Source organism: Amphiura filiformis, chromosome 18 (genome assembly GCF_039555335.1).
Source record: "Amphiura filiformis chromosome 18, Afil_fr2py, whole genome shotgun sequence".
In the NCBI taxonomy this organism is placed as follows: domain Eukaryota; kingdom Metazoa; phylum Echinodermata; class Ophiuroidea; order Amphilepidida; family Amphiuridae; genus Amphiura; species Amphiura filiformis.
In genome coordinates, this window is record NC_092645.1 from 13,228,675 (window position 1) to 13,283,469 (window position 54,795).

At 36.4% G+C, this 54,795-nt stretch overlaps 1 protein-coding gene and 1 long non-coding RNA gene across 2 annotated transcripts; both read right to left on the bottom strand.

Moving 5' to 3' along the window:
* Positions 1-13,059: 13,059 nt before the first annotated feature.
* Positions 13,060-14,254, bottom strand: LOC140139477 (uncharacterized). The gene is made up of 3 exons (XR_011857138.1): positions 14,137-14,254; positions 13,598-13,723; positions 13,060-13,179 (listed from the first exon to the last, which is right to left on the bottom strand). It is a non-coding gene; the product is annotated as an uncharacterized lncRNA (long non-coding RNA).
* A 394-nt stretch (positions 14,255-14,648) lies between these two features.
* Positions 14,649-30,763, bottom strand: LOC140139581 (lactadherin-like). The gene is made up of 6 exons (XM_072161286.1): positions 30,629-30,763; positions 29,722-29,810; positions 28,192-28,381; positions 27,354-27,501; positions 25,029-25,164; positions 14,649-14,797 (listed from the first exon to the last, which is right to left on the bottom strand). The coding sequence occupies exons 2-6, from the start codon at positions 29,807-29,809 to the stop codon at positions 14,649-14,651; spliced, it is 711 nt and encodes a 236-aa protein (XP_072017387.1). The 5' UTR covers position 29,810; positions 30,629-30,763.
* Between the last annotated feature and the right edge of the window lie 24,032 nt (positions 30,764-54,795).

The window sequence follows — 54,795 nt, forward strand, 5'->3', positions numbered from 1 at the left end:
CCATTGATAGCTTTTCTTTTCATGCGTCAATAGATAAGCGGATTAAAACTTGGCCGATCGAAGTCGTTGTGGTTCCTTCTCATCTCTTTCTTCCATGATTTATGTAAGGGCAAAATAGGGTCATTACAAAACTCCTTTTAATAGCATCATCTCTAGTGCCAATGGCCCCTAATTGAAAGAAGAAAAATGAATTTGGTATGCACTATGCGACTTCTGAAATATTAGTCTCTTATCCAGTCGCTCCTTGACACAGCAACTCAGTTTGTAGCTGCCCTGGCCTAATAAGGGCACAGTGTCTTCGACCCTATATCTTCATGGCAGGAATCGCCATGGTAGGTTAAATCCACAGCCACGATTAGCCATTTGGTTCAAACCTTTAAAGCTCTTTTAAACTAATAATTAGTCGAGGGACATAACTAAGGCTACTCACAATAGCCGGGTAATCGATCTTGGTTGTGCGTGATTAAGCTTGTATACCCCATTGAGGTCAATGGTCATCGACTTTTATACTGCCTACAGTGAGTGCAGCTGTACTACACGCTGCACGCTGTAGTCCATAACAGGACCAACGCAATATAAAATGGTCAAATTTTGAGTTCAAAGCGCACGGCCAATTTTCAAAGCGCATTCTAGCGACTATCAGGGGAAGGTGGGGCATAACGGAACACTTAACTTTGAGGATGCTCTGTGACGTCACCATAAGTAATATGACTGTAAAAATTATATGTTCAGTTGAAGTTTGTATTTACCTTTAATATACCATTAACCAATATAACTTGAATCTTACAATTTTTTATAAAAATGAAGAAATATTTTCAAAAAAAAAAAACCGTTTTGCCCCACTATCGGGGCAAAACGGAACCCCCCTATGGGGCAAAACGGCACCCTGGGTGTAAACTTATATCAGTTGTGCCATCAGTAGGCCCTAGGCCTAGTTATATGTAGGCCTATATTCAGTTACAATATAGTAAGTGGGCCTACCATCTCTGTGGAGTGAGTGGTTAACTTCTTATAGGCCTAGTAGGCCTATAATATGTATGACCAATATTTGATCAGAAAGAAATATTCAGTAGGCCTACCATCTCTGTGGAGTAAGTGGTTAACTTTTAATCATTAATTCTATCTGTAGGTCTAGTTATATGTCTATGTTTCAGCGAAGTGTTTACCATGTTCGAGTAGGCCCCTAGATAACGCCTACATTTCCTTGAGTGAAGACAAGTTATGTCCAATTGGGGCAAAACGGAACCCATCTGTGGGACAAAACGCACGGGGCAAAACGGAACCCTGTTCCGTTATGCCCCACACCTAGGGTTCCGTTTTGCCCCATACCCGATTTTTTAGAAATAGATTGCATGCATAATACATCGTAGCATATAGGCCATGCACTTAATACAGCTCATGGCTAGTACCTTCGTGTTTACAATATACACAATTATTTGGGAATCCGATATTAATGAAGTAAAATTTCAGCGCATTAAACATCTACATATCTTACACCAGACGGGTAGTATTTTTTGACTCGATCTTGCTCGAATGTCAGTGGATTGTTTCAGATAAAATTTTTGTTGTAAATCCTCGTAGCCATACTTGTGTTCCTCAATATAATTTGCATAGACGGCAGTATTGCGAAGGCCTATTTTTCCAGGTGGTTCCGTTTTGCCCCGGGGGTCCGTTATGCCCCACCTTCCCCCATATCTGTTCAACACGTATTTCCAAGTTTATGAGACCAAATCTGGTTTCTTGAGAAAAAAATCATGACGGGAGATATTCATCATTTTCTAACCCGGTATCAGAAGATTTTCGTCTGATATCAAAATCGTGCATAGCAATTCACATGTATCGATCCCGTGTATTCATTTGAGTGTCCCTTCTGCACCAAATAATTATTAGCCAGGCGGTGTCGGTGTGAAGGGGCTGGCATTTTCTTCGGAAGGGGGGTCCCAAATATGTCGGTGACCGGAGTCAATTTTTTTATGACCCCCCTATCGCGGGCAAAATTTTTACGACCCCCCCTATCGCGGGTCGAAAAATTTTACTATGCCCCCCCCCCCCCCCTTCCAACTACACAGACTCAAGAAAAATTATTAATTGCCGGAACTAAGAAAACTTAAAAGTGAAAAAAGTGTGTGGAGCGCGGTAAAATTTTTATTGACGATGTTATGTATTGAAACATAACATGTTATAGATGTGGACGTATAGGCCATGGGTGGAGAAAATGTTATGCAAAACAGGGAATTGACGGTAAACCTTTAAACTAATGTACCCATCTGCGAGGGATCGTAAGAGAAACAAACATGTTCAAAAACATGCAGGTGGGAGTGAGTATAGTTGTAAGAATGAACATGTATTTGAAAAATATAAAAAAAAGGGAGGACATAGCCCTTTACCACCTTATGGACAGAGTGATATGAACAATTCCGATTTATTTGTTGAAATTAATTTGTCTGATTCAAATACCATTTCGGCTTCCATAAATTGTAATCCAGTTGAATGTTTGGTTGACACAGGTGCTTCAATTAATTTAATAAACCATGATTGGTTGTATTCAAACCTGCATTCTGTTCATCATATGATACAAAAACCTCGTATTAAATCTGCTCGAGTAGCAAATGGTAGTGATTTAGAGGTAACAGGATTTATTGTTTTGGTCATATCTGTCAATGGTGTCAAAGGCGCGCGGAGCATGTAAAAATTTTGCATAGATTGTACGCACATTTCGAATGCGAAGTTAAAGAATGCGCGCGCGAAAATTTTAAGTCACCAGCCCTTAATAATTCTATAACCCCTCTATTTTGGGTGTTAAAAAATTATAACCCCCTATTTTTGGTCTGAAAATTCTATGACCCCCCAGTATTTTTGGGACCACCCCCCTTCCGAAGAAAATGCCAGCCCCTAATAGATACCGGTAGGCTACCAATTCCCAACCTGGGAATTTTGACTGTCAAAGTGAGACCGGGAAAATACTGGGAAATACAAAAGTGCATTTTATCATGTTAATTGAAGTTAGCTATAGGCCTAATTTGAGTAAACAGGCATGAAGGCAAAATATGATTTTAATATTTCAAAATTTCAAATTTGTCGCCTTTGGCCTCCATGGACCAGACCGCGTACTAGTAGGCCTACTATACAGAACTTTTACTCATTCGTTCCATGCCAATTTCTTACAGGTTATAACGAGGCGTAGAGAAATGTTATTATTTATTATTTATTTTGCAGTCATAGATATTATGGAAAGCGTGAATGACAGATCTTCAAACTGTTCAACATTCCGTTTAGGCTTTGGATGGAGATACAACCCAGCAAACACAAAACGTTTTGACATTAGTTAGAAAGGTTGCTTTAGGAAATACTTTAATGTCGACTGGTGGAGGGAGAAAAAACATACACAATGGACCACCAGTTCCCAACGATCATGAATTAAAACATAATATTATAGTCAAAATTTTTAAGAACAGGTACAAAGGACAATCACAAAAGAGACAAAGACGATGGACAAAGAGAACGTTCACTCTTACCAACAAAACACAAGCACCAGTCTTGTGTCAAACAAGTGCACACATTACTTGGTTACACCCATCTTGATCCTGCCATAATCAGTTTGAAAAAAAAAATTGAAGAAAAGGACAACAATTTAAGATGCTTCAAGATCAATGGTCCATTTTTTGAAATGGAGCCACAGTTTACCTTTACTTTCAGCAATTTTATATACTCAATTTTCTGCTTCAATTTGACCATATTCAGAAAAGCATTGAAACTAAGGTTAGTCTGTTTAAATCTGCACTTATGAATGTAAAATTTAAGGGATGGGTTTATATGTGTGTAAATGGAGGAGAAATGGGAGGATTTTGGCATGTTTGCTGTGATTGTTTGCCTAGCAATATTGATCACAAGTACACAATTGATGGTGCATATCAAGGACCAAACTCTATAGTTTTATATTTGAGCACGATCACTTCTGTAAGGTCATGGGAAATTATGTAAATCGGCTTTTATATTTGATGTTGCATATCGGCTCACGCACTTTTTTTTGTACCCAGTATTTCACAAAGTCCCTGTACTCTGATGACCCTATGACTTTTTGCTGGTATGTTGAGCACTTTAAACAATTAATTATAGTACTTACCTCCTACTTTAGGAACATGCGTATGCCTTAATGTATGTCGACCATGTCAACAACCCAGTGTAGTTTTACATGGTTGGAAAAGTCTATTTCCTTTCGCTATTTTGCCAATCATAATTCATAAATTGTCCAACTTTTTTGACAAAAAAGAGTTTTGCAACTATTCCGCCAGCAAGGAAACACAAATTTATGTGTATCCAGTGCGTCCTTTACGTTTAAATAGTTCAGTTTATTGTCAAGTTGTGCCTCTATACGCCATATTTACGGAATTGATGATACGAGCTGATACGGAATTTTGAACCCAAATTTCTTGAAATATACATTACCTTTTTAACTTCTCGCCACGAAATTGGATTCATAAGAAGGTCAAATACAAGCCTTCCATTATGGCTGGTATCATCATCTCGATTGGTGTCTTGTGTTAGTATTATTCCATATTTTGCTGGTAGAAGTTCAATGAAACCCTCCATAATTCACGACTACTGTCACTTGTGTTATAAACTCGATGTGTTTACTATATTGTCGCTCGGGTCCGCGACTAATCGCAGGGACCGGTCTATCATTAGCTATTCTATACACTTTTCAATAGCCTTATTGTGATGTGTGGGAGTTTTAAAAGCCGAGCCATGAACAAAATATAATGCGAGCACCCGGGGGCATCAACTTTAGAGGTGACGGTATGTGCCTGTCAATATATGCCCCTCTTTTGAAGCCGACTATACCCGATGACCAGGCACCTTCAGTTTTCAAAACATTATACCCAATGACCCCTTTTTCATTTTGATTGTACATAATGACCCTTTTTTAATAAAAAAAAACCCCAACGTTTTGTACTGATATGCGCCTACTTCGCGACGCTTGTAGGCACATATAGGGGCCTACCCATCAATTCTAAAGTTGAGTGCCCGGGGCGAGCGCATACTGCGGGCCAATGAACAATGAGATAGTGGCTTTTCTGATATCGCTTTGAGGAACTGTTGAAGTATAAATCAGCCAACGAGTAGGTGTGTGTCCAAATTGCACATCTTGAATTGAGACCAAGACATGCTGTTATTTCAATTGTTATACCGTTCCGGTTGGTTTATTACCTACCATTGCCTACGAGATGCAGTTCTAAGGTGACAGAGGGACAGGTCTGCAATTCGATTCCACAACCATTCATACAGGTCATCTGTTTTATTGTATTATCGTGCGAATTGCTCCGTGGTACCTTACGGGTACCTGAATTTTATTTGAATGAAGATGACTCTGTCATGCTCGACGTCATATTGCATAATTTCTATACAGTATATGCAATAAACCAACCAGAACAGTATAACAATTGAAATAATAGGCAGTTCTAAGATAGGTTAAGAAGAATATAACGTCACAATTCTGTATTATTATTCAAGGTTGTAACGTGTGTCTATGCTGTCATGTAGGCCTACCTGGCAACAGACACGCCCCGGTACAAACAGATGAAATTTGTAGAAAAGCGTGATTATGACAAAAACATTAAAAATGATACTTTGAGGTATTGTTTTTTTAATTTTTGTATGGCAGATCATACATACACATGTGCTGAGGTCAAAAAGGTACAAATTTTGTTTTTGACCCCTGACTCACCTGTCATTCCAAACAACCCCTTAAGGCACAGAAAAAGGAAATTAATACACAGGTCATGTTCTGAGGTATCCCTGATACCAAACATTTTATCAAATTTGGAAAATGTAAAAGAATCCCCAGTGACACTGTTGATATAAAAACATAGTTCATCCCACATGGGAGACACATTCTTGCATTCACAAAATAAATGCAAAATTGTTTCGGGCAATTCATTACAAAAGTAACAATTGGGTGAATCCATATAAAGGGTATTATTATAAAACATTTCCATAACATTCAAAAACGTGTTTTGAAAATATTCTAACATAATGTTCTTTATGTGCGGACGAAATATTTGGCAAAAAATGTTCGCAAAACATATTTTACAATAATATTGTGACAGCATTTTAGAAATGACGTTGTAGTGTGTTTTTAATTTCATACAAAACGTTTTAAAAACGATTTTATGAACTTTATAAATTTTTATAACCCGACATTTAAAGTTATGAAAACTTTGTTACTGACACCAAAAACCGAATTATAACCTTTTTATAACGTTTTAAAAACGACATGTCTTTGCTAGGAAGTACAAGAAAAATGGTAACATGCCTCTTGCTACCGTCTTCCTTACCCAACTTACGTTCCGCTTGCATCTTAAAGTCTTCGAACACATATCGTAGCTTTAACCAATTAGTCCATCAGGCAAACCTTATTCGTCTCTACACTCCAACGTTCCATCCGTCTCCTCCCTTGTTGTAAATCAACACGTCCGCATTCTGTCGTGGACACACATTGTCTTTCCTCGCCTCAATATACATTTTATATAGGCCTACATTCTGCAAAACTTTTGTATGTAAATTGGTAGCTTAGCATTTTTTTAATATCTATTTTAATACATTATGTATACCTTATTTAACATTGTGCTATCTACTGAAGATAATGTAGCTAGCATTACGCACCATATTTAAATTGTGCTATCTACCAAAAATTACATTATACGCATCATAGTTATGTGATAATTATACTATACTACTGAAGATAGCATTACGTACCATATTGCTATCTATCTACTGAGGATAGCATTACGCCGCACATATAAATCATGCTATATACGGCTGAAGAAGGCATTATGCACCATATTTAAATCATGATCTACTGAAGATTGCATTCTGCACCATTATTTAAACCATGCTATCTACTGACGATAGCATTATACACCATATTTAATTCTTCTGACGATTGTGCTATCTACTGAAGATATCATCATGCACCATATTTAAATCACGCTATCTACTGAAGATTGTGCTATCTATACGGAAGATATCATCATGCACCATATTTAATCATGCTATCTACTATACTGAAGAAGGTGTTATGCATCATATTTAAATATTGCTATTAACTGAAGATAGCATTATGCACCATTAAACTGCTATATCTACTGAAGATAGCATTATGTACAATATTTAAATCATGCTATCTACTGACGATACCATTATGCACCAAATTTAAATTGTGCTATATCTACTGAATATTCTTTAAATATTGCTATCTACTAAAGATAACATTATGCACCATATTTAAAAACTGCTATCTACTGAAGATATCATCATGCACCATATTTAAATCATGCTATCTACTGAAGAATGTGTTATGCATAATATTTAAATATTGCTGTCTACTAAAGAAGTTATGCACCATATTTAAATATTGCTATCTGCTGAAGATAGCATTATGTACCATATTTAAATTGTGCTATCTACTGAAGATAGCATTATGCACCATATTTAAATTGTGCTATCTACTGAAGATAGCATTATGTACCATCATGTTATCTACTGAAGATAGCATTATGCACCATATTTAAATATTGCTATCTACTGAAGATAGCATTATGCACCATATTTAAATTGTGCTATCTACTGAAGATAGCATTATGTACCATATTTAAATTGTGCTATCTACTGAAGATAACATTGTGTACCATCATGTTATCTACTGAAGATAGCATTATGCACCATATTTAAATTGTGCTATCTACTGAAGATAGCATTATGTACCATATTTAAATTGTGCTATCTACTGAAGATAACATTGTGTACCATCATGTTATCTACTGAAGATAGCATTATGTACCATATTTAAATTGTGCTATCTACTGAAGATAGCATTATGTACCATATTTAAATTGTGCTATCTACTGAAGATAACATTGTGTACCATATTTAAATATTGCTATCTACTGAAGATAGCATTGTGTCCCATGTTGTATGTTGTCAAGACATTCTGATGTACATGTATGTGTTTGTATTATTGTATGTGCAAATTGATTGACGTAGAAAAAATATGGAAAATAATATTTGAATAATAAAAAAAACTATTAAAATCATTTTATCTACTGAAGATAGCATTATGCACCATATTTAAATTGGGCTATATCTACTTAATATTGTGCTATCTACTGAAGATATCACCATGCACCATATTTAAATCATGCTATCTACTGAAGAATGTGTTATGCATCATATTGAAATATTGCTATACTAAAGATAGCATTATGCACCATATTTAAATATTGCTATCTACTGAAGATAGCATTATGTACCATATTTAAATCATGCTATCTACTGAAGATAGCATTATGCACCATATTTAAATTGGAAAATATATACTGAATATTGTGCTATCTACTGAAGAATGTGTTATGCATCATATTTAAATATTGCTATCTACTAAAGTAGTTATGCACCATATTTATATATTGCTATCAACTGAAAATAGCATTATACACCATATTTAAATAATGCTATCTACTGAAGATAGCATTATGTACCATATTCAAATTATGCTATCTACTGAAGATAGCACTATACGCCACATTTAAATACTGCTATCTACTGAATATAGCATTATGTACCCTATTTAAATCATGCTATCTACTGAAGATATCATCATGCACCATGCACCATATTCTAATCATGCTATCTACTGAAGAAGGCGTTAAGCATCATATTTAAATATTGCTTTCTACTAAAGATAGCATTATGCACCATATTTAAATATTGCTATCTACTGAAGATAGCATTTAGACACCATACTTAAATATAGCTATCTACTGAAGAAGGCGTTATGCATCATATTTAAATCATGCTATCTACTGAAGATAGCATTATACATCATATTGAAATAATGCTATCTACTGAAGATAGCATTATCTACCATGCATAATCAAATTGTGATATCTACTGAATAATAGCATCATGCGTCATATTTGATATCGAAAAGGTGAGCAGTACACATCCACTATTTAATTATCTGCGATTAAAATACTGCGTCTGACAAGTCTTTTTCTATATATTATTTATTCTCAATTATTTGTTAATGAGTTTGAACGTCATATCGATACATATTTAATGTGTGGATCGAAAACGGGCTTACTATTGAATACAATAAAGGTACAAATCATCAGTAGATATTGACGTTGTCATTGCGACATTACGTGAGGACGTAAGCTTAATTTGGCATCACTGGATGAATACTATTGAATACAATAAAGGTACAAATCATCAGTAGATATTGATGTTGTCATAGCAACATTACGTGGGGATATTTTGAAGCTTGGATGCATAAAGGCATGCGCGTATTTGGGGGGGGGGGGGCTTTGGGTGCGTCAGCCCCCGGGGTCAAAGCAGGGGCGGCACTGAAAATCGAAGGGGCGGCTGGAAGAAGAAGGGGCGGCAAAAAGAGGGGCGTCGGAAGAAGAAGGGGCGGGAAAATGAATTAGTAAAGAAAAAAGGGCGGAAAATGTGAAAAAATTGTACTATACATAAAAATGTGTTGCTTTTGGGGCGATTTTTTTTTGCTCTTAACTTTTTCAAACGACCGTAAAAAAAATTGGGGCAACCTTTTCGGGCTGTTGAGGAAGGGGCGGCAATATTGGTTTTTCTTCAGCCCCCCGGGGAAGGGGCAGTCACGGTACGCAACTGAAAGGCAACACATATGATAGCAAATTCTAATCAATAATAATGACAAGTGGAAAAAATAAGATTAGGGGTTGCAAGTAAAGCTAAGCAACGCATTTCCTTCAGGAGGACGAGGGTGTTTCCAGTATTAGGTCACTTGATAATTTATATATAACAGTAAAAATAATAAGATAATAATAGGATTAAATGTTGCCGAACTTATTACCAATCCCAAACAAAAATGTATACTAGTATATATGAGTCAAAAGTACATAATTCAATCAAATACAGGAACTTACGTTTCGTTAACACGGCGTTTCGTCCGATATACAATAGGACACCATAATCAGAACTGATTCCGGTCGATTGGCCATGTGAGATTGTACCCGACGAAACGTCATGTTAAGGGATCTGGAATGAGCGTTTTGAGCGTTTCGACAGTATTTTTTGTGGGACATGCGAGCACATCAGACATATCGAATTGCATTCTGAATACGAAGAATGTCTTTCTGATATCAAATAATTTTCATTTTTTGAAATTCACGATATAATACAAATTTTATGACAACTTATTAAAATGTGATATTTTTCACATTTTTGATATAACAGTCCTCGAAGTAAATTTTTATAAATCTAATGACATATTCTTAAAAGTGTATGTAGCTGGGAGGAAAAGCCGACGATCAATTGAAAATTTTGACCTTTCATATTGAAGATATGGATTTTTTCCGAAAAAGACCCAATTTTGGTTGGTGTTTTGGGGAAAAACATCCATATCTTCAATACGAAAGGTCAAAATTTTCAATTGATTGTCGGCTTTTCATCCCACCTACATAGGCCTACACTTTAAGTATAAATCATCAGATTTATAAAGTTTGCTTCGAGTACTGTTAAATATCAAAAATATCAATTTTTAATCATTTGCCATAAAATGTGTATTACATTGCGAATTTCAAAAAAATATATTTGATATCAGAAGGACATTCTTCGTATTCAGAATGCAATTCGATATGTCTGATGTGATCTAGTGTCCCACAATAATAACTGTCCAAACGTTCATACCCCACCCCTTAACGAAACGTAAATTCCAGTATTTAATCTAATTTTGTGCTTTTGTTTTACCAATTGGATTAATAATATACACCAAGATATAAAATCATAATACATAAATAATCCTTACCTGAGAGTATGTTCTGTTCCGGCTGCAAGTGCGCAACTTCAAAGACGTTCGCCATTCCCGGGTCGCCATTTTGGGAAAACATCCCTTTCTTTCAATTCACTCACATTTCTCTTTCTGTCATTCTCTTCCATTCCCTCCCTTCACTCCCTCTCTCACTTCTTCCCTCTCTATATATCTTTATTTCCTTCTACTCTCCCTCCTCCCTTTATATCCTTCTTTTCTTTCTCACTCCCACTCTCTCTATATTTATTTCATTTTCACCGAATCTCTCAAACTCTTTCATTACCTGATTACCTATAATACCCTTTCTTTATAATGAGCATGCTTATACAAAAATATGAATTAGAAAGGACAAGTATTGGAAGGTTAACAAAAATGATTAGGCCTGCTTAAAGGAGTATTTCGTGATCCTAGCATCCTCTATTTATGTCATTTTTCATTAGATATCTACGAAAAAAACCTATTCCCAAAATTTCAGTTGAATCCGATTTTGCGTTCGCGAGTTATGCATGATTATGTGTATTTACACTGCTCCATAGACAATGCGTTGTAATTTCGTTCTGGTGCACCAGAACGAAATTCAAATTTCACGATATCTTTGCTAAACGAATTAATCTGCAAGAAATATTTTGTACATAAACATTATGTAGCCAGAGGTTTCCAGTGATATAAAAATCTCAACTTTTTTTGAGAAAAGTGGGGGATGAGGCTGTGGATCACGAAATGCCCCTTTTAAGTTCTTTGTTCTTGTTTACATACCAAAATAATAATCTTGAAACGTATAGAGTTATTATTAGTATAATGAGAGAACGACAATGATGTAGCACTTTTGACTTGCAAACTTCAAAACTAAAGGATTATAGGCATACCCATTATTATTGTGTGGGTGGAGGACGAGTAACCCACAGTTTCATATTGTCGATGAGTTGAGATGTCAACAGAAAAGCAGACATACGCTTTACTTTTGAGCAGTATGTACAGGGTGATTTAAAATGAACTGTACCCAACTTAACCCATTTTTTTATATTTATTTTGCGGAGAATGTACATATCAAAAAACTATCATAGAAAGCAGTGATAAGTGTTCTGTAGTAGAAATTTTGAATTTTGATAATAAGTGGTTTTAGTCAGAAGATACCGAATTTTCAATTTATCATCGCATTTTTAGACCAACACATGGACCTAAGTTTATCCGTGTTCTCTACCACAGTAAAAAAATTGGTGTGTTTTATTAAAATGTACGGTACTTTTCTTCAAAACCATTTGAGGTAAAGATATGATTTTTTTCACCAATAATAGGAAACATACTATCCTGTATAGTACAGCTTACAAACACAAATTATTTAAATGTCGGTAAGTATTTTATTTTAATTTTTGAATTTGGGTACAGTTCATTTTAAAGCACCCTGTAAAGCCAATGGTACAAATAACCTTACCTATGCATGTTATGCCATCTCCACTGTAACCGGCAATACATGCACATGTGTATGAACCAGGGGTATTAGTGCAAGCAGCATTTGTATCACAATTATTATCAGCAGGCAAAGCACATTCGTCGTCATCTGTATAAAATGTTTTGAATAAAATATTTTTCAAAAAGACTACCAAAATTTCTATATTAGTATATTTTGGTGTATAAAAACATTGTATTAGCCGATAACAAGTGATAACGATGATGACGAGAGTGATAAGGTTTTGGAAACATTGCCAATGATAATTAATAGCGTTTATAAGGTTACGTGCGTTAGGTTAGGGTAACCTATAAACAAAGTGTATTAACTTTTCTCTTGATATAATTTATTGGCTAATTTCTTGTTCAAGATAGAATCATAATTCATAATATGACAAGCAATTATGTAAAGACACAAAAGCAACAATACTGACAGACTAAACAAGTGTGAATAGCAGAGGGGAGAGACAGAAAGAGAGGAAATGAGAGAAGACAGAGGGGAGAAGGAGCGGAGACAGACTCGTACGCCGGACTCGTACGGTACTTTACAAGTCTGAACTCTTTTATTTTAAGCACCGAATTAATACGGACTACTGAAACATCAAATTAGGTTGTCAGTGATGCCTGTGACAAAGTTAAATCGAAATTGGTCAAAGTATGTGAGTGCTAGAGTAAATAATGCAAGTGTTGCAAGAAGGAAGAAGAAAGAAGAACCTGTAAAAAAAAAGATTCAGCCTATGGTACAAAATTATACTTACCTGTGCATGTTACTCCATCTCCACTGTAACCGGTATTACATGCACATGTGTAGGAACCAGGGGTATTGGTGCAAGCAGCATTTGTATCACAATTATTATCAGCAGCCAAAGCACATTCGTTGTCATCTGTATAAAAATGTTTTGAATAAAATATTTTTCAAAATGGACGACTAGAAATAATTATTTTAAGAATTAAGAATTCGGACCAATTGTAGGACTATCGTGCCTGTGGTAAAATCTGAATAATATGATGAGGAACTTGGGTTAGAGAGGCGCTTGACCACTTCAAAAACCGGTTTGGCATATTATAATTTGTTTTATTCAACCTTTTTGGACACATTTGAGTATGATTTTGACAAGTGTGTGACATCTGACCCTACGAGTGTCATGTGGCATGTATGGTCATTGTCAGTGATGTTTGTGACAAAGTTAAGTCGAAATTGGTCAAAGTATGTGAGTGCTAGAGTAAATAATGCAAGTGTTGCAAGAAGGAAGAAGAACATGTAAGAAAAATGACACAACCGATGGTATAAAATAGACTTACCTGTGCATGCTACTCCATCTCCACTGTAACCGGTATTACATGCACATGTGTAGGAACCAGGGGTATTGGTGCAAGCAGCATTTGCGTTACAGTTATTATCAGCATTCAAAGCACATTCGTTGTCATCTGTATAAAAATGTTTTGAATAAAATATTTTTCAAAATGGACGACTAGAAATAATTTTTTAAGAATTAAGAATTCGGACCAATTGTAGGACTATCGTGCCTGTGGTAAAATCTGAATAATATGACGAGGAACTTGGGTTAGAGAGACGCTTGACCACTTCAAAAACCGGTTTGGCATATTATAATTCGTTTTATTCAACTTTTTGGACACATTTGAGTATGATTTTGACAATTGTGTGACATCTGACCCTACGAGTGTCATGTGGCATGTATGATCATTGTCAATGATGTTTGTGACAAAGTTAAGTCGAAATTGGTCAAAGTATGTGAGTGCTAGAGTAAATAATGCAAGTGCAAGAAGGAAGAACAACATGTAAGAAAAATGACACAACCGATGGTATAAAATAGACTTACCTGTGCATGCTACTCCATCTCCACTGTAACCGGTATTACATGCACATGTGTAGGAACCAGGGGTATTGGTGCAAGCAGCATTTGCGTTACAGTTATTATCAGCAGTCAAAGCACATTCGTTGTCTTCTATAAAAATGTTTTGAATAAAATATTTTTCAAAATGGACGAATACATTATTTATTTTTTTGAAGAATTAAGAATTCTGAACAATTGTAGGCCTACGGTATTGTGCCTGGTCAGATCTGAATAATATGACGAGGGACTTTGGCTAGAGTGGCGCTTGACCACTTAAAAAACAGTTTTGCATATTATAATTTGTTTTATTCAACCTTTATGGACACATTTGAGTATGATTTTGACACTGTGTGACATCTGACCCTACGAGTGTCATGTGGCATATATCATTGTCAGTGATGTTTGTGAAAAAGGCAAGTTGAAAGTATGCGAGTGCTACTGTAAATAATCCATGTGCTGACAGCAGTTAGAAGAACGTGTAAGAAAAAAAATTCAGTCTATGGTACAAAATTATACTTACCTGTGCATGTTACTCCATCTCCACTGTAACCGGTATTACATGCACATGTGAAGGAACCAGGGGTATTAGTGCAAGCAGCATTTGTATCACAATTATTATCAGCAGGCAAAGCACATTCGTCGTCATCTGTATAAAAATGTTTTGAATATATTTTTCAATAGACAGGCTCCCTAAAGGATTTGACCTTATAGGAACATACAACGGAAGGTCCCTTCTGAGTGATGAATGATTGTGCGAACTAGATAATGAACTAGACAACATAAAATGGGACATCATCATGATCATTGGACTCAGCGAACTTGGCGAAGTAAGACGAAAAGGAAAAGCTTCATATGATCTTCAAAGCGGGAATACTATATGCTACAGACGCAGAGAGAAGGATGGCGCTGGCTGGTGGAGTAGGATTCATCATAAGAAAATACCTCACAGCTAATGCTATAAGAGCACAGATGATAGAGTGGCACAGATGATCATCAAGTTATCAAACCAACAGAAACTGAGAATCATCCAGATCTAAATTATGATATGCCAACCACAAGCCGTAAAGATGACCCAGTTGATGAAGTATATGAAGACATTAATGGCCTTCTCAACCAAGACAAAGCAAGCCATACAATCATAATGGGAGATTTTAATGCCCAGGTGGGAACCTGGCCAGAGAGCGAGCTGGAGAGCAGGTAGTTGGCAATTATGGCATTGGCGAAAGGAATGACCGAGGTGACAAACTTCTAGACTTTGTTGTCAACAAAGGATTTAGAATCATGAACACATTCTTTAACATTATGTTTAAGAAGAAACCCTGTCTGAAGTGGACATATCAAAGTCCAACACAACCAAGAATGAAATTGACTTCATCATCTCAGACAAGCAACACATTGTTACAGATTTATCTGTTCTCACCAAATTCAACACAGGCAGTGATAACAGATTAGTAAGAGCTAAGGTCCGCATTAACATGAAACCGGAAAGAGCCAAGATAATGCCAATTTGAACCTAGGCAAGCTTCTTCAACATTCACTAGAGTTCCAGTTAGCCCTATACAGAACAAGTTTGATGCACTGGAAGATACAATGAAGGAGGGTGATCTTACTGAAAAATCCAAAAACATAGCAGAAACAATCAATAGCTATGCCAGGAACGTAACTGGAAAAGAAGTGAAAAAGGAGGAAGACAAACTCTCAGAAACCACTCTAAAGCATGTCAAAAAACAGACGGGAATTAACTGAATAATTAAAAAAAAAAGTTCAAGTTATTTTCATAATATTCTTTAACCATGTTAACAGTCCATGCATTATGTTGTATTACTTCCTGAAATGCCTATTCAGGTAACAACACAATCATGACAATCCGAAAGGCGTAAATAACGTCAAAATTATGTTTTTGGACCTTTGTAAGTAGTTACTGTACCGCTTCTGTTTTTACACCTTGTAATAAAAACCATAAATTGACATAACAGGGCAGCAATATCTGCAACTTGCATAACATTCTAACATTATATTATGTTATTTTTGTCTCCATTTACATATTTATAATTCTTCTTTAAATGTTGTTGCAAACACTTTCATAGCAATTTCCAACTCCATCGTTTCTATATTATTCAAAACCAAACCATCTAACTGCACAAGATCACCAATTTCCCACACCCATCGACTCGTCCACCCACACAAGGTTCTGAACAGAAATGTACAACCAACTACAACCACACAGATTTTCCAAACAATACCCGCCTCTACATATAACACCAATAGCAGCTAAGTACAGCAAAAGCCGAGAACCGCGAAAGCCGAGAATCGCTCTAGTTTTCTTTTTGCATTTGAATAAATCGGAATCAATACGCGGATTTTGGGTTTCTCTACCGGAAGTAAATTTGTGGCCGAAATTCCTACAATGCAATCAGCGTTTTGCATAACAATAGATACAGTTCGGAGGTTAATCAATATTCTTTGTTATGCAATACGCATATTGCATTGTGGGAAGGAATTTCGGCACAAATTGACTTCAGTAGAAAACCCTAAATCATGTATTTAAGATTGCTTCAAAACCCTACCGCCGGTCGACCGATTGAAGCCATCCCTAATGATTCCCATTGATTCAAACAAGGAGTTTATATAGGAAGGAGAAGAAATAGATTATGTAACGCTTATTGTTCCTTTGTGCCAATTGGAGTTCCCGACACGCTATTCATCGAGAGGTACCTTTTGTTCGAGAGGGCGCAACACTAAATCACTCCGCATTTTATGTAACAACGAAATTCGGCTAATATAGTCCATAGTGAATATGAGATTGTAGCGACCATATCTACCGACATGTTCACTTTAAATCACTCAATATTGGCTCATATGAATTCGACAAGTGTCTTTAATGATAACATGCAGAAAAAAACTGGACAATTGATCTCAAAAGCAATTCTCTGTGGCGGATTAAGAAAACCCCATTTTGAAATGTGAGTGGTGAGTTTAGTTTATTTTTAGCTATTTTTTTGCACCGCAAAATAGCGAAAAAAGTCAATGGTCATTGATATATGTCGACAAAAGTTTTGGAATCTAGAGAAACAGAGCTTTAATTTGATACCAAATTTATTTTGCCAAGTATTGCAGGGACGCCAGGAATGGCGCTTGAAGTAGGCCGAATTCACACGTTATCCTATGGGGCGCTGAATTAGTGCTGCGCCCCTTGTAACGGCCGTCGTTATGAACGCGTTCCTTTTACATTCTTCGCGCAAAATAAGAGATGCGCTTCACAAAATGTGTTCTATTTCAATCATGATGATAAACAAAGATTACAAAAGTCATCCTCATGAAAAATTATTGGAAAAAACACTTTATTGGCCGAGTAGGCGCCTACAAAGTCTAGATATGCGTCCAAAAATCCTCAAAAAGGCTCAAAAATGGATTTTAAGGTTAATAGACATTGTTAATCTGCATGAAGCCGTTTTGCTGAATATTCAGTAGGCCTACGCAAAAAGATCGTAATTGTTACCACTGGAACGGGGGGGGGGGTATTTATACTTCAAACTCAGTAATAAATGATTTGCAAAAGAAAATGGCAACACTGATAATCTAGAAAAGAAATTAAACTTAGTTCAAAGACGTGCTCAAATTGTCGTCTGTCACTAGTTTTGTGGGTTTTGTACAAACTTTCGCATATTGGAGGAAAAGTCGAAATATTCGATTTTCGGCATTTCGGCACTGATCTTTAAAACATCATTTCTCTTGAACGGAATGTCGCAGAGACATGAAATCTTCGGTGTTGAGCTTCAAATTTTCTCTAGATTACATAATGAGTAATAAATGTGGATTTTAAAACCTTTTAACCCCTTATAAGAGGGCGCAACACTAAATCACTCCGCATTTTATGTAACAACGAAATTCGGCTAATATAGTCCATAGTGAATATGAGATTGTAGCGACCATATCTACCGACATGTTCACTTTAAATCACTCAATATTGGCTCATATGAATTCGACAAGTGTCTTTAATGATAACATGCAGAAAAAAACTGGACAATTGATCTCAAAAGCAATTCTCTGTGGCGGATTAAGAGCAAACCCCATTTTGAAATGTGAGTGGTGAGTTTAGTTTATTTTTAGCTATTTTTTTTTGCACCGCAAAATAGCGAAAAAAGTCAATGGTCATTGATATATGTCGACAAAAGTTTTGGAATCTAGAGAAACAGAGCTTTAATTTGATACCAAATTTATTTTGCCAAGTATTGCAGGGACGCCAGGAATGGCGCTTGAAGTAGGCCGAATTCACACGTTATCCTATGGGGCGCTGAATTAGTGCTGCGCCCCCTTGTAACGGCCGTCGTTATGAACGCGTTCCTTTTACATTCTTCGCGCAAAATAAGAGATGCGCTTCACAAAATGTGTTCTATTTCAATCATGATGATAAACAAAGATTACAAAAAGTCATCCTCATGAAAAATTATTGGAAAAAACACTTTATTGGCCGAGTAGGCGCCTACAAAGTCTAGATATGCGTCCAAAAATCCTCAAAACGGCTCAAAAATGGATTTTAAGGTTAATAGACATTGTTAATCTGCATGAAGCCGTTTTGCTGAATATTCAGTAGGCCTACGCAAAAAGATCGTAATTGTTACCACTGGAACGGGGGGGGGGTATTTATACTTCAAACTCAGTAATAAATGATTTGCAAAAGAAAATGGCAACACTGATAATCTAGAAAAGAAATTAAACTTAGTTCAAAGACGTGCTCAAATTGTCGTCTGTCACTAGTTTTGTGGGTTTTGTACAAACTTTCGCATATTGGAGGAAAAGTCGAAATATTCGATTTTCGGCATTTCGGCACTGATCTTTAAAACATCATTTCTCTTGAACGGAATGTCGCAGAGACATGAAATCTTCGGTGTTGAGCTTCAAATTTTCTCTAGATTACATAATGAGTAATAAATGTGGATTTTAAAACCTTTTAACCCCTTATAAGAGGGCGCAACACTAAATCACTCCGCATTTTATGTAACAACGAAATTCGGCTAATATAGTCCATAGTGAATATGAGATTGTAGCGACCATATCTACCGACATGTTCACTTTAAATCACTCAATATTGGCTCATATGAATTCGACAAGTGTCTTTAATGATAACATGCAGAAAAAAACTGGACAATTGATCTCAAAAGCAATTCTCTGTGGCGGATTAAGAGAAAACCCCATTTTGAAATGTGAGTGGTGAGTTTAGTTTATTTTTAGCTATTTTTTTTTGCACCGCAAAATAGCGAAAAAAGTCAATGGTCATTGATATATGTCGACAAAAGTTTTGGAATCTAGAGAAACAGAGCTTTAATTTGATACCAAATTTATTTTGCCAAGTATTGCAGGGACGCCAGGAATGGCGCTTGAAGTAGGCCGAATTCACACGTTATCCTATGGGGCGCTGAATTAGTGCTGCGCCCCCTTGTAACGGCCGTCGTTATGAACGCGTTCCTTTTACATTCTTCGCGCAAAATAAGAGATGCGCTTCACAAAATGTGTTCTATTTCAATCATGATGATAAACAAAGATTACAAAAAGTCATCCTCATGAAAAATTATTGGAAAAAACACTTTATTGGCCGAGTAGGCGCCTACAAAGTCTAGATATGCGTCAAAAAATCCTCAAAAAGGCTCAAAAATGGATTTTAAGGTTAATAGACATTGTTAATCTGCATGAAGCCGTTTTGCTGAATATTCAGTAGGCCTACGCAAAAAGATCGTAATTGTTACCACTGGAACGGGGGGGGGGGGGGTATTTATACTTCAAACTCAGTAATAAATGATTTGCAAAAGAAAATGGCAACACTGATAATCTAGAAAAGAAATTAAACTTAGTTCAAAGACGTGCTCAAATTGTCGTCTGTCACTAGTTTTGTGGGTTTTGTACAAACTTTCGCATATTGGAGGAAAAGTCGAAATATTCGATTTTCGGCATTTCGGCACTGATCTTTAAAACATCATTTCTCTTGAACGGAATGTCGCAGAGACATGAAATCTTCGGTGTTGAGCTTCAAATTTTCTCTAGATTACATAATGAGTAATAAATGTGGATTTTAAAACCTTTTAACCCCTTATAAGAGGGCGCAACACTAAATCACTCCGCATTTTATGTAACAACGAAATTCGGCTAATATAGTCCATAGTGAATATGAGATTGTAGCGACCATATCTACCGACATGTTCACTTTAAATCACTCAATATTGGCTCATATGAATTCGACAAGTGTCTTTAATGATAACATGCAGAAAAAAAACTGGACAATTGATCTCAAAAGCAATTCTCTGTGGCGGATTAAGAGAAAACCCCATTTTGAAATGTGAGTGGTGAGTTTAGTTTATTTTTAGCTATTTTTTTTTGCACCGCAAAATAGCGAAAAAAGTCAATGGTCATTGATATATGTCGACAAAAGTTTTGGAATCTAGAGAAACAGAGCTTTAATTTGATACCAAATTTATTTTGCCAAGTATTGCAGGGACGCCAGGAATGGCGCTTGAAGTAGGCCGAATTCACACGTTATCCTATGGGGCGCTGAATTAGTGCTGCGCCCCTTGTAACGGCCGTCGTTATGAACGCGTTCCTTTTACATTCTTCGCGCAAAATAAGAGATGCGCTTCACAAAATGTGTTCTATTTCAATCATGATGATAAACAAAGATTACAAAAAGTCATCCTCATGAAAAATTATTGGAAAAAACACTTTATTGGCCGAGTAGGCGCCTACAAAGTCTAGATATGCGTCCAAAAATCCTCAAAAAGGCTCAAAAATGGATTTTAAGGTTAATAGACATTGTTAATCTGCATGAAGCCGTTTTGCTGAATATTCAGTAGGCCTACGCAAAAAGATCGTAATTGTTACCACTGGAACGGGGGGGGGGTATTTATACTTCAAACTCAGTAATAAATGATTTGCAAAAGAAAATGGCAACACTGATAATCTAGAAAAGAAATTAAACTTAGTTCAAAGACGTGCTCAAATTGTCGTCTGTCACTAGTTTTGTGGGTTTTGTACAAACTTTCGCATATTGGAGGAAAAGTCGAAATATTCGATTTTCGGCATTTCGGCACTGATCTTTAAAACATCATTTCTCTTGAACGGAATGTCGCAGAGACATGAAATCTTCGGTGTTGAGCTTCAAATTTTCTCTAGATTACATAATGAGTAATAAATGTGGATTTTAAAACCTTTTAACCCCTTATAAGAGGGCGCAACACTAAATCACTCCGCATTTTATGTAACAACGAAATTCGGCTAATATAGTCCATAGTGAATATGAGATTGTAGCGACCATATCTACCGACATGTTCACTTTAAATCACTCAATATTGGCTCATATGAATTCGACAAGTGTCTTTAATGATAACATGCAGAAAAAACTGGACAATTGATCTCAAAAGCAATTCTCTGTGGCGGATTAAGAAAACCCCATTTTGAAATGTGAGTGGTGAGTTTAGTATATTTTTATCTATTTTTTTTTGCATCGCAAAATAGTGAAAAAAGTCAATGGTCATTGATATATGTCGACAAAAGTTTTGGAATCTAGAGAAACAGAGCTTTAATTTGATACCAAATTTATTTTGCCAAGTATTGCAGGGACGCCAGGAATGGCGCTTGAAGTAGGCCGAATTCACACGTTATCCTATGGGGCGCTGAATTAGTGCTGCGCCCCCTTGTAACGGCCGTCGTTATGAACGCGTTCCTTTTACATTCTTCGCGCAAAATAAGAGATGCGCTTCACAAAATGTGTTCTATTTCAATCATGATGATAAACAAAGATTACAAAAAGTCATCCTCATGAAAAATTATTGGAAAAAACACTTTATTGGCCGAGTAGGCGCCTACAAAGTCTAGATATGCGTCCAAAAATCCTCAAAAAGGCTCAAAAATGGATTTTAAGGTTAATAGACATTGTTAATCTGCATGAAGCCGTTTTGCTGAATATTCAGTAGGCCTACGCAAAAAGATCGTAATTGTTACCACTGGAACGGGGGGGGGGGTATTTATACTTCAAACTCAGTAATAAATGATTTGCAAAAGAAAATGGCAACACTGATAATCTAGAAAAGAAATTAAACTTAGTTCAAAGACGTGCTCAAATTGTCGTCTGTCACTAGTTTTGTGGGTTTTGTACAAACTTTCGCATATTGGAGGAAAAGTCGAAATATTCGATTTTCGGCATTTCGGCACTGATCTTTAAAACATCATTTCTCTTGAACGGAATGTCGCAGAGACATGAAATCTTCGGTGTTGAGCTTCAAATTTTCTCTAGATTACATAATGAGTAATAAATGTGGATTTTAAAACCTTTTAACCCCTTATAAGAGGGCGCAACACTAAATCACTCCGCATTTTATGTAACAACGAAATTCGGCTAATATAGTCCATAGTGAATATGAGATTGTAGCGACCATATCTACCGACATGTTCACTTTAAATCACTCAATATTGGCTCATATGAATTCGACAAGTGTCTTTAATGATAACATGCAGAAAAAAACTGGACAATTGATCTCAAAAGCAATTCTCTGTGGCGGATTAAGAGAAAACCCCATTTTGAAATGTGAGTGGTGAGTTTAGTTTATTTTTAGCTATTTTTTTGCACTGCAAAAAAAAAAAAAAAAAGTCAATGGTCATTGATATATGTCGACAAAAGTTTTGGAATCTAGAGAAACAGAGCTTTAATTTGATACCAAATTTATTTTGCCAAGTATTGCAGGGACGCCAGGAATGGCGCTTGAAGTAGGCCGAATTCACACGTTATCCTATGGGGCGCTGAATTAGTGCTGCGCCCCCTTGTAACGGCCGTCGTTATGAACGCGTTCCTTTTACATTCTTCGCGCAAAATAAGAGATGCGCTTCACAAAATGTGTTCTATTTCAATCATGATGATAAACAAAGATTACAAAAAGTCATCCTCATGAAAAATTATTGGAAAAAACACTTTATTGGCCGAGTAGGCGCCTACAAAGTCTAGATATGCGTCCAAAAATCCTCAAAAAGGCTCAAAAATGGATTTTAAGGTTAATAGACATTGTTAATCTGCATGAAGCCGTTTTGCTGAATATTCAGTAGGCCTACGCAAAAGATCGTAATTGTTACCACTGGAACGGGGGGGGGGGTATTTATACTTCAAACTCAGTAATAAATGATTTGCAAAAGAAAATGGCAACACTGATAATCTAGAAAAGAAATTAAACTTAGTTCAAAGACGTGCTCAAATTGTCGTCTGTCACTAGTTTTGTGGGTTTTGTACAAACTTTCGCATATTGGAGGAAAAGTCGAAATATTCGATTTTCGGCATTTCGGCACTGATCTTTAAAACATCATTTCTCTTGAACGGAATGTCGCAGAGACATGAAATCTTCGGTGTTGAGCTTCAAATTTTCTCTAGATTACATAATGAGTAATAAATGTGGATTTTAAAACCTTTTAACCCCTTATAAGAGGGCGCAACACTAAATCACTCCGCATTTTATGTAACAACGAAATTCGGCTAATATAGTCCATAGTGAATATGAGATTGTAGCGACCATATCTACCGACATGTTCACTTTAAATCACTCAATATTGGCTCATATGAATTCGACAAGTGTCTTTAATGATAACATGCAGAAAAAGACTGGACAATTGATCTCAAAAGCAATTCTCTGTGGCGGATTAAGAGAAAACCCCATTTTGAAATGTGAGTGGTGAGTTTAGTTTATTTTTAGCTATTTTTTTTTGCACCGCAAAATAGCGAAAAAAGTCAATGGTCATTGATATATGTCGACAAAAGTTTTGGAATCTAGAGAAACAGAGCTTTAATTTGATACCAAATTTATTTTGCCAAGTATTGCAGGGACGCCAGGAATGGCGCTTGAAGTAGGCCGAATTCACACGTTATCCTATGGGGCGCTGAATTAGTGCTGCGCCCCCTTCGAGATAAAGGGCTTCCGCCATTAAATCGGTAACTGACCTGACCAGCGTATTGACGCTATAATAGGCAGGCTACTGTCAATAAGTGATGAAACGAAAGTCACGTAAAAGCGCCTATACGTACGAGAGGTACCTTTTGTACTAGTCCATCCCAAGGGTGTGCGTGAGTTGTCGCATGCACACAAAACAGAGGTTCACCTACAATAAAAACCTATTGCAGCGCCCAAATTGGTTTGGGCGCTCATTTGATTATTAACAGTGAACACGCTTTGCTCTACCATTTCGCTGCGGACAGTTCAGCAGCATAGGCAAAGTGTGCGCTCTGTATGGCGGATATAAGAATCTACACAAGTAAGTTGTCTACATTGTTTGCCAATAGGTCTATAAGGATTTGAAGTAATTATGATATCACTCCTACTGTAGTATTTTTAAAGACATTAGCCGCGGTCCACATCGTGTTTTATTATGTATAGGCCTAACATAGTATTTTACATGAGCATCGCGTATATAGGAGTCTACCCTGGACCTCAAATGTGATATATTTGCTGAAGCATATAGCCATACTATTTCTGAATCAATCAATAAAGCAAAGCAAATCATACTTGTAGGCCTATAATACTATATTAAATATAATTGCGGATCAACCGATGCAGCTCGATGAGCCCAATGTATTAATAAAAGCACTTGACAATAAAGTCGCCCAATTGAACAGCTGTAGGTGTTGATCGCACGACTTCATGAATATTGATTGGCAACATTTTCCAATATGTCAGCGCTCAAATCGGAAACAATAGAACAATAGGCCCTTCAGTGCGTTGGATTCAAATACCAATATAAAGTAATTATGGGTTTCAATAATGCGTTAAGAAACAAACTATCATAACTGTTCAAACTGGCAAAGGAAGCTTTTATATACTTTATAATGTGACATGTTAGCCAATTTAACATACCTGGGCATCCAAGTAGTTCGAATTTGAAACAACACCTGTTGTTATATGTTACAACTTCGACGCTGATGTATTGTGTAGCAACGGGTGAACTAAACATCTTGGTGACGAGGGTCTGCGATTCGACATTACCAACAAACTGGAATGTTGATAGAACAGAGAAGAAGGCGTTGTCGTACTCATTAAGGTAGCTGTGTACTCTCAGACATGCATGTAGTAAAAGTGCAATAACTTTGTAATTATTTGCGCAAGACATATAAAAGTATACATTTTTATGAAGGCAAGACATCAATAAATCTTAATATAAATACAGATTTGGGGTAAAAACAACAATTATGAAGAAAATCACAAAAAGTGAGTTTTTGGCAATATTTGTTAGGTACATCATAACAAAAAAACACTCTTTCCAAAATATTTTATTTTGTTTTTAGCTCAATCTTGAGGCTCCATTCCAAAAACGGTTTTTTAATTTTTTTGATATTGGCCTTATTTTTTGAGATATTGACCATATAAGGCATCAAGTTGAACTTCACAAAATTAAAATTAAAATTCACAAATGCCTATTTGCACAAAATGATGCCTAAAATCGGAAATATACCAAAATATAAAAAAATGAAAAAACCGTTTCTTAAGTCAATCATGCTTTTTATGATGATCATATTTGCTTACCTATAGATACTGTATTTATTGAGTTATCGTGTACCTAAATCGTCATTTTACCGAGAAAATGAACATTGAAATAATGGCCGTTGAAGTTTAAAGGGGTCACATTTTGCACTTTCATCGAATCTCACAGGAGAATGCGGCAGTTTTCGTTTTTGTACCTATTATTACGTGAACATCGGGTAAATCCACAGCCCCTTGAGAAGTTTGAGCGAAATCCATTCATAACTTGATATTTAAATCGGGGGAAAGAACTTGCAAAAACCCACATTTTATCAGCTAAAAGTTAGTAAAACGGAGCCATTTGACCGCTAGGTTTTTGTGAAATCAGTGCTTCCGCGGTGCTTCCATAAGATGCGCCGCGCATGCAGATAAGCGTCGCGTATGCGTAGCGTATTTGTGCGTTAACAAATTGCGCGATTCGCAACGCGATGCGCTGTTGCGCGCTTTTAGTACAACAAAGATTTTCTTTCCTTTTAAATTTCAAACACGAGTGGAATAGTGAAATAAAATCCTTAAAATATTGCAGTTGGAGTTTACAAATCTGGATTTTCATTCCTTGTATTTATAAAAACATAACAAAGTACAAACATATCAAAAAAACTCAATTTTGAGAAAGAAACAATGTCTAGAGTACACAGCCGCGTTAATAGGGGCTGTTCAGTAATTATGAGGGCGGAGTAGAATGGGTAAATTGAGAGGAAAGGATTTTTTGACAAGCCAAAGGGGTAAGTATTTTTAGCATACATTCATGGCCAGTGGCGTACCGTGGCCGCCCCAACCCCGGGGGGCTGAAGATAATTCAATTTTGCCGCCCATTCCTCAACAGCCCGAAAAGGTTGACCCAATTATTTTTTTCTCGGTCGTTTGAAAAAGTGAAGAGCAAAAAAAAAAAAAAAAAAGGGGGTTTCATGCGCAAGCGCCCTAAAAGCAGCACATTTTGATAGTATAGTATACCATTTTTTCACAATTTTTTATGCTTTATCAAATTGTTCAGCCCTTTTTTATTTACTAATTCTTTTTGCCGCCCCTTCGTTTTTGCCGCCCCTGTTTTTGCCGCCCCTTCTTCTTCCGCCGCCCCTTCATTTTTGCCGCCCCCTGCTTTTATCCCGGGGGGCTGGCGCCCCCAAAGCCCACCCGAAATACGCGCATGATGGCCACCTGTCAAATAAAGTGGTCTAAAAGCTTAGGAAAACAGAAATGTAAATTGTCCCGAGTCGATGCGCTCGCATTATTGTATTTAGACCATTAAGATTTGCAAACATTTGGCATATGCAAGGAGCTGGGGACGCAAAGATTTTTTGGCCGGGCTGGAGGAAGGGCAAGCAATATTTTGCACGCCGTTTGGAAATTTGTCGGGGACTCATAATTATTGAACGGTCGAAGGACACCTTAATTATAAATGGATATGCGGATCCCATCTTCGTCTCATGCATATCATCCATTGGCATATTGGCTTAGGAAGATTTTCAACATGGGGGGGGGGCTGAAAATTGAAAATGTTTTGGTGGGCCACGAAAAAAAATCCTGGTCCCGCCACTGGGCAGACAATTTTGCAAAACATAGGTCACAGACACCTATTTTCCCTCTATTTATCACAATTTTTTAACTTCACCTATAACTATACCCCCCCCATCCCCGGTTCCTAAGCCTATGTTATCATACCTGCGACGTTGTGCTGGCTTGTGATACTAGAAATCCTGCAGGACTGCCATTATGCTGACCCCCTACTATTTTATACTCGGTAATCCAACCGCCGGAAGTTGGACTTCCATTCGTGCTGAAACCCCTTGTTTTTATTCCAGACACCCACCTATAAAAGCAAGTAATAAAAGATAACAACAACAACGACAACAATAATAATAATTAATAATAAAAGCACTAATAATAATTAATAAAAATAATAATTACACTACTACTACTGCTCCCTGCTGCTGCTGCTGCTACTACTACTATTACTATCACCTGGTTGCCTAGCTTAGAGGTTTCAGAAAAAGAATAGTTTGCACTACTTGAGATGTCTAGTTACCATGGTACACAGTAAAGAGTTAACAGATATGTAGGATTCCATATTCAATGGCCTATCATTTTCCAAAATAGAACCAGTCCGGGATGTGTTTTGCAGCTTGGCCTGAAATGGTCCATCTTATATAGGAATCCAACGAGCCAAGTCATGGTCAGGCTTTGGTCGGCCATATTTGGATACCCGCATGCACCAAACAGGTGTTGTGAGTACCCAATTGGGTGGATTAAACCCGCTTAAAATTCGATGTTAGATTCTTTTGTGTTGTAAACTGTCATCATTCGTTTGTCTACGTGTTACACGGGTGATAGAATGCAGTTTATAATACCCTTCAAGGCCGCATCATCTCACATTTTAGGTGGGATAGTTGGGTACCCGTCGCGGCTAATGGCTGCCATTGAGGAGCAGGAATGCGTGAAATTGGATTCGTCTATATTTAGGCCTATCTGAAAAGCTATCAACTATAATAATGATCCTTACATTACTACACCAAGATCTACAGTGATCCAATGCGGTCCTGCTTGATCATAATCAGGCTGCCAACATTTGTCAGCATTTATCCTTGCCCGGTGTGGGCTCCAAGGTCCCGAATCTGGCCTTACAGAAGATGCTTGAAAATTTCCATCTGGTATTTTGGTACTATCGTCTATATCTAATTCTGTCTGACAAGCTGAAAGAAACAAACAAAGATAGTATCGTGTTCATAGCTCAGTAAGCAAAATTGTATAGAACAAGGTGTAAAAATAATATTATATATGCATGCATTACCCGAATGTACTTAGATAAAAATAAATAAATAAATAAAGTATAGGCCTACTGCGCAATAACAATGTGCGTATCATCGTGACATTGTCCACGTGCGCAATAACGATGTGCGTGTCGTCGTGACATCGTTAAGGGGCAGTTTCACTGTGCGCTAACGTGCGATCGTTGCAATAGCGTTACTCATATCGTAAGTCTTTGGATCAGGTGAGAGGCTGTGTAATAATTCAGTGGCGTAGATTTCTTTTTGACATTGGGGGGATGGGGTTGGAAAAAATTTATAGTGAAAAAATATAGTGAATATATTAAATATATGAATATTTTGCACTTTTGGAACTAAAATGACCAAATATGAGGTTAATTTGGTCAGAAATCCACATACAGGCGTCAACATGGGGGGTGAATGCAGAGGATGATTTAAGCACTTCCCAGCAAGTCTTGCGGTTAGCACAGCTGTGTGAGTGAACATTGATACCACTGCCCGCCCACTGCATACACACGTGCATGGTTAAATTTGAATTTGAACAGATATATTTACAATAAAAACACCTTCAAAAAGTTGGTCGATTTCACATTTTATGTTATCTACAGAAGGTGTGAATTATCCTTCATGCACACATCACTTTAGATCTGAAATCGACCAAGTAATAATGACACACGGGCAATTCTAAAACAACATCTTTTGCACAGAGTTCAATGGGATTTGAAAAGTAAAGTGGAAGTTGAAACTCTAGTGATAACACATTTACAGTGCATGATGGGGCTTCCTTAAATCATCCTCTGGGTTGAATGATTGTATGGACCCGACCATCCCCCTATTGGGAGGATTTATCCCCCGGGATCTTCCCGGGGATCTTCCCGGGATCTACGCCTATGCAATAATTGTGCATTGTGAAAATTTTCGTACGGCCGGCCAAAAATTGCTCGCCGGCCCCTCTCGGTCCGCCAAGCAATCTTTGCCCCCCCCCCCCTTGAACAATTTTTGGATCCCGATTTGCAACGTTTCCGTACTGTTTTCCCACGCCTTTTTAGAACGTTTAATTAAAAGGCGCCCCATGAATGTGTGCCAAAAATTGCTTCCCCCCTCCCACCTTCGGCTCGCCAAAAATATCTTGCACCCCTCCCCATTCTATCCTCCCCAGGCCTCATAATTAATTTATGTTTTTATTTAATGATAAATTGTTTTAACGTTCCCTATGTAGGCCTGTGTTTCCTGATTATACTTGCACGATTGAGATGACTTCTTACTTGATGCTAAAACCCCGGGTGCTAAAATCATATTAGCAAACGCCGTCAGTATAAGGAAGATAGCAATTCCAAGTTGGCTCCTCTCCATGCTGAGAAAGAAAGAAAGCACATCACGTTTAGAGCTATACATGTATATTCCATTTAAAATCCATACTACCCCTGTGGAAGAGTTTGGAAATATCTTCAACAGGGGGAGTATGAATGAGGACATTAGACAGCTCCATTTGAATTTCATATCACCATCTGAGAAAGATTCAACATGAATCTTCCACAGAAAGAGGATGAGTTTCAAATAGAGTCGGTAATGTTCCTTCCATTGAAATTTGTATAGGCCTAGAGACATTGCGATTTCCAAATGTAGCATCGAACGTACGTGGAATCTATTCCAAATTTTATGATCCCGTCACAGGAGAGTGGTTTTGAATAGATTCCACGTACGTTCGATGCTACGTTTGGAAATCGCAATCTCTCTACTCCCCCTGTTGAAGACTTTTTGATAAATTTCCACATGGAGAGTGTTGATATCAAATGGATCAGCCCTGTATTTGAAATGTGTACGAATAGCTGAAAAGTGAAGGATAAATAAAATTTCTAGGTACATTGTTATGAGAAATTTATAAAATGGAAATTATTAAAAAATAAGGGAAGTTCCTTTCAATTGCATGTCTGTACACTCAGAGTCCACTCGAACATCAAGTTTGTCATATTAATTAGGTTGATTTGCATGGGGTTATCACTTGCATAGTAATGTCATAATTTTAAAGCACATTTATACTTCTATAATAAAAAATCAATAAAGAGTACACACCCACCCCACCCACCCCCACACACCCCCACAAAAAAAACATTTAACATTAAAAAAAAAATAATGAAAAAAAGTTTTAAAAAATTGTCGATGCATACTTACCTGGTAAAGAGATAATTTAAGCCGGTGATGCTTCCACGGGTGATATTTCAAAACGCCATTGAACTTGTCGCAACGGATAGGTTAATTAAGTTCTGCGTACCGTGTTGGCAATTTGAAGTTAAAAGCTTTAATATGTTATCACCAGCCAATGATATCTTTCAAGACAACGTAGTTCTGGAAAAATATCAAAGTTATATCTCATCTATTTCATCAACCAATCAAAGTAGAATTTCGCATGGGAATAAATTAGTATGCTGGTTGTTCTGTCCTCTGGAGTTTGAGGAGTATATCATCCCATGTTAACAACAGGAACATACTCTGACCATAGTTCTCTAAACCGTGAATGTTTTATAACTCACATTGCAATGTGTTCTATATTCCAAGTATTGACTGATTTGATACACCATAAATTATGCTTTTTGCAATATACTAGACTGGTTGATCTTATTGGGATATTCAGTTGAAATCCATATACCCCTGTGGAAGACATAACTTAATCTTCCACACAGGAGTGTGAAATTCAAATGGGATTACCTGAATGGGTGACTCCATTTGATATCTACACCCCATGTGTGGGAGATTAAGGTCAAGTCTTCCATAGACGGTGTATGGATTTTAACAGGAATAGCCCATTTATCGTAAAGTGGGGTTGTCATAGCAAATAAAAAGTGTTTTAATAATTTGTTTTATTTCATAAATTGATTTGTCAAAATGAGCGAATTTTCAATCATTACACATTTTTGATGTGATCAAGCAAAATCAGTCGGAAGTCGGAAATATTGATTTTGAGATATATTAGAATAAAGGAAATAATTACTTCTCTTTCCTATTGTTTTGGAAGCGCTTCAACTGCTCAAAATAAAATAAAATATCAAACTGTTCATCTGGACTTACTGTTTATATTTTTGTAACAATTTGCCCATGGGGGTTTCTGCAAAATTTACATTCGCAAATGCTTTATACATAAAAGTAGAAAAATAAAAATTGAATATCCCGACTTCAGACTGATTTTGTTTGATCACACCACATTTATTTGAACTGGTAAACATTTAGAATCAATCGATTTATATATTGTATTGCCATTATAGAAATACTGAATGTTTTATGACTAGACCTACCTGTATTTTTTGCAATAGTGAAACACATTAATAAAATAATTACGAATAAATTAATTAATCATCACTTGACCCATAGCTCTAACGAAGCAACCAATGAAATATTAATGATGCGTAAATGGAGCAAATAAAATCGATGTAGTCAGAAACTGCGCGCAAAAAGTATATAATTTTGAAGAAAAAAAACCCCAGAATTTATACTAAAAAATAACAGGGCCCATTATTTTTTTCAATGAATTCAATATCTTACTCTGCATATTTTGACACCTTTGCGCCAGCTACAAGCAAAGTTACCAATATTAGAATCCAGGATTAGAATGGACGAATGTTGAATTCTAAATTATAGAGAAACGATTCCAAGTGGAGCAAAAAAGACTGGACATCTTCAGTCAATCTTTATAAAGAGATATGTTTGCGTTTAAAATTATTGTTCGTTTCTAAACTTTTCATTCACATTTTTCTGCCGAAAGCAGTATGTATTCGAATTGGAACATGAAACACGACTATTGGGCGAAATAATGGCCGGATTGCCATGACAAATCATTCTGTCAAGTACATTTGGGCTACGTTTTCCATGTTGCCACGAAGTTCTTACAGTACAAAATGCTCAATGAGTCTGCATTTCGGGCTAATGAATTATGCATTAGAAAATAAAAAGAAAGGGACGGTCATAAATTCTTTATACGGGGTTGTAGTAAAATGTTTGCCTTGAAGAGTGATTATAAAAATGTTTGACTTGATTCTGGACTTTGAAAAGAATATAAAGCTTTGAATGTGTAAAGTTTTTATTGTTTTAAAGAAGTTAATCTGAAATAAGGTATCTGTGAAGGATTTTAGGGATATTTAAAGGGCCTGCACCCCCCGTCTTACAAAAATGTCGAATTTTTGTGAACGGTAGCTAAATAGTTCAGCCTGAGACGAATATTTAGGGGAGATCGGGGCAAAGTGGAACACGGGGCAAAGCGGAATCATCAGTCGGCTGCGGAGCAGGTGACTACAAGCTCCTATCTTTGGCTGCATCCTTTTTGTACTTTGTGTACTTAACCCTCTATCTTTTTAACCAAATATCCCACAGAGTCGTGCGATATGTCAAACTTTTCCTCTGGTCATAAAGAACAAAAAGTCAGTGGTCACATCTCTGTAGGATCATTGGTTGATGAGATATAGTCACTTTTTTCTACTTTGTGCATTTAACCCTCTATCTTGTTAACCAAATATACCACAGAGTCGTGCGATATGTCATACTTTTCCTCTGGTCATAAGGAACAAAAAAGTCAGTGGTCGCATATCTGTAGGATCATTGGTTAACGAGATATAGTCACTTTTTCTACTTTGTGCATTTAACCCTCTATCTTTTTAACCAAATATACCACAGAGTCGTGCGATATGTCAAACTTTTCCTCTGGTCATAAGGAACAAAAAAGTCAGTGGTCGCATTTCTGTAGGATCATTGGTTTATGAGATATAGTCACTTTTTTCTACTTTGTGCATTTAGCCCTCTATCTTTTTAACCAAATATACCACAGAGTCGTGCGATATGTCATACTTTTCCTCTGGTCATAAGGAACAAAAAAGTCAGTGGTCGCATATCTGTAGGATCATTGGTTAACGAGATATAGTCACTTTTTCTACTTTGTGCATTTAACCCTCTATCTTTTTAACCAAATATACCACAGAGTCGTGCGATATGTCAAACTTTTCCTCTGGTCATAAGAAACAAAAAAGTCAGTGGTCGCATTTCTGTAGGATCATTGGTTTATGAGATATAGTCACTTTTTCTACTTTGTGCATTTAGCCCTCTATCTTTTTAACCAAATATCCCACAGAGTCGTGCGATATGTCAAACTTTTCCTCTGGTCATAAGGAACAAAAAGTCAGTGGTCACATCTCTGTAGGATCATTGGTTAATGAGATATAGTCACTTTTTGTACTTTGTGTACTTAACTCTCTATCTTTTTAACCAAATATCCCACAGAGTCGTGCGATATGTCAAACTTTTCCTCTGGTCATAAGGAACAAAAAAGTCAGTGGTCACATCTCTGTAGGATCATTGGTTAATGAGATATAGTCACTTTTTTCTACTTTGTGTACTTAACCCTCTATCTTTTTAACCAAATATCCCACAGAGTCGTGCGATATGTCAAACTTTTCCTCTGGCCATAAGGAACAAATAAGTCAGCGGTGGCATATCTGTAGGATCATTGGTTAATGAGATAGAGCTGTTACACTTGTCCAATTTTGTGCATTTAACCCTCTATCTTTTTAACCAAATATTCTAGAGAGTCGTGCGATATGTCAAACTTTTCGTCTGGTCATAAGGAACAAAAAATTCAGTGGTCGCGTATCTGTACGATCATTGGTTAATGAGATATAGTCACTTATTGTACTTTGTGCACTTAACTCTGTATCTTTTTAATCAAATATCCTAAAGAGTCGTGCGATATGTCGAACTTTTCCTCCGGTCATAAGGAACAAAAAGGTTGATTGGCGCGAGGTTCATATTGGTGCGTATGCACCAAATATGTATCTTGTAAACCTTACGTTTTGCCTTGCTTGCTCGTAATCCTGTTTGGGCTGGACAAAAATATGTTCCACTTTCCCCGATCTCCCTAGGTAATATCAGGGTTGCACTTCCTGGTAATATTCGTCTTAAGCTTACTGATTTTCTTTATTTTATTACTAGTATATTGTGAAAAACCATGTAGCTGTGGTGTTAGCTCAATATGCTAGGAAAATATTATAACCGATGACCCCATGTTGAATTTGGCTAAATCAGCTGTATTTTTGCTGATAAAATAGCACGTACTCGATCGACATCCGCCATCTTGTATTTAAAATGCCTAGCAACTGTCACTCAAACTTACGATGTGTCAACTGCCGTTCACTTTTATACAGGGATTGAATACGAGTGTCACGGCCCGGGGTTTAGTGTGCATTCAAATCCTTACTAGCCGTCGGAAATGACTGCAAATTACACATTTGTAATCATTTTGACCACAAAATATGATGTGAAACACAGGTAAGCAATGAGAACAAATCCTACATTTGAAATTTGTAGCTTACTACAACCTGAGACTAGCATTGACTAGTCTCAGCTGCATGTACTCATCTGAATTCCTACTGACTGAAGACAGCCTGAAGACATAATCATAATTCATATACATGTCAGATGTATAATTGTATTGGCAAATATCCACAAAAGCGTTCATTATCAATTTATTTTGATAAATTGTCACATTTTATGCCATGTATTATATTCTTAAAACTAACCGGTGGATTTGCGAACAATTTGTCGCAATAAATGACGTTCGCGGTGAAACGGTGGGCCAAAATGGGTTATAAAAAAAATTATTTGGTAATATGCACACGAATGGTCAAATTAATAGAAAAATACCTGTGATAAATTTATCTGTACACATTGTCGCACTCCGAGTGACATATGGTATATTTGCAACCCTGTGGTGGATTTGCGAACAATTTGTCGACATAAATAACGTTTGTGGAGAAACGGTCGCCCAAAATGCATTATTTTTGGTAATATGCAGACGAATGGCCAAATTAATAGAAAAATACCTGTGATAAATTTATCTGTACAAATTGTCGCACTCCGAGTGACATATGGTATATTTGCAACCCTGCTGTGGATTTGCGAACAATTTGTTGACATAAATGACGCTTGCGGAGAAATTATTAGAAAAAAAGCTTTTATTTTGCCTAGGCCTGTCCTCCATGCTAGGCAGGGCACACCGTCGACGTCCTATACGATAAATATAAATTTAATACTCCGTTGGTGAGCGACGGGCGAGTGGTAGTGAGCGACAGGCGAGTGGTATTTCACTGAACGCAAGAAAAGGAGTTCTATCTGATTGGCTAGCAATCGATCGCTTAGGTCGCTCAGTAGTCAACTACAAACTCATGCATTCAATTCGATTGAAATCGATTATTCTATTATTGACGAAGATAAAGAGCGTGATAGTGTGTCAATAATGTACATTGTATTGCACCTGGTTTTACCAGCATTCCTTTATAAAATAATTTTCTCAAAGAGTTGAATATTATCAAAATTTTTACCCAGGATTTCAAATTTTTTACCGCGAAATTGCAGTTAAACATATCCACAGCAAAATACCGGCCCTCACTAATTAGTACATTTAATTTCCAGTTAGTACATTTAAACGAAACCTGTGATTTACGTGACAACAAATAAAATTTTCTTACAATAGAAATATCATATGGGATACTGATATGGTAGGCCGCAACCGCCACAACGTGGAGCTGCTACGCGTAGCTGACTTTTTGTTCCGTGGAGCCAAATTGACCAATCATGTTAGAGTTTTTCATTACTCGGAGGTAAAACTGACCAATCAAGTACGACTTACTCATTACGTGAAGCGAATTTCGTCATTAAGAATTTGCCAGACGAGCTTCACGTAGTTGCAAGATATCCTCGGTCACGATAGTAATAAAAGTAATTTATGAAAAGTACGAACCGACTTATTATTAAGATGGACATGCACTCACAAGAAACTCATACAGTATTGTACACAACTATATAGCTAGGCAGAGTGGTGGTAAACCATGCACACAATTCTGCGATCGGCAGTGTATCGCCGGGAGCTGATTTGTACATCTTGCGCGGCGTGGCCTGCGGAATTCGACCTTCAGCAAACCAGTTCGGATTTACTTTATATACTAGTAGTAGGCCATACATACTGTAGTTACGGTACTGCCCGTTTTCCTATACACAATACTCAGTGCGCTCACCATTGACGCGTGACCTAGTGTATGTTAGAAGTATTATGCTATTGCCTATATGACGTCACTGTGTAAAAAATAACCAGTCAATATTTAAAGTATTCTCTGAAATTCTAGAAAATATAGTTTTGTAACATTTCCTAAATTTTTAGCTAATTTAGGTGTTTGGAAATATTGGTACTTTTGTGTTTTAGGAAGGATATGCAAACGACAGATAACACCAAAAAATATGAACAAATTATTTCTAAACCGTGTTAAGTCTGCAAACCATTATGCTTCTCATTTTCAAGAACGCTGGTTAACAATAAGCAGACTATTGTCTCATTTCGTAAACAAAAGCCCAGACAGTATTGTTACCTTGCGTTCGCTTTATACTCATTCACCCAACTGAAACTATAATACCAGCTCATTGTTCATTGCACAGGTAAAACAGACACAAGTGCAGTGTGTATTTAACCAGAGAAGATCTGATGTAACATAGTTGAGCTGTTTTCATTGAGTGTTATCTTGGTTTAATAGCTTTTAATGGGGTTTAAGTCCTTCAAAGGTCGTGGTGAATTCTACTGTAGACATGACTGCATCATGATTATTTTAAAGTCAACAACATTCAACAATATGATCACCGTGATAGTATGACAGTATCAGTACCGTGGGTGTCAGTGATCCTGGCCTGACACAGTAGACAAACAAACAAACACGCCACACACATGGCACATGCATGCAAGGTAACATTGACTATACACTAATCAAACAATGGTATTGATCCTGTACAACTGTTTGTGGTTTATTTACATTCGATTCATTTAAAATCCACATAGTAAACATTAATTTTGGCAAGAGTTTTCTCTCTCTGGAACGATGATGCATCAACTGGCTCCGCGTAATGAAAAGATCTAACATGATTGGTCAATTTAGCTCCGCGAAGCGAAAAGTAAGCTACGCGTAGCAGCTCCACGTTGTGGCGGTTACGGCCAGCCATATACTGATCATGCGAAAATCGTAAAACATAGAATAGAAACAGTGTGGCCGGCTCTCAAAATCTCAAATTGTATGCATAGCCTGAGTCGCACGGCCTATCTCGAACAAAATAGCTCAAAATCACCATGCGTAGTTGTTGAAAAACGTGAGGATTTATCGTACTACCACGGCAATTTTTAACACGAAGATATAGGGATGGTGACGGTGTGCAGGGTCTTAGGCAGGATCAGAAGGTTTGGGTGTGTAAATTTAAAAAACTGGGGGTGTAAATTTAAAATTTATGTACAAAGTGGGCAAAAACTGGGTGTGTATATTCCTGCATTAAATACATCAGAATTATTACCATTGCAAGATGGCTTAAATAAAGCTAGTTCACCACGTAAACTTGTATGGCTCAAAATTGGGACCGCTCGCCATTAAGTTTACTGTCATTGCGTATTTTGAAATTGTTGACGTTTTAATGATCCCCGATTTCCGGTTGATTATTTTAGCTGTGTCACGTCACGCGCATGACGCTGGTGGTAACCAGCCTAGCCTAACTTCAGTAAAAACAAGAAATGTCTTTAAAAAAGACAATGCCTCAAGAGATTCCAGCGGGCACCATCTGTTATTTGCCATAAGAGATACTTGAAATGCTAGCTTTAAGCCTAGTACAAGGAACTTATACGATGTCCTCATTCACAAACTGATACTATCTGTCCATCGCGCGTATAAGACTATTACCGTAAGGCAGCGTATTGAATGAATATTAAACAGTCAAGAATAATTTGCTCCGCCACCCGCTGTTTCGGATCCCTCACTGTCTCCCAAAACATCAAAAGCGTTGCACGTATACTTACTTAAGACTGTCCTTTTTCACACAACGCAGACAAAGTAAGGCCAACTTGCCTACAAATGGTCAAATTTTGGCACGAAATATCTCTGTGTAATCCTATGCAAGTCCCACATCACATCCATCACATCGATATCGGCGATCGTATTTTTTTTTACTGAAGTTAGGATAGGCTGGTTACCACCAGCGTCATGCGCGTGACGTGACACAGCTAAAATAATCAACCGGAAATCGGGGATCATTAAAACGTCAACAATTTCAAAATACGCAATGACAGTAAACTTAATGGCGAGCGGTCCGAATTTTGAGCCATACAAGTTTACGTGGTGAACTAGCTTTATTTAAGCCATCTTGCAATGGTAATAATTCTGATGTATTTAATGCAGGAATATACACACCCAGTTTTTGCCCACTTTGTACATAAATTTTAAATTTACACACCCAGTTTTTTAAATTTACGAGGTATGAAGTTACTCCATTTCCGGAGGTTCTGCGCCCGAGCGCAAAACCTCCAAAACCGGAGGTTCTGCGTATAACGTGCGCAGAAACTCCGGTTTTGGAGGTTTTGCGCATGGACGACAGTGACTATTATTATAGTTAATAAACCACCACAGCGTGCGCAAAACCTCCAAAATCGGAGTTTTTGCGCCCGTCGCAAAACCTCCGATATTGGAGTTTTTGCGTATCAGAACTAATATTATAATAAATGTTTAAACATGCTTAACTTCATTACTTTTAGTATACGCAAAACCCGTCCAAAATCGGAGTTTTTGCGCCCGTCATAAAACCTCCGATATTGGAGTTTTGCGTATCAAAATAATATTATAATAAATGTTTAAACATGCTTAACTTCATTACTTTTAGTATACGCAAAACCTCCAAAATCGGAGTTTTTGCGCCCGTCGCAAAACCTCCGATATTGGAGTTTTTGCGTATCAAAACTAATATTAGGGCCTATAATAAATGTTTAAACATGCTTAACTTCATTACTTTTAGTATACGCAAAACCTCCAAAATCGGTTTTTGCGCCCGTCGCAAAACCTCCGATATCGGAGTTTTTGCGTATCAAAACTAATATTATAATAAATGTTTAAACATGCTTAACTTCATTACTTTTAGTATACGCAAAACCTCCAAAATCGGAGTTTTTGCGCCCGTCGCATAAAAGCTCCGATATTGGAGTTTTTGCGTATCAAAACTAATATTATAATAAATGTTTAAACATGCTTAACTTCATTACTTTTAGTATACGCAAAACCTCCAAAATCGGAGTTTTTGCGCCCGTCGCAAAACCTCCGATATAGGAGTTTTTGCGTATCAAAACTAATATTATAATAAATGTTTAAACATGCTTAACTTCATTACTTTTAGTATACGCAAAACCTCCAAAATCGGAGTTTTTGCGCCCGTCGCAAAACCTCCGATATTGGAGTTTTTGTGTATCAAAACTAATATTATAATAAATGTTTAAACATGCTTAACTTCATTACTTTTAGTATACGCAAAACCTCCAAAATCGGAGTTTTTGCGCCCGTCTCAAAACCTCCGATATCGGAGTTTTTGCGTATCAAAACTAATATTATAATAAATGTTTAAACATGCTTAACTTCATTACTTTTAGTATACGCAAAACCTCCAAAATCGGAGTTTTTGCGCCCGTCGCAAAACCTCCGATATTGGAGTTTTGCGTATCAAAACTAATATTATAATAAATGTTTAAACATGCTTAACTTCATTACTTTTAGTATACGCAAAACCTCCAAAATCGGAGTTTTTGCGCCCGTCGCATAAAACCTCCGATATTGGAGTTTTGCGTATCAAAACTAAATGTTTAAACATGCTTAACTTCATTACTTTTAGTATACGCAAAACCTCCAAAATCGGTCATAAAACCTCCGATATCGGAGTTTTTGCGTATCAAAACTAATATTATAATAAATGTTTAAACATGCTTAACTTCATTACTGAAATTTACAAATTTCTGAAATGTCACGGCGTACCAATCAGCAATCAATCGGCATTTTACAATTCTATTATATTTCCTGTGGTGCCGTGCCGCGCCGTGCCGTGACCGCCGTCTCAATCGATCCCGATCTTTATTGCATTGTATTACTATCGCATTTGAAGTAGAATTATCGTACCGGTATACGGTATTATGTCAATGATTTTGAATAGGACGTTGCATGCCAATCAAAATAATGACTGAAACGTAGCACGATTGTGTGACATTTTATCCCGCATTTTATTATTAGTCCCTATACTAATAACTTATTTGTAACGTAAATCTTTTACAATGTTTAGGCCTACAGTCAACACTGGATAAATAGATGAATATAAATATTAATATCTTATTTATTAAATTTGCTAATTATAATCTAAAAAGATTTTTTTTTTGTATATTGCAGACATGTAAATTTATAGTAAAAAACAACAACTGTTCAACTTTACACTTAAAAGGGCATTTCATTTTTGTGTAGAAACTGAATCTGACATAAAAAAATGCATAATTATCAACTATCAACAAATATGAATATTGTCAGCTAAGATAAAAGTTGGGTTTTGTATACCGGTTCGAATTAACAAACAAACAACCCATTCGATCACCCCCTCCCCCCCCCCTCTCCCTCTCTATCTCTCTTTGTGAACTGCTTGGCCTACCATATGTATTTTGTGCCTGTCTTTTTTTCTCTCCATACTTTACCTGCTGTTATGGTTTTCACACTTGCCCCAACCCATTCAATCCTCCACTGTTATTTAGATTTCTTTTATTTTTTGCTGCATGATCAATGTTTCAGACAATGCAGCTTTCTATCTTTTTCTTTTTATGATCAGAGATGGTCTCCACTATAATTGAGAGCAGGTCTCAAATTTTATTCCTTAAAAAAGAAAATTTATACTTTTCGAAATGTCGATTTTATTTAAACATTTATTGTAACATAACATGAAATAAATTTAATCTAAAACACTATTTGTAAGCATAGATAGCTATGTTGTAAGTTTTTCGGTAGTATTATGATGCGCAAATCCTCAAAAATCGAAGTTTTTGCAAAAACTCCGATTTCAGATTGTTTGCGTATTTTTATAACGACGCCAAAACTCCGATTTTGGAGTTTTTGCGTATACTAAAAGTAATGAAGTTAAGCATGTTTAAACATTTATTATAATATTAGTTTTGATACGCAAAAACTCTGATATCGGAGGTTTTGCGACGGGCGCAAAAACTCCGATTTTGGAGGTTTTGCGTATACTAAAAGTAATTAAGATTATGCATGTTTAAAAGTATATTACATTTCGGAAGTTTAAATATATAATTATGCTATTATTCGTGTGGATACGCAAATCCACCATTTAATTCAACTTGAAATATGTTTTATTATCCTTTATTTTATCATTATTTTTTTGGTTCAATCTTAACAATATTTCCCCTTTCTTTTTATATTTGCCAAAACTTTCATGAAACTTAAAAGTGCTGCATGAATGACTAATTCAAAAGAACGTCGATAAACTTTGGCTTATCCTAAATAACCTTGGGTAAAGTAGGAATAATTGTTGCCATAAAGAGCGTCTTATAAGCTAATCCCATAAAGAGCGTCTTACACTCCTATAAGATAAGCCAAGGTGAATAGGAAACTCATTAGCGGTGTTTATTGTCGGCAGATCACACGTATATTGACAAATGATGTCCCAATTGCAATGACTTGAATATATTATTGAGGTTTCAATGAGGTTGCATCACATATACCGACAAAGGATTTCTCAATTGTAATGACTTGAATACATTATCGACGTTTCAAGGGGTCCGATATATTCACTTAAAAAAAATGGAGGTTTTCCGATTTTGGAGTTTTTGCGTACATACTAAAAGTAATTAAGATTAAGCATGTTTAAACAATTTTTATAACATTAGTTTCGATGCGCAAAAACTCCAATATCGGAGGTTTTGCGACCGGCGCAAAAACTCCGATTTTGGAGTTTTTGCGTATACTAAAAGTAATTAAGATTAAGCATGTTTAAACAATTTTATAACATTAGTTTTGATGCGCAAAAACTCCAATATCGGAGGTTTTGCGACGGGCGCAAAAACTCCGATTTTGGAGGTTTTGCGTATACTAAAAGTAATGAAGTTAAGCATGTTTAAACATTTATTATAATATTAGTTTTGATGCGCAAAAACTCCAATATCGGAGGTTTTGCGACGGGCGCAAAAACTCCGATTTTGGAGGTTTTGCGTATACTAAAAGTAATTAAGATTATGCATGTTTAAAAGTATATTACATTTCGGAAGTTTAAATATATAATTATGCTATTCGTGTGGATACGCAAATCCACCATTTAATTCAACTTGAAATATGTTTTATTATCCTTTATTTTATCATTATTTTTTTGGTTCAATCTTAACAATATTTCCCCTTTCTTTTATATTTGCCAAAACTTTCATGAAACTTAAAAGTGCTGCATGAATGACTAATTCAAAAGAACGTCGATAAACTTTGGCTTATCCTAAATAACCTTGGGTAAAGTAGAATAATTGTTGCCATAAAGAGCGTCTTATAAGCTAATCCCATAAAGAGCGTCTTACTCTCCTATAAGATAAGCCAAGGTGAATAGGAAACTCATTAGCGGTGTTTATTGTCGGCAGATCACACGTATATTGACAAATGATGTCCCAATTGCAATGACTTGAATATATTATTGAGGTTTCAATGAGGTTGCATCACATATACCGACAAAAGATTTCTCAATTGTAATGACTTGAATACATTATCGACGTTTCAAGAGGTCCGATATATTCAATTTAAAAAAATGGAGGTTTTCCGATTTTGGAGTTTTTGCGTATACTATTACTAAAAGTAATTAAGATTAAGCATGTTTAAACAATTTTATAACATTAGTTTTGATGCGCAAAAACTCCAATATCGGAGGTTTTGCGACCGGCGCAAAAACTCCGATTTTGGAGTTTTTGCGTATACTAAAAGTAATGAAGTTAAGCATGTTTAAACAATTTTTATAACATTAGTTTTGATACGCAAAAACTCCAATATCGGAGGTTTTGCGACGGGCGCAAAACTCCAATTTTGGAGGTTTTGCGTATACTAAAAGTAATGAAGTTAAGCATGTTTAAACATTTATTTAATATTAGGATACGCAAAACTCCGATATCGGAGGTTTTGCGACGGGCGCAAAAACTCCGATTTTGGAGGTTTTGCGTATACTAAAAGTAATGAAGTTAAGCATGTTTAAACATTTATTATAATATTAGTATGATACGCAAAACTCCAATATCGGAGGTTTTTGCGACGGGCGCAAAACTCCGATTTTGGAGGTTTTGCGTATACTAAAAGTAATGAAGTTAAGCATGTTTAAACATTTATTATAATATTAGTTTTGATACGCAAAAACTCCGATATCGGAGGTTTTGCGACGGGCGCAAAAACTCCGATTTTGGAGGTTTTGCGTATACTAAAAGTAATGAAGTTAAGCATGTTTAAACATTTATTATAATATTAGTTTTGATACGCAAAAACTCTGATATCGGAGGTTTTGCGACGGGCGCAAAAACTCCGATTTTGGAGGTTTTGCGTATACTAAAAGTAATGAAGTTAAGCATGTTTAAACATTTATTATAATATTAGTTTTGATACGCAAAACTCGAATATCGGAGGTTTTGCGACGGGCGCAAAAACTCCGATTTTGGAGGTTTTGCGTATACTAAAAGTAATGAAGTTAAGCATGTTTAAACATTTATTATAATATTAGTATGATACGCAAAAACTCCAATATCGGAGGTTTTGCGACGGGCGCAAAAACTCCGATTTTGGAGGTTTTGCGTATACTAAAAGTAATGAAGTTAAGCATGTTTAAACATTTATTATAATATTAGTTTTGATACGCAAAACTCCGATATCGGAGGTTTTGCGACGGGCGCAAAAACTCCGATTTTGGAGGTTTTGCGTATACTAAAAGTAATGAAGTTAAGCATGTTTAAACATTTATTATAATATTAGTATGATACGCAAAAACTCCAATATCGGAGGTTTTGCGACGGGCGCAAAAACTCCGATTTTGGAGGTTTTGCGCACGCTGTGGTGGTTTATTAACTATAATAATAGTCACTGTCGTCCATGCGCAAAACCTCCAAAAACCGGAGTTTCTGCGCACGTTATACGCAGAACCTCCGGTTTTGGAGGTTTTGCGCTCGGGCGCAGAACCTCCGGAAATGGAGTAACTACATACATGAATTTACACACCCAAACCTTCTGATCCTGCCTAAGACCCTGCCTAGCATGGAGGACAGGCCTAGGCAAAATAAAAGCTTTTTTTCTAATAATTTCTCCGCAAGCGTCATTTATGTCAACAAATTGTTCGCAAATCCACAGCAGGGTTGCAAATATACCATATGTCACTCGGAGTGCGACAATTTGTACAGATAAATTTATCACAGGTATTTTTCTATTAATTTGGCCATTCGTCTGCATATTACCAAAAATAATGCATTTTGGGCGACCGTTTCTCCACGAACGTTATTTATGTCGACAAATTGTTCGCAAATCCACCACAGGGTTGCAAATATACCATACGTCACTCGGAGTGCGACAATGTGTACAGATAAATTTATCACAGGTATTTTTCTATTAATTTGACCATTCGTGTGCATATTACCAAATATAACCCATTTTGGCCCACCGTTTCACCGCGAACGTCATTTATTGCGACAAATTGTTCGCAAATCCACCGGTTAGTTTTAAGAATATAATACATGGCATAAAATGTGACAATTTATCAAAATAAATTGATAATGAACGCTTTTGTGGATATTTGCCAATACAATTATACATCTGACATGTATATGAATTATGATTATGTCTTCAGGCTGTCTTCAGTCAGTAGGAATTCAGATGAGTACATGCAGCTGAGACTAGTCAATGCTAGTCTCAGGTTGTAGTAAGCTACAAATTTCAAATGTAGGACTTGTTCTCATTGCTTACCTGTGTTTCACATCATATTTTGTGGTCAAAATGATTACAAATGTGTAATTTGCAATCATTTCCGACGGCTAGTAAGGATTTGAATGCACACTAAACCCCGGGCCGTGACACTCGTATTCAATCCCTGTATAAAAGTGAACGGCAGTTGACACATCGTAAGTTTGAGTGACAGTTGCTAGGCATTTTAAATACAAGATGGCGGATGTCGATCGAGTACGTGCTATTTTATCAGCAAAAATACAGCTGATTTAGCCAAATTCAACATGGGGTCATCGGTTATAATATTTTCCTAGCATATTGAGCTAACACCATAGCTACATGGTTTTTCACAATCTACTAGTAATAAAATAAAGAAAATCAGTAATCTTAAGACGAATATTACCGTACCTAGGGGAGATCGGGGGAAAGTGGAACATATTTTTGTCCAGCCCAAACAGGATTACGAAGCAAGCAAGGCAAAACGTAAGGTTTACAAGATACATATTTGGTGCATACGCACCAATATGAACCTCGCGCCAATCAACCTTTTTGTTCCTTATGACCGGAGGAAAAGTTCGACATATCGCACGACTCTGTAGGATATTTGATTAAAAGATACAGAGTTAAGTGCACAAAGTACAATAAGTGACTATATCTCATTAACCAATGATCGTACAGATACGCGACCACTGAATTTTTTGTTCCTTATGACCAGACGAAAAGTTTGACATATCGCACGACTCTCTAGAATATTTGGTTAAAAGATAGAGGGTTAAATGCACAAAATTGGAAAAGTAACTCTATCTCATTAACCAATGATCCTACAGATATGCCACCGCTGACTTCTTTGTTCCTTATGGCCAGAGGAAAAGTTTGACATATCGCACGACTCTGTGGGATATTTGGTTAAAAAGATAGAGGGTTAAGTACACAAAGTAGAAAAAAGTGACTATATCTCATTAACCAATGATCCTACAGAGATGTGACCACTGACTTTTTTGTTCCTTATGACCAGAGGAAAAGTTTGACATATCGCACGACTCTGTGGGATATTTGGTTAAAAAGATAGAGAGTTAAGTACAGAACGTACAAAAAAGTGACTATATCTCATTTCCCAATGATGCTACATAGATGTGACCACTGACTTTTTTGTTCCTTATGACCAGAGGAAAAGTTTGACATATCGCACGACTCTGTGGTATATTTGGTTACCAAGATAGAGGGTTACTAGTGGAATATTTGGTTAAAAAGATAGAGGGTTAAGTACAGAAAGTACAAAAAAGTGAATATATCTCATTAACCAATGATCCTACAGAGATGTGACCACTGACTTTTTTGTTCCTTATGACCAGAGGAAAAGTTTGACATATCGCACGACTCTGTGGGATAAAAAGATAGAGGGTTAAGTACACAAAGTACAAACAAGTGACTATATCTCATTAACCAATGATCCTACAGAGATGTGACCACTGACTTTTTGTTCCTTATGACCAGAGGAAAAGTTTGACATATCGCACGACTCTGTGGGATATTTGGTTAAAAAGATAGAGAGTTAAGTACAGAAAGTAGAAAAAAGTGACTATATCTCATAAACCAATGATCCTACAGAAATGCGACCACTGACTTTTTTGTTCCTTATGACCAGAGGAAAAGTTTGACATATCGCACGACTCTGTGGTATATTTGGTTAAAAAGATAAAGGGTTAAATGCACAAAGTAGAAAAAGTGACTATATCTCGTTAACTAATGATCCTACAGATATGCGACCACTGACTTTTTTGTTCCTTATGACCAGAGGAAAAGTATGACATATCGCACGACTCTGTGGTATATTTGGTTAACAAGATAGAGGGTTAAATGCACAAAGTAGAAAAAAGTGACTATATCTCATCAACCAATGATCCTACAGAGATGTGACCACTGACTTTTTTGTTCTTTATGACCAGAGGAAAAGTTTGACATATCGCACGACTCTGTGGGATATTTGGTTAAAAAGATAGAGGGTTAAGTACACAAAGTACAAAAAAGGATGCAGCCAAAGATAGAGCTTGTAGTCACCTGCTCCGCAGCCGACTGATGATTCCGCTTTGCCCCGTGTTCCACTTTGCCCCGATCTCCCTAAATATTCGTCTCAGGCTGAACTATTTAGCTACCGTTCACAAAAAATTCGACATTTTGTAAGACGGGGGTGCAGGCCCTTTAAATATCCTAAAATCCTTCACAGATACCTTATTTCAGATTAACTTCTTTAAAACAATAAAAACTTTACACATTCAAAGCTTTTATATTCTTTTCAAAGTCCAGAATCAAGTCAAACATTTTTATAATCACTCTTCAAGGCAAACATTTTACTACAACCCCGTATAAAGAATTTATGACCGTCCCTGTCATTTTTTTTTTTCTAATGCATAATTCATTAGCCCGAAATGCAGACTCATTGAGCATTTTGTACTGTAAGAACTTCGTGGCAACATGGAAAACGTAGCCCAAATGTACTTGACAGAATGATTTGTCATGGCAATCCGGCCATTATTTCGCCCAATAGTCGTGTTTCATGTTCCAATTCGAATACATACTGCTTTCGGCAGAAAAAATACGATCGCCGATATCGATGTGATGGATGTGATGTGGGACTTGCATAGGATTACACAGAGATATTTCTTGCCAAAATTTGACCATTTGTAGGCAAGTTGGCCTTACTTTGTCTGCGTTGTGTGAAAAGGACAGTCTTAAGTATACGCGCAACGCTTTTGATGTTTTGGGAGACAGTGAGGGATCCGAAACAGCGGGTGGCGGAGCTTATTCTTGACTGTTTAATATTCATTCAATACGCTGCCTTACGGTAATAGTCTTATACGATGGACAGATAGTATCAGTTTGTGAATATGAGGACATCGTATAAGTTCCTTGTACTAGGCTTAAAGCTAGCATTTCAAGTATCTCTTATGGCAAATAACAGATGGTGCCCGCTGGAATCTCTTGAGGCATTGTCTTTTTTAAAGACATTTCTTGTTCCAGTTCTTTTGTTTCCGCTTTTTTTTTCTCCTTTTGTTTCAGTTCTTTTTTCCTTCACTATTTTGTGTGGCCATCATTTTTGAAGTGCCATTCCAGGGTGTCATTACAGATGCTGTTTTTCTTTGGGACGTCAAAACAAAGCAGCCACCACCAACATCTTCCTGGATCAAGTATGACTATAATAGAGGTATTTGGTATTCAAGCAGTCCACATCTGCAACCTTTGAAGGACTGATAGAGCATCTTCGGGCGACTGACACGGAAGAATGTACTTCCCCTCCGAATTTTTCGGATAAATTAATTCAATATGTCTTGAAAAGTTAATGTCGCAGTTTTACAAATGGCAATTAAAATGAAACTCTGGGTGTATTTTTTATATCATTATATAGGCCCTATATGTATAGGCTATAATAAATAAATCCAAGTAAGGTAAATCATCCATAGTAAAGTGCTCAACCAAGAAGGGAGCTGGAATACATTTAAAATAGACTTGGTGATTTATTAAAGCATTATTTACAATATTGTTTCATGCAAGCCAGCCGAAGCCGACCTACACTCGTCAGAATGTAGGTCGGCTTCGGCTTCGGCTTTATAGCCTGACGAGTGTAGGTCGGCTTCGGCTGGCTTGCATGAAACAATATTGTAAATAATGCTTTAATAAATCACCAAGTCTATTTTAAATGTATCGGCTATAATAAACATTTGTTGTGATTTCCCATTTTTTTAGCCACTTTAAGGGATCTGGAATAAGCGTTTTGGGCGTTTCGACAGCATTGTTTTTGGGACATGAGAGCACATCAGACATATCGAATTACATTCTGAATACGAAGAATTTCTTTCTGATATCAAATAACTTTCATTTTTTGAAATTCACGGTATAATACAAATTTTATGACAAATTATTAAAAGTTGATATTTTTCACATTTTTGATATATAACCGTCCTCGAAGTAAATTTGATCAATTTAATGATATATTCTTAAAGTGTATGTAGCTGGGAGGAAAAGCCGACGATCAATTGAAAATTTTAACGTTTCATATTGAAGATATGGATTTTTTTTCCCAAAAAGACCTAATTTTTTTGTGGTGTTTTGGGGAAAAATCCATATCTTCAATACGAAAGGTCAAAATTTACAATTGATCGTCGGCTTTTCATCCCACCTACATACACTTTAAGTACATATCATCAGATTTATAAAGTTTACTTCGAGTATTGTTAAATATCAAAATATCAATTTTTAATGATTTCCCATAAAATGTGTAATACATTGCGAATTTCAAAAATCAAAATTATTTGATATCAGAAGGACATTCTTCGTATTCAGAATGCAATTCGATATGTCTGATGTGCTCTCATGTCCCACAATAAATACTGTCCAAACGTTCATACCCCAGCCCTTAAAGTCATGCAATGTTGCTGGGAAAATGTGATGATGTTTTTGAAAATCGTTTCATTTTGGAATGTAGATAATGTGTTTTGGATATTGCTGTTCATACATTTATGGGCTCTTTTATCCGACAATATTTTCACAGGTGCGAAAGGTCGTTTGCGGAAGTCTCTATGTTTTTGAACAATATCAGGTTTTTTTAACCAAAGACCTAGATAAATAGTTCTCTTCACTTTTATTAAAACCAAAAATACCATTACCAGTGATACGCCAGGTAATTGATAAATTTTAAACGAACTAAAATGTCGACGAAGCCCTTCTTAATCACGTGTTAATAATATAGGATATCGCGTTGTTTTAAGAAGTTGAATTTTGCTCTCAGGCTGTTTTCGAAAAGAAAATGAGGTACTTACCTCCAAACGTCTCATACAGATATATTCCGTTTTGTGTTGTTTATATTATCCAAGAGAGTCGATTTTAGTTTAATATTGGCCTCAATTTCTCTTCACAAAATGGTGAACTTATTCTAAAACTGACGATGCCTACCAGTTAGCACTCGTGGCTTCTCGTATGATGTTGAAGGAATGCCAAAATATTATGCATTGTCCGAATAATTTTTCTGTTAGTGATATCGACTGTAATCATTGGGAATGCAGCCTGTTTCACAAACTGTTGGAATCAATGCGCGCTTTATATTTTCTGTAGCTTTCTGTCAGTGGAATAGACTCAAGACATCAGCGCTTGTTATGCTGGGTAATATTTCCGAGTATGAAGGTGACGTACCTGTGCCCACCAGCGTATGAAAATAAGGGGACTATATCGGTGTAGAAATTTTCAGAAAAAGGGGATCATTTGGAAACGTCAAAAATGGGGTGATTTTGTATGTGAGCGCCGAAAATTTCACATCATTGACAATCAAAAATAGCTTTTTATCCAATTTTACAGTAAAAATAGACAAAAACTCGTTCATTTTGCTGAAATGCGCGCGTAGTATTGTTATTTCACTCCAGAAAATTGATTTCAATTCTATTCAAATTCAATTCTTTATACACCTGGAGTATTGCTATTCAAATCCAATTCAAACCACCTTGCTTTAGAATTAATTCAATTCGATTCCAATTCAATTTTTCAATTTCAAAATGATTTCAATTCAATTCCAATCCAATTCCAATAGGGGGGCCTACAGTTGCAGTTTTATTTAAATGACCAAAGGCGTACTGCAAAAACTGTGTCTAGAGATTGAACACTTTTTTGTCCTCGATTTGTAAACACATGTATCACTGTTTTTGCAGTGCATGTTTTAAATTTTACTACCAATTTTATAACACTTGAGTCAGCAACACAAAGTCAAAATCAAGTACACTACTTGTCACAAAAGCATTTCAACAGAAGATACTTTATTGTTATGTTAAAGCAATAATGTGTGATTTGCATAAAGAATAGATTCCTATTTAAATGTTTGTTTTCACTGATCACATTATCCTCTTTTAATTTCGAGCCAAACAAAATGACGTATAACAAAGAAAATTGCGATTTCATTCCAGCGCCTACAATGTATGTACTACATGTACATGATGTACGCTCGCCGATCGTAACATGTACATGTAATATTGCACAGAGCATCGAGCTCGACGTGTGTACACATAAGCTCACATCCACCCGAGATGTTAGCAAGCAGTCGATCGAGGAACTCTGAATAAAACCGGGTCGACCCGGTTTTAATATAAAAAGTTAAATTTTACTGTTATAAAAAGCACTTCAGGCTTAGTCTTTTACATGGTATTTTAGTAGGCCCCTACACCACTGGGCATTATAATTATGCAAAAAGTAAAAATCCGAGTAAAATTGAGGGCGTCGCTGTGAAGCAAATCACACATTATGGCTTTAACTCACTTTTCACATTCAAACAATGCGAGATCTCTAGTACCTATTTTATGAAACTTTGGAACTTCTTAGTTCTTAGGTGACTGACTTCCTAATGTTGGTCTTAACTTCTTGTCCACCATGCACATTATTTTCTAAACTTAAGGTGTGTGGTATGATCGATAATGGGACCCTGTCCCCATACTGACCTCAAAGATGTCAAAAATCAAGGTTTTGATACTGTTAGATAGCCCCTACTTGTCTCCTGCCCCTCTTAAGATTTTACACCCAATATTCTTGTACTTTTGGAAAAGTGTGAAAAAAGCTGTCAAAGATAAGCATTTTCTTTAATGGTTTTCTCACCATTTGTTCAAATGTACAATGACTTTTGAGCATAAAAATTAGGAGCTTGAGAAAAATAGGGGCTTTATGATTAGTGCCAAAATTTTGAGATCTTTGGCAAGTTCACTTGGGCACTTTTTACTGATTGAATGATCTGGAATCACAGACATCTGCTTGTGAATTGAAATGCTGAATTGAAATCAAAGCTGAATTTCATTTCAATTCCACTTCATTCTTCATCACTCAACATGATTTCAATTCCAATCCAATTCAATTTTTCATTGCTCACGATGATTTCAATTCCAATCCAATTCAATTCATGTCCAAGCCCACTCATTTCGATTCCAATTCAATTCCAATGCATTGAAATGAAAATCGCCCAAAATTCATTTCAATTCAATTCGATTTCAATGCATTGAATTAACATTAGCGCGTAGTGCGTTGAAATTTCAATTTTGAGGACTAATTATTGTTCAAAAAGGGGGTCATTCAGTGTAGGCTGCTGAAAAAACGGGGTCATTGGGTGTAGGAATTGCCAAAAATACCGGGGAATAATTTATCACAAGGTGATACAAGCAACAGGTATTTTATTATGATAAGTGCTGAAAATGGGAAGTTCCTTTTAATTGCGTGTTTGACATTGGCATATACATATAATCCTTGTGGGTCGATTATTAGAAAAATTACGCTAGCCACTGATACTGTGATAGCTATTTGAAGAGCTTTGTTTCAAAACCCCTTACATCCTCTTGAGCAAACATTAAAAAAAATCATCAAAAAATCACTGATATAACATGTAAGGAGGTAAGCAGTTTTTGGCGGGATGCCTGGGTATGATTAGCATCCCGCCAAAACTGCTTTTGTTGCAGACCCCCTTATATTAGCGATTATTTTGTTTGATGATTTTGTGATGTTTTCTCAAAATTGCTCAAGTGGATGTAAGGGGTTTTGAAACAAAGATCTTCATTTGTCCAATCCCAGAATTCCGAAAAAAAAGTGGCTCATATTTTACTTTAAAACCAATTCCAAAATAATTTTCTAATAATCTGGTCGTAAGGAATCAAAAATATTAGTTTGACCTATCTATGATATATCGTTCTGGAGTCATGATGAGCAGAGAGGTCGAAGGTCATTATTGTGTCCAAACAGAAAATTTCCTAAGATTTTGATTTTGGATTGCTATAACAGATAACACATTAAGTTATTTTTTTTTTATAAAAAGGCACTTGATTATAAGGCCAAAAAAAATATTGTTGTGTTGCCCTCAAGTGGGAAAATGGGAAAGTTGGGTCGGACGGTCAGATATCTTTTTTTTTTTTTAAACCTTCAGTTTTTAAAAATCCCCTAAATATTAAATTTGTCAATTTTGACTTCTGGATACCTGTTAGATATCAATTAAAGACTAGTCTTTCAATAAAATATTAATTTTAAGTGAAAAACATTTGATTTTTTGAACAAATCTGTAAAAATCAACAACAAAAAATTACGACCCTGATTTTTCAGGATTTAGTGTTGGTAGGTTGAGGGCAATTGTTTTTTGGCCTAATTGTTTTTTGGCCTACAATTGTTTTTTGGCCTAATGCTCACCTAACCCATGAGTGCCGCCACCTGGTGCTGCTATTAAGTGCTTTTTTTTGTAAAACACAAATAAGAATACCTGGGAACCAGAACAGTGCCAGTGTATTGATTGGTCACCCCAGGATAAATAATAAATAAATAAATAAACACATAAATAAATAAACAAACACATTCTTTGCTAATAAACTAAAAATGAAGCCAATATTATTACTCAATACATTATTACTTGCATTTTTTATTATCATCTTAATGGTGTGTTTACTTAAAAACAATGTTGACAGAATTCTGTTACGTACATTGTGTTATAATAAAACATATAGATTCAGATTTTTAATGTATATAAAATGTGTATAAATTTTATTTAAAATATCATGATATACATTTTCATCTTGTCAAAACCAAAAGTTATTTATGCACCTGTCACTTACGACTTTCAGGGCTCACGGTGATTTTTGGCGATGCAATGCAACTTCTGTCTACCAACGCGGAGGGCGCAGTAACGCCCAGAAGTTGGTCGTAGCCTACACGTGAGTAAGATAATATGCCCTTCGTCTCTGTTCATGGAATCCGTTGGTGGACAAAAGTTGCATCAAATATCAGTATGCTGATAGCCATCGCACAAGATGGTTGATGCTGGCAGGTCAGTATAGAACTTTTGGTTTTGAAAAGAGGAAATTTATATCAATTAGGCCTATCATGAGTTTGTACAAAACCTAATGAACTTCTTCAAGAATATCACTGAAACCCTGCATAGTTATATATATCGGACTAGCATATATAATATTACTATAAATGCAGAAAGTGTCGCGTTTGGTGGGATGTTCTTTTTCAATTAATTTTCACCATTGTTTTGATATGTTTAACGAGATACAAGAAACATTGCACTATACTTTGATCAGCTCGTAATCGGCGGGAATTGTTAGGCTCTTACCACTATACGCCGAAAAGTAGACCCACGTTCTATTCTGGTCTCTATTGTGCGTGTTAAATAAAGTAGACAAAGTACAGGACTTCAATTGATAATTTGTGATGCTTCTGGTGAGGTGTCACGAGGCAATTCTCAAAATAAAATATATTGATATTAATCCGCGATGTGAGGCCCGCAGATTATATGATGATCAAACTATAAAAGTACATGCATAGGCCTACTTCTAATTTGGACGTTTCACATATATGGTGAAACTTCACTGGGAGAATTCCCTCCAAACGTGATCCTTCCCATAACAACAAGGTGTAATGAGTGGAATAAAATTGTTTACCAAACTCGAAATCAGTTTCTGATAAACGATTAGAGGCACATATTTCATATTTTCGAGGGTTTACGGTTAGAAGGTCCTA

Coding starts and splice junctions, on each gene's coding strand:
- LOC140139581 (XM_072161286.1), bottom strand. CDS start 29,809: ATGGAGAGGAGCCAACTTGGAATTGCTATCTTCCTTATACTGACGGCG. Junction 27,502..28,191: donor GTAGATCTTGGTGTAGTAAT/GTAAGGATCATT, acceptor TTGCTTTTATAG/GTGGGTGTCTGGAATAAAAA. Junction 14,798..25,028: donor CGAACTACTTGGATGCCCAG/GTATGTTAAATT, acceptor ATTTTTATACAG/ATGACGACGAATGTGCTTTG.